We start from the raw sequence: 72,089 nt of genomic DNA, 5'->3' as shown, positions 1-72,089 counted from the left end.
CAGTTTTTGTACTCATTATTGGCTACCATGATTTACGTACTTTTACAGAAATATTCAGGAATGATGTGAGCATAGTGAGCGATGGTGAGCAATGGTAAACTTTATCCATGATTTCTGATACAATCGTTTAATGTTCTATGTACGTTTGTTATTGTTATTTTGTTCTTGTAAGTTATTAATGTTCATAGCACCCATTGAATTCAACTGTTTTATTCATGTTTAGAGCAATGCCATGTGGAAGACCAAAAAAGAAGCAGAGAAAAGATATTCTTCTGCTCCACCAGTGATGGAATCACCAATAAAAATGGTTGAAATGGACACACCAGTCAATGGTGGAAGCTATGAAAGTAGTGGTTGAGGGGAACAGCACTGTTAATAAGGCTGCCACAGAGTTAGGAGTACCTAGAACTACTCTTGGAAGAGTTTTGCATGGAACTAAACTTAAGCCTAAGCCTCATCTAGACATAACAGAAGAAAAGAATTGTCTGAATTTCTCCAGACTACAGCAGAGGTGGGCTGTGGTAAAACTAGAAAGTAAGTAATGAATATTGTAGAATCAACAGCAAGGAAGAAGTGTTTACTGAGAAAGTGTAGAATCAGCGATGGTTGGTTTAAAGAATTGAAAAAAATTGATGGACAATCCAGGGAAAATCTACAATGTAGATGAGTCTGGAATGCCCCTTGATCATCGTTCTTCTTGTATAATACATGTAGCTAGAAGAGAACAGAGGAAAGTGAGATATTGTATATCAGGAAATAAGCCTCAGATCACTATAGTTGCCTGTATCAATGCTATTGGCCAGACTATATATGCCACCATTTATAGTTTTTGATGCCAAAAACCTCAACACGGAATGGACTAGAGGAGAGGAATGGCACTACTTATGGTCTGAGTTACAGTGGTTGGATTGATACTGAGTTATTCAAACAGTGGTTTTTCAACACTTCTTATGTCATGCTGGATCAAACCAGACTTTACTTTTACTACTAGAAGGCCACAGTTCACATTCAATTTAGATGTAGTTACCAAACTTATCATGGCAAAAAATGATCTTATTATTTACACCCTTGTACCCTGCACCACACATGAGATGCATCAACTTGATGTGGCAGTTTATGGACCTCTCAAGTGCACTCGGCAAAAGGTCTGTCACAATTATGTTCAATCACACCCTGGTAGAATTACTACAAAGTATCAATTCAATGAGATATTTTCAAAGGCCTGGTTGAAGAGTTTGGTCCCTGCTATTGTAATTAGTGGACTAAAACATGTGGTATATATCCATTTGATCCAAAGGCTGTTTCAGACCGTGATCTTCGTGAACAGGTGATTAGACAGAGCAGACTTCTTCGTCTTACAATGTGGCCTAACAAATACAATTTAGTAGAAACCAATGAAAAGGAACCAGTAGAAGGTTGAGTAGTGCCAACATCATGTCGAGGTGACAGACAATTATCCTGTTCCTACTTTGCACATGCGTTCATCCTAACCATAGCTGGTTTTTTGTTTACCATGATTACTTCATCCGTTTCATTGGTTTAAAATGTACTAATGTAAACCTCATTTGTGACCATATTTTGGAAACCCATACATTTGGACACATGCAAAATTTGTGGAATACTCAATTAAAAATTTCAGAGATTTTTTTAAAATTAATTTTTTTGTACATTTTGATAAAGCAACTATCAAGCCATCTTGCTATGAAATTTCACACTCACAGCTAGGAGATATACTTAATTTATATCAGACCATGTAGTAGATGCGTGGGACAGCAATTAACTTACGAATTGGGTGGTTTGTTCATTCCCTAAAGCCAAACATACTCTTGTCTTAAAAATAAGGAAAAGCACAAAGGAAAACTCTCAAGGGTCTATTTAATATCCATTTTAGATTATAAGAATGGAAATCTTTGCCAACAAAGTGTCAATCTGTCACACCTGATCACTATACAGTTCTATAAACCGATAATGAAAAGTTAGCTTGTTATGTATTAGACAGTAAATTAGCCATATACCGTATCTTTGGAATACTTCAATGTATCATCACAAAACTTTAACGCAAGGTAGATACCCACTCAGTGCTTCATTGTAGTTATAAAAAAGAAATTTTACCGATGTGCCAAGATGTATAGTTTCCCAAATAGAGTAACATTTAATGTGATAATTACGATCAATCACTATGATTGTATATTACTGAATAATTTAAAATAAATTAGTTTATATGTACATTTAGATCCTATTTAGGCTGTTTTGGGTGGGTAAATATCATAATATTATACTCCACCTTGTTTTCTAATATATCCATTTTAGATTATAAGAATGGAAATCTTTGTCAACAAAGTGTCAATTTGTCACACCTGATCACTATACAGTTCTCTAAACTAATAATGAAGAGTTAGCTTGTTATCTATTAGACAGAAAATTAGCCATAATAAAAAATTCACAAGATGCAATTGTGCACAGTAAATGTTGGAATTGTGCTAAACCATATGCATAACTAGTATTTTTTTTAAAATTGAAGTACAGTAGCAATAAAAAGTAGTGAAACAAGAGATGAATGATAGTATTTACAGCATAGCTTGGTGGAAAAGTCCCTACTTTGGCACATTTGTGTTCAATGCCAAAGTAGGGACTTTCCACCGAGCTATGCTGTAATACCATCATTCGTCTCTTGTTTCACTACTTTTATTGCATAGATCCCTACTTCAATTGTAAATTAAAATTTTTAAAATACTGGTTTGTTCAGCTTTTTTTGTTGTACTATGCTGTAGTAAATAATAAAACGCACACGTAACAACCACGAAGTGAAACTATATAGCTAGCTATTAAGTTCCTGTATATACAGCTTATTAAAGTACATACTGTACCAAAATTGGAAGCACATAGGCCTGTAGTACCATGCATAACTTACCTTTGATTGTAGTAGCAGCCATGGTGGTTAGATCTATGACCTGTCTCAGTACAATGGTCCGCGTTCAACACAATTTCCACTCAAGTACTATCCAATCACTCGCTAATCTCACCATCCAGCACTGAGTGGCTGAGTCAGTGTGTTCAGAGGAACAAGCTGTCGAGTATCGGTCCATCTATTAAGTAACAAATCTCTTCATCAGTTACAGTCCAGGCATTGGCAAAAGTCGAAGTGACAACTCAGCAGCCTTAATGTTTTCATAGATAGTAGTGCTTGTGTGCTCTTTGGTATCTATGATGTTTCACAAGCACTTTGTGAAATAATTGGTTTCAATGCTTGAAGAAGAAGACAAACAACCTGATTGAAGATAAAAGGAAAGACAAGGCGCACAGGGCGTACACTCGACATAACTCCAAAAGGCACATTCCACCAGTGAGTTTGTTGCTGTAGTGTAAAATAATGGTGACTGTGTGCTGTTTCGTTTGGGCTCTAAGCTTGCGACTGTGGTCAGTGAGTGAGACAATTTCAAGTTTTGGAGATTTAAAAAAAAATCCATATGCAGTCACCAGTAAGCGTTTTCTTGTTTTAATTGCTATATTTCATGTTAGATGGACTAATATTATTCCGTAAAGGTGATTTTCATAGCTTAAGATGTCCCTAGGATGATTTTTAAAGGTAGAATTTTAGGCAGCTCATGTCATTTTTGGAGGATCTCTACTTAAACAGTACTACCACGCTTTTTGATACAGCAGTGGATCTAGAAATTCTCAGATGGGGTTTGTGGTCTGAAGTATATTCAGACCCTTTATGTAGTTGTTGTTCCTTAACACTCTTGACAGCTGCTTGTAACAGAGAAATGTAGTGTTAGTCAGTATAAATAAGCCATCACTATTTGACCACCCATAAAAACAAAAATTAATATTACTAATTTTCAGGTGGTGATGTGTATCCAGCACTTACCAGTGCAGGTGCACATAATAAACATGAAAAGGGTCTAAAACTTAGACACTTCCAAAATCTACTACAAAAGGGTATAAAATTCTGTAGATTCCACATTGCGTTCGTATAACTAATTTAGAATCTAATTACTCTACAAACTGTTTAGCTCATTGGATAACATTAACAAGACATTGATGATTCTTGCAAATTTCACCTTTATCTTGGTAATGTTATAGTCAACTATATTTGACACTTGTCTGTTCTCAGTTAAGTTACTGTTCACAGCTCTGTTATTTAAAGGTATTTGCTCTTTTGAAAGGTTTCAAAGATGTGCAACAAAGTTTATTTTGAATGATACTGATTCTGATTATAAGTCTCATTTAACTACCTTAACTTTAGTACCATTAATGAGGTATGAGCTAGCTGATATTTTTTTATTAAAGGCCTTAAGAATCCCACTGTAAATTTTAATATTACTGACTTTGTAACATTCTCCTGCACTTCAACCAGATCCTCTACCCATCACAAATTGCAACACACCAGACAATTCAAAAATCGTGACAGACATTTTTCTTTTTTCAGACTACCTGGCTTGTGGAATTCCCTCCCCACATTAAACATCAAATCTTCATTTGTTTCATTGAAACATCAAATCAAATTAATATTAATTGTTATGTACGCTTTTTAGAAATTTTGATTCCTCTAACCTTTGTACATACTATTTACTCATGTCCCTGCTGAAAATGTATACATACACCACACACACTCCGCTAGGATTAATTGTAACTATATGTACATACATGTATAATATTTTTTTGGTACTAGCAATGCTAGTAGACCTTCAGTGTATCCTTAACCAATCTCTGTATTTGTAATCTTACCTACTGTTTGTATCATACACTGTATAGCATTAATTATACAACCAAGTACTAAAAATATGTAATAAGAAATGCAGTCAAAATTATGTCATAAATAATGAATTAATTATTTTATTAATTGATGTACAGGGAAACTATAAGTCCTACAGACATGGTGATAGAATCACCATTGAACAAAGGCACAAACGTATAATACTTACCCATTTTCGTGCTGGTGAGTGAAAAGCCGTGTCATTTCATTTAATGCACACTACAAACTAATTAAGGCAGTTGGCTATTCATGATGCCAATACAAAGGAAGTTTGCCATGCCAGTTGCACAACACTAATAGGGGTGTTTTTTTTTACATTGTTTGCTTGTATTGCCTCATATTGTTTCATCATTCCACCTGGCTTTCCAGGCTTTGGTTCTGTTAGCTAATTTTTTAACAGTGTGGTATGTTTTAATGTTTGCTTGTACACCTGTATTGTACATTTTGCCTTCACCTGGCTTGCTAGATGCTGGTTAGCTTGGCTGTCTTCCTTTATCTGGCTCAACTGGCTTGAATATTCTAACAGTACTTTAGTATTGTGTATACGAGTTATGTATGCCATAGTGTGTACAGATCACTGTGCCATTGCCACACCAACCAATGATGTACTGGCACGTAGCCACTGGTGCCCTAATTAAAATGCGCCACCATTGTGTTATATTTGTCACTGTTATGCCATATTGAGATCAAAATTGCTTTGATCATGCTTTCATCACCTAGTCATGCATAGCCTTACCAGCGGGTTGTCGCTTTGGTGTATGTACTTGGTTGTATGTGACTCAGTCCTAGTAATTATGCAACCAAGTACTAAGAATAATAAGAAATGTAGTTAAAATTACATCATAAATAATAATTAACAATTAATATTCTCAAAAACTATGAAGTCTAGAGACATGAACTAATTAACCAGGGATAGATTCACTTGTGAATGAGGGCACAAATAGTACGGTCATTATGTGAGTCAACCTCACACTAATTGCAACAAAAGTAAACTCAACAGATTTTGTTTCCTTATTATGTCCTCAATGACAGAAAAAAAGTCATAAGGAATCCTCATGGGGGAACAGTGTGAAAATCACTGAATTAAAGAATCCACTTTTTTGCTTCTTAATAGTTTAACGTTTCACAGTGTTTATAGGTCATATCTCAGCTAGGATACTACTTATATCAAAACTTATTATACCATTGAAAAGCTCTCACAAAGACAAATCTTTTGGTACTAAAATTATCACCTTAAGAAAATGTGTTAACGAGTTATAATCAAATCTAATTAATAATATGTGACCAGGCCTACGAAAACAGGGCATGTGGGTACAAATTACATCCCGTCACACAACAGGTTGCATCTAAGTACTGGAACAGAGTATCTGCATTCTGTAATTTGCATCACAAAGCCAATCAAATGCTTGCCAAGAGTTGAAAATTGCATTGCAATAACATAATGGTGTAAAAAGTTATGAGTGATGGAAATTTGAAAAAGTAGTCAAAAATCATGTGCCCACATGCCCTATTTTCGCAGGCCCAGTCACATATACAGGTGATATCAAAAAGACTATAGCAAATGACCTTGTATGACTACTCAATTCTCTTGCAGTTACCACAAGCGGGAGTGCACCCAATGTTGTGCTTCTTGCATGAGTATCTCCCTGTGTACTGCAGTCTGTCAGTTGTATCTGATCACCCATAGCAGATGTTCAGGAGCAGGAGGTAGTGATCTTTGAAGTGGCACAAACTCCTCTTCACATTTCTGCCATCCCCACTTTCTGGGATGAAGTTCTGCAGCTGATCCTTTCCATTCTTGAGCTTGAAGGTGCACGTGAAGAATGTGGTACTTTGCTGCTGCTGAAGTTGGTGGTGAGGATTGTGGTTTTACGTGGGATGTTTTTGAAGCCACCTTTTCACAGAACTGTTTATGTCAGAGGGAATCTAGTGTGTCAGTTAGCATTCCATTGTAGAGAGCTTTCTCTCCTGCATCTATCACATCATTTGTGGAGTACTGCTAACATGACCACCACAATGAAGGACTAGTTTTTGGTCAACCAAAAGAATAAGCAGCAATTTATTTTCATGCTGAGTACAGAACTGGAGAAGAGCAACTGCCATGCACCAGGAGATGCTGATCTCTTGATTGTGCAGAAGGCTGTTCAATTTGCTACCACCAGTACCACTGTGCTAGTTGGTGAAGACACTGACCTCGTTGTTCTACTCTGCAGCCACGCAAGTCTTGACTCCCATGACCTCTTCTTTTGTCCTGAGGCAAAGAAAACACGAAAGCTTCACACCTGGAACATCAGAACCACAATAGAAAAGCTTGGTCAAGACATCTGCAACAACATCCTCTTCATCCATGCTATCCTTGGGTGTGACACAACATCACATCTATGAGATTGGAAAAGGGAAGTTCAAAGCAAGCAGCATGTTCCATGAGCAGGCAAAGGTGTTCCATTCTTCCTTTTGACCGCCTCTCATATCTTTGTGTTCATATTTTCATAGCCATCAAATACAAATATGGCACCCTTGTACTTTCTTGCTACATATTGTGTGTATTGGTGGCAGATGTCTCCATATGTAGAACTGTGAGACCATGCATGGGATGCACCCCGCCATCCAGGACATACTGAATGCCATCATGTGGGATATCTGTTATATAGGACACCACTTTCACAAGTCTTCTATATTGCATCAGCAAGTGCTGGCTTGTCTGCTTCATGGAACAAAATAGGAATCAAAGAGAACATGAAGTATGAGCTGCACAGCACATCCTTCAGCATGAGCTAAGCTGTGCAAGTATGAGCTGTGCAGATCATGCTTGAGTTAGCCTTCAAGCATGAGCTGCACAGCTTATGTTTGAAGGCTAACTCCAGATCATCTGATGATTGCATGACAGTAGTAAGTCTCTAAAAAGAGAAGCAGTGGATCAATCTGAATCTGTCCGAAGATGACCGAAAATCCCTCCTCAGATGACTGAAGTACAGGTCTGCCATTGCTTGATGTGCTTGGCATTGGCTCCTCTTGGATGGTGTCTTTTGCTATTTGATGTGGGCTACAGTATTTGCAGTGACATTGCTGATATACGAATGCTGTCGTTCCTGGAAATACTGACCTGGTTGATGGTTGAACTACCCTTTTCTGTTAGAGTAGAAGATGGAACACCTGTATCTGTAGAAACCTTACAGATAGCACAGTTGCTGAAAAAAGAATTGAGAATATTTGAGCTGGAACACTGAATGGTCATCTTACCTTTATCTGACGTCCCTGGTTCATTTCCGGGGTTTCAGCACCTATTGTCAAGATTGACAAAGTTTGCCCTGGTTCAAGCCTTGTTCAGTTAGTTAGTTAGTTAGTAAGTACTCTTCTCTTGTTATCACCAGCATTAAAAAACCATCTACTTTGCCTTATATACCATACAATGTTGGACCTGATCATTCTCATTGGTAGATGCGATATTTCACGCATCCACAACATAGCCTTTCTCCTGCTGGTTGAAAACTCTCAAGCTCACTATACTACCCTGTATACATGCAAAAAATCCATAAAGGCATTACTACAGTAGTTACAGTTGTAAAACATGTAGAAAGAATAAGCAAATTAAGGATATATTTGATTATAACTCGTTAACACATTTTCCTAGTGATAATTTTAGTACCAAAAGATTTGTCTTTGTGAGAGCTTTTAACGGTATAATAAACTTTGATATAAGTGGTATCCTAGCCGAGATATGACCATAAACACCATAAAAATATCAAACTGTTAAGGAGCACAAAATGGGTTTTTATTTCAGTGATTTTCACACTGTTCCCCCATGAGGATTCCTTAGGACTTTTTTCTGTCGTTGAGGACATAATAAGGAAACAAAATCTGTTGAGTTTACTTTTGTTGCAATTAGTGTGAGGTTGACCCAATACTCTTGGTAAAATGCCTGTACTACAAACATATAATAGTTATGGCTGTTCATGCTGATAACCTTAATGTATGTGTAATTCTAAATAATTCCCAATACCACACCCATGATGACTGCACGAAGGAGAAGATTAGTGACCATCAGTGCAGTGATAGCAGGAGAGCCAGAGTCCACTTTACACGTAAACAGCAAGTTTGCAAATATGGTTTAATTGTTTATTTTGTATCCCATATATGCGCTCCACTGAGGTGTCAGTGCAAACAACCACTGAACTGATTTGCTTGTGAATAACAAGGCAAGAGTATGTTTCAATGTTTTGTAATATTGTACATCTCCATCCTTCACCTGGCTTGATAGCTGGAATTATTTTCTACCTTTAGGTGTTGCCAATAATCTTCAATCATCAAGAAGACAATTTAGGGATGCATGCAACAATGTGTACCTACAGGTATCTCCTGTATGTTGTGCATGCATAATATCATAGACTGATCATAGTGCCAATGCTACACCATTGATTTACTGGCACATACCAGTGGCTTCTAGTTAGGCCTGAGCCTAATATGCCCAAAATTTTACCTATTATTCTTTCCAAAATTTCCCAAAAATTTCTCTTATTATTCTTTTTTATTCTTGTATCTAGCCTATTATTCCATAACAATGCTCATTTAGTTCTGTATAGCTATAGTCACTTAGTTCTCAAGATGCTGATATAAGTAGTTTTACCAGAATTAATTAATAGCTAGCCATAAATGAAGCATTCATCTTTACACATAATTTTTCATGGCCATTACAAGCTTAAAATGGCTATTGGGAGTAATAATTAATTTAAGAGTTTTCAATTATCAGTGTATTAGAGCTAGACAATGATTTCAATATGTTTGTTGAAAGACTTAAAGAAATACACTGGTGTAAGATGTACAAGTTTCAGAATTGTAGATACTCCCGCAGTTAAATCCCTGATGGTGTCTGAAGATCATTAACATGAAACGATCTGACTGCTCTATTAGACTATTTGAGCATTCTATTAGAGTATATCGATCTTTTAGGGGCCCTTCAGCCTCTTTCAGCCAGCACTCGTATAATAACGCCAGCTATCTATCATTCTTAGTAGCTTAGTTCGTTCTTCTAACTAATCAAGAAGAGGCACGCCCCTTAATTCCACTGATTATTTCCGTGGACCTCTGATAATTCTAAAATTATTCCTGTAACCATCCTATTATTCCGAATTATTCTCACGAAGTTGGTGACCTATTATTCTCAAAATTTTGCCAGCATATTAGGCGCAGGCCTACTTCTAGTTAAAACAGAGTCTATTGTGCCAATTGGAATTACTTGCCAGTTATGCCTTCACCACCTTGTTGTGCATAGTCTCACTTCATGACTTCAGAACATGTCACACTCGGTCACACCTACATTGCAAAGTAGGTATTAAATTAAGAACCACACTGATTTTGATTCAGACTATACATCATTGGTGGTTGGTGTCTCCTTAGTGTTCAGTCTTGTTTCCAGGTGGCACAATGAGTGATTTTCCAGCCAAAAGTACATTGCTGCATACACTACTGCTTTACATCTATGGCTCATGGCACAGACTAAAGGCAACTGGTAGCTAAGTGCCAGTATACATCAGTAGTGTGGCAATGTCACATTGATGTGTATACACTATGCGCATGCACAACATGTTTCCTTTATTTGGGACCATAATGTTGATTGTGCCTATAGCCTTCACCACCTTGTCTTAATTCTTAACTAAGTCACCTTCAGAGACATCTCACCTACAATATAAAGACATCAATTAATACCACTAAAACTAACTTGTTTTTTGTGTAAGTTGCATTTTAGTATTGTGATTTTCTGACACCAGTTAAACTCCCTAGCCTGTGTATGCATGCGTATCATTTCCACCGACACACACACTGCTCTGAGTGCTGGTTATGACATTGTTTATACGTGTCTAATAGGTAGGTTGCAGCATTGTTGTATGTAGTTGATTATATGTGACCCGGTCCTAGTAACAATAATAATTATACAACCAAGTACTAAAGGTAATACAAAACATGGTTAAAATTATGTCATTAATAATGAAACAAAAATAAATAAATAATAAATAAATAATGTTTGAGAAAACTACAAAGCCTAAGGCTTCGCAATCACTGGGAATAGAATCCATGTTGAACAAAGAGACAATCATATCATATAATAGGTGGCTGTTTTTGTGGAGGTGATAGAAATGGTACGACTGTTCTATTTAACACCGATCAAAATAACTAGCACGTGACGCCCACTACAATGCAGTTAATCGACCAGGCAGTGATCTAGACGAATGAACTACTGATCATTTGTGACCCTATTTTGGAAAACCATACATTTGGGCACATTGGCCAATTTTGTTTTTTTATAGCTACAATGAAGCACTGAGTGGTTATCTACCTTGTGTGAAAATTTTGTGATGATACGTTGAAGCATTCCAAAGATATGGCCAATTTACTGTCTAATACATTACAAACTAACTTTTCATTATCAGTTTGTAGAACTGAATAGTGATCAGATGTGACAAATTGATGACAAATTACTTTGTTGACAAAGATCACCATTCTTACAATCTAAAATTAATGAAAAGAGATTCTTGAGAGTTTAATCATGTGTTCTTTGTGCTTTTTCTCAATTAAATCACTTGTAATATTGTATAAAGACAAGAAAATGTTTGGTTTTGGGAATGAACAAATCACCCAATTTGTAAGTTAATTGTTGTCCCACGCATTGTGAAACTACTACATGGTCTGATATAATTCAGTATATCTCCTAGATAAAAGAAGCTATGGGTGTGAAATTTCACAGTAAGAAGGCTTAATAGTTGCTTTATCAGAACAATTATGCAAAAAAATAATTTTTAAAAATCACTGAAATTTTCAATTGAGAATTCCAACAAATTTTGCATGTGCCCAGATGTATGGTTTTCCAAAATAGGGTCACTTTTGTTTTTGGAATTGCTGTCATCTGGCACATTAAGTCTCAAGTCATCATGCAGCTGCCAGTGGATGCGCTCTATGTAAAGGTAAGTAATTAAGGCGGCCACACGTAGGAAATTCAACCATGCCAGTTGCACAAGACCAGGAAAAAGATTAATAGCAGTATGTTTGTTTGCATTATTTTGCACTTCCACCTGGCTTGCTAGGCTCTAGTTGGCTTGGCTACCTCTAGTGTTTGTAAAAGTATTGTAAAGAGCGTGGTATGTTTTAATGTTTTCTTGTATTGTACATTTTGCCTTCACCTAGCAGTCTCCTGGCTTATGGATGACTTGGCTGTCACCCTTTATTGGCCTGCATACAGTGTTGTGTATCACCTGCATCGTATTTCCTGTATTGTGTATCTCTTATTACCACACCACTGTAAATGTATGTAGTATATCATGTTATCATTTTAGGACATGTGGCCCAGCTCATATCAAAAAACTCAGATAACAGTTTCTACTGAAATACCCTGCTTTTTTAATCATTGACGTCTGCTGTTGGAAACTTCAGCAGCTGTGCATGTCTTAATTCAGTACCTGATTTATCCTCATTAAACATTATAATTCAATGGCGGATCCAGGATAGGGCATTTGGAGCAAATGCCCCCCCCTTCAATAACCTTGTGGAGGAGCCAGCCATGCTTCTGATTAAAATAGCTACTAAACTTTATCAGGACAAGGTCAGTTTATCAAGTCATGAAAATATGCACATTTTACTACAAATTCACCTGAAACCAAAGCGAATGAAAGTCAAACTGACTGTAAAATTGTCATCCAGCACCTTCGTTCGTACTAAGTGCTTCTAAAAATAATTATCGTGTTGCTGTTTAAGACATTCAGAGCCTTTTAAACAGCTTTTTAAGACTTCACGACCATCTGAAAAGGCCAAAATGGCAAAAATCAACAGTGAGACACTACTATGAGGTGATTATTTGCTGCTTCAAAAATGCAGCACTGAACTAGACAATCTGGCTCTCCCCAACCACCTACAACTTACCCTGCTTGTGCCCCTCCCCTTGCCAACTCTTGAATCCGCCCCTGTAATTTTAGGACTGTTTAATGCTTCATTGCTTGCATGCATGAGATTCAATACCATAGATATGAGAGCATGCACTTGCACCTCAACTTGTGAGAATCATGCAGGAGGGGCAGTGACAATGCATTGAAGGCAAATCCAGCAAATCACATCCTGTTCTCTCAGGAGTGCCCCAAAGCTCAATACTAGCACTGCGTCTATTCCTCATCTATATAAATGACATCACTGAATCCATCACTAGTACTAAAAGACTTTATGTTGACGATGTTTTGATATACAGAATAATTAGAACTGAAGCCGACACCATCTGCCTTCAAAATGATCTTCCTACTTTAGAAAATTGGGCAAATACTTGGCAAATGAAGTTCAACCATGCAATCTAAATGTACCCATCTAGCTATAACAAGAAAAAAAAACATATATAAAACATTGTTATCAAATCCATAGTCAAAAAATGCATGAAAATAAATCAGCTAAACACCTGGGAGTAGTGATAGACAAACACATAACTTGGAAGGAACATGTCAATGACATCCGTAGTAAAGCCATCAAAGCAAAAGCCTTCTTACAACGTAATCTCTTCCGGTGTCCAACAACAGTGAAATCTAAATTATTACACATCCTTAGTGAGACCTATATTAGAGTATGCTGCTACAGTGTGGTCCCCACACCTTCAATACCAGAAACACCAAATAGAAAAGGTTCAGCGCAGTGCTTCTCGCTTTGTTAAAAATGACTTCTCCTATTACAGTAGTGTGACTACCGTGCTCAAACATCTTAAGTGGCCACTACTCGAACACCGAAGAAGTTTCTTAAAATTAATAATGTTTTACAAAATGTTACACGGTCTTGTTGACATTTCATTTACACTTATACCCCTCTCAACACCTACCCGTGAACACAACCAGCGTTTCATCACCCCTTTTGCTAGAACTGGTACATATTTAAATTCTTTCCTACCCTCTGCTTTTAATTTGTGGAATTCTCTACCCAATTCATTAGTTGAACTGGATGATTTAAACCAATTTAAAGATGATTTATCCTTATACCATTTCCCAACAGACTGATTTTATGTATGATTATCTGTGTGTTTATACTCTTTCTGTGAGTTCTACACAGTAATTAATAACAACAGCAATGACATTATGCGGTCTTCCATGGTCGAGTATTCAATACAATGTAATAGCAGCAGGCCCTCACGATTGTAATTGCATATATCACTTATGTTTACTTTATGTGCATCTTTTCCATCCACACACTGCGCTGGTCATGCACTGTTGTACATGCCCCCATTTGTAGATTGTCCCATTGGTGGTTGTACTTGGTTGTATGTGCCCTGGGCCTAGTAATAATAATAATAATCTGATAACCTTTAGATGACTGATCCATAATTAGTGACAATGGTGCTAGAAACATAATAAACAATAAAGGGGAAAGGCAATGTCTATTACCTATTTTACCCAAGGACATTCTATTCACATTATTATTATATCGAGATTAGCACCATACAAGGGTAAATGTAATTAACACAATAAAGGAGTTCTAAAGTTCAGCTAGAACTTGGGAGAGCTAGGTGTCTTCTTAGAATAGTAGCAGTATTCAATAACACAGTCTTTTGCAGCTGGTGGACATTGATATCACTTACTTGCAGTAAGCTTAGACTAGTAAAAATACTGTCTGATAGAGATACAAATGTGCATTACTAGTTTGCGCTTACTGCAAGTAAGTGATATCAATGTCCACCAGCTGCAAAAGACTGTGTTATTGAAGACTGCTACTATTCTAAGAAGACACCTAGCTCTCCCAAGTTCTAGCTGAACTTTAGAACTCCTTTATTGTGTTAATTACATTTACCCTTGTATGGTGCTAATCTCGATATAATAATAATGTGAATAGAATGTCCTTGGGTAAAATAGGTAATAGACATTGCCTTTCCCCTTTATTGTTTATTATGTTTCTAGCACCATTGTCACTAATTATGGATCAGTCATCTAAAGGTTATCAGATTTCCAATTCATCTTCGTGTGTTAATCACCGGATGATGTCAATATGTATGGCAGATCACAACAGGAGATTGAGTCATTAGTTCACACTTTCAACATATTAGACATCTGTATGGAAATTGGACCTAGTAAATGTAATATTCTGGCCATTTCTAGGGGACATCTTATACAGTCTGATGATATTGTTTTGTCATCTAGTGATCTGATTCATTACTTGTCCCCAGTCAGAGCTTATAAGTATTTGGAAATTGAAGCAGATTCTGTCAAACATCATCAAATGAAGGGTATGTAAACTAAAGAATACAAATGCCATGTTTGAAAACTCCTATGCACAAAACTATATAGCAGAAATTTAATCTCTGCCATTAACGTACATGCTGTTTCACTGTTATGGTATTCTGGAGGAATAATCGATTGGGCTCAGGCTGAATTACATAATTGGATGTTGCCACTAGAAAGTTGATGACTATGCATGGTGGATTTTCTATGAACAGCGATGTGGGTTGTCTAAATGTTGCAAGAAAGAATGGTGGTAGGGGCCTCATTTCAGTTGCATTTGCTATTGAAAGTGAGAAGAGAAATTTAGCCTATTATGTACCTGTACATCATTCAGAAGATCCTCTAGTAAGTGTGGTTGCAGAATCTTATGATACTTTTGAGAAAGCTGGCAGAAATTACAAACATTTTGCCATGTTACAACATTTACAATCTTGGAAAGAGAAGCTTCTTCATGGACGGTGTTTACGGGATATTTCTTTCCAAACTGTACTAAGTCTCAGTGGCTTTGGTTACATTCAGCATTTTTTTAAACCAGGCGCATGCCCACAGCCGGCCGAAGGCCGGCTGTGGGCATGCGCCTGGTTTACTGAAATTGTTTTCGTAAAAGTGTGTGTGTGTACCTATCTATCTACCTATCTACCTATCTACCTATTTACCTATCTACCTATGTTTGTCCGTACGCACCCACGTGAGCAAAATCGTTTAATAACGGTAAAAGCAGCTTTTACGTAAGAAGTAAAAGTGAAATGAAGTCTGTATTAAACTTCTGCACAGGTGAACTTTGCTCTGAGGTGGTTTCTTTTCGACGGACTGAAATACGGGTGTGGTGACTTTCCTCAGACTACCTTCCCCTTGAGGTTTTCAGGCATTTAGCAACTGAAAAACAATGGTGCAGGCCTCGTACACTGCCAGGAATAGCCTATCGCTTCGAGTTGAAAGGGGGCGTATCCCTTACATACGCAAACGAAAATGAAGAGCAGCTTTGAGGCTTTGTCGAGAGAATTTGTGGGAAAAACACGTTAGTCACACTATAAAACAGTTTAGAAGATAGTTTTGTGCGTAATATGTTGGTAAAAGCGGTTTATTTAACAAACGCTTCCTTAGCAGTGCATAGCAACATAATTGAACGAATTACGAATATTTCATGAATTACAAAATACGAGAATTAGCTAATAATATTATTGCACAACCCAAAACTACCCTATTGTAAAGTAGTAGTAGTACATAGTTAATTCATAGTAGTATATACTGTCTATAGTTAATTCCAGATGAGTTAGCTAGATGCATGGCGCCTGGTTTTTAGAAGTAGCACAACATCAACTTGTTTCTAAGGAGATGGAAGGCAGGCATCATATTTGTGGCACAGGAGCAGGCGTTATCCACTAAATTAATGCAACTAAGGCACATATTTACAAGATGCCATGCTCTGCTAGATGTCAACTGTGTGGCACATTAGATGAGACCATTGATCACTTGGTGAGTAGTTGCTCATTCCTGGCTCAAAGAGAATAATAAGAGTAGACATGATCATATTACTTCATTGGTCCATTACACACTTGCTAAGCAGGCTGAATTTACAGTGCCTGATATTTGGTGGAGGTATTCTCCTCCTAGAGTTTGTGAGAAATAAAGATTGCAAGCTACTTTGGGACTTCTCAATTGTTTCAGATGCTCCACTGCAGCATAATCGTCTGGACATCACTTTTATTCTTTAAACAATGAAATTTTTTCTAACTGACATTTCCATTCCTGGTAATTCGTGTCTTACACACAAGTCTGTTGAGAAACACTCTAAATAAAATATTATGTTGACTTAAAGATGTGGCTCAAATGTGGAAGTCCAAAAAGGTATCAGTCACCCCTATAATTGTCGGGGAATGGGATCTATTCCTACTGATTTGTCATCATAGTACTTGGCTCATTTACATCCAACTTACTATCAAATTTAAAGTAATTGCCTGGAAATCATGCTGTTCAACCTCTTGTAAAAGCAGCACTTCAGGGATCAGCTCACATCCTGCGCAAAGTTTTAGATCACCCTGAGCTCGGGTAGATCTCCGAACTTAATACCTTACCAGTGTATATACGTTGCATGTATGACAATAATAATAATAATCAGTCCATCAATAAGCTCAATTTACAATCACTTCTGTAGCTGTGTCCCAAATGCTTAGAAGTTTGCTAACTGGAAGACAACAGGTAGTGATGCTTTCCATGCGATCTGGCTGAAGTTTTTGCCAAGCTTACATCAAAGAATTGCTACCCAGCTCCAGCAGCTTTTGTTGAGCACCCCCCAAGCCGGATGCAGACCAATTTTGCTTATGAAGGACAAATCAAAGGGCCCTATTCCCTCCAATGTTAGGCCATTCACCTGTTTGCCTGTAATGTGGAAACTTTTGACCACAATTTTGATGAAAGAGGTTTATTCACATCTTTGAAAAGAAAGCTTATCCCTGATGAACAAAAAGGCTGTACAAAATCTTCTAGAGCATCAAAAGATCAACTTCTGATTGATAGTACTGTTTTGAAGGAGGCACAATAATTTGGAAATGATGTGGGTGGATTATGCTAAAGCATATAACTCTGTCCTTCACAGTTGGATTTCGGAATTTTTATCACTATTAAAAAAAGTCCACCCTGATGTCTTGAAGTTTATGACTATTGTCTTGGGTTTGTGGAAAACTGAATGGTTGCTGAATAATATTTCACTTGGCAATGTTAACATTAGAAGAGGAATTATTCAGGGCAATTCCTTTTCTCCACTACTATTTATTACATCCCTTATTTCACTATCAATTTTGTTGAAATGAACTTCATTAGGATATAAGCTGTGCAAGTAGTTATAAGTCACCTATTCTATATGGACAATCTGAAGCTTTATGCTATAAATGTAACAATGATTCAGTCACTGCTTAATTCTGTAAGCATATTTAGCTCTGACATTAAGATGTCATTTTGTACTACCAAATTGGCACATCTCGGATTAAAGAGAGTGAAACTAAGTGATGGTTTAACTTTGCCTAGTGGTGAGCTGATAAAATCCCTTGAGCTTGGTAATGGTTTGGTGTTCTTGAGGGCTGTGATATCTTTCACAACAGTATGAAAAAGAAGATCAGACAAGAATATTTTTGATACCTCAGGTTATTTGAGGTCACAGCTTAACAGTAGAAATAAATTTAATGCTGTGAATGCATATTGTCTCCCATTATATGATATGCTGCAGCGATAGTAAAGTGGAATGTGGATGATTTGAAATTTATGGATAGGAAGACTAGAAAGCTGTTGACAATCCACAGAGGACTTCACCCCAGAAGTGATGTTGATTACCTATATGTTTCCAGGAAGGAGGAGGTTGAAATCAGTAGAGGATGTGGTATATGAAGAGAAATGCTCATTCTTTTATTACCTATCTAAGAGCCAGGAGCTATTACTGAAAGCAGTGAAGGTATCAGGTCTAATCATTGCATCTGAGTATAAGAAGGATTTTATACTGCGCCAACAGTTGGGGAGATTTAGTTGTTATTCTCAGAAGGTGCTCTATGGATATTATGTAACACTTTCACACCTCAGATCAAAGAAACCGCCAAGGCTACATTTTGTATGTAGCCCAGCTAGCCGGGCTACATACGAAATGTAGCCGGGCTACAACTGGGCACTGATTATATAGACGTAGATGCCGAAATCGATTGTGGGGATCGAATAATACTCAAGTGATTAGGATTCACAACTTGGATTTCGCCATGAAAACCACACAGATGGAGAGCGTTTTGTTATCCTCGCCATCCTACGAGTTGAAAAACGTTGGGCTAAAGTGAAAAGTAGTGCTACAGCTTATTTATTCGATCGTTTCCACACGTTTTCGAGTATGGGCACACCCCCATCACGAAGCTACCACTTTGCACGGAGTAACCACTGTACAAGCAATCTTACCTGTCTAGGCCTTTAGTGAACTGCATAGTTTTCCCATAAACGATTCAATAGCACTGATTAAAACATTAAACTTGTGTAATGGAAATTCTCCGTGATATCTCTAGGATATGTCCATTTATCATAACCAAACATAACCAGAACGTACTAGCTGCTGATCCATAATCGAAAATTTCAGGTATGCACATATAATACATCCAGTGGCTGCACTCGTATTAGCTTGGGTGATTGATCCCCTGTACAGGCTATCAGCCTAATAAGTGTTACATATTAGTTGTAATATGGAGCATTCGGGCTTTGCCTGATATGTATGCCCTCGGGCCTGCGGCCCTCAGGCAGTCGGGCATACATATCAGGCAAAACACTCATGCCCGTGTTACAACTATTACTTGTAAGATCACGTGGTAGAAATTTAGATGAGGTGGCTGGTGTTTATTGGCTAACAAAGGGTGACCTTTCTTTGCAAACAGAGGGCTTCCCTCTGGCCACACAAGACCAGGCACTCCATATGAGAGCATTGCAGAATGTTTTCACCAACTCTTCTACCCCACAATGCCGACTGTGTAATTCACAACCAGAAATTGTAAAGCACTTGATTTCAGGTTGCACTCAATTGGTAGGCACAGAGTATAAGACAAGACATGATAATGTAGCCAATATATCCACTGGCTGTTGTGAGGTAAATAATGTGATATGAAGCGGGAGCAACACTGGTGGAAGCACAACCCCAGCAGTGTTACAGAGAATGACTTTGCCAAGATACTTTGGGACTTCAATATTTTTGTGGACCACGTGTATCAGCAAGGTGGCCAGGTATTGTGATTGTTGTTATTACAATGATTGATGTATATCTGTTAAGGAAGAGGAAAAGCTCTCTAAAGGGTTGAGGGTTGTAAATGTACATGCATTAAAAGGACTTAAGGGTTGAGCTAGACAGATTATGGCAAAAGAAAACATTGATGGTTCCTGTAGTGACTGGAGCTCTTGGCTCTATTTCAGAAGACTTTAGAACTTTTGAATCTTAACTCGTTAAATATCTACTTGCTACAGATAGAAGACTGCCCTAATGGGAACCGCAACCATCTTAAGAAAAGTTCTTCAACTCTCAGGGTGTGGATAGCACTCTGAGCTAGAAATGCTTTTACCAGTTCATGTATGCATTTTACAGGTTACTGTAATTAATCTAAATAATAATTATACAACCAAGTACTAAGAATAATACGAAACGCAGTTAAAATTACATCATAAATAATAAATAAATTATTAATTAATGTTTGAGAAAACTACGAGGCCTACAGAAATAAATTAACCGGGGATCAATTCGCCTGTGAACGAAGGCACAAACGTATAATCGTTGCGTCCGTTTGTGCTGGTGACTTGACCATACATGTAATTCTATATAACGCCCAGTACCACACCCTTGTTTAATTACAGATTGTGCGAAGGAGAAGATTAGCGAATGTTCATGAAGTGATTTCAGGAGAGTGAGAGGCCACTTTACACGTAAAAACAAGAAGATTACAAATAAGTTTTTATGTTTGTAATGCCTCAAGTCTCCATGCCAGCTGCCAGTCACATAATTAACAATACAAGAAAACATTAAAACACATGCCACGCTCTTTACAATATAAAATACAAGTGAACAATCTTGTCTTGTGCAGCTGGCATGGCGAACTTCCTTTGTGTTGGTGTCAGGCAATTCAATACATGCTTAATCTTTTTGCCTTCACCTGGCTTAGCTACTATAGGTTCTGGCTGGCTTGGCTGTCTTCCTTTATCTGGTTCATCTGGCTTGCATACTCCTACAGTATTGTGTAGCTATCTCCTGCAAGTTGTGTATGCATAATTATAGTGTGTCACCCGTCGCTGTGCATTTGCTACACCACTGATGAACCTTATTTAGCTCTAGTTGATGTTGATACTTTACTATATTGGCTAATAATTTTTATCTGTTAATGTTGCCTATAATGTATTGCTGCATACAATACTGCAATAATGTATAGTTTTCTCCTGTGTGTTTTGTATACATAATTACATATACTGTGTACACATGACTGTGCCATTACCACACCAATGATGTACTGGCACTTAGCTACTGGTGGCCTTTAGTTACAATGCCACTATTGTGTTGTATCTGTCACTACTGTGACATATTGAGATGATTTGGGGATCGTGCCTTCACCACCTAATAGCCTCACCAGGGGGCTGTCACGTTGGTGTATGTACTTGGTTGTATGTGACACGGTCCTAGTAATAATAATAATAACAACAGATTATCAGATGTTTGAGGAGCATGGCAAGGAATACAAGGAATTATCCAACTTGGAACATCTACATACTTGGAAGAGCAAGCCTCTCCATGGGCAATTCATAAGGGAAATTTCTGATCAGATTTGTGTTAAATCACAGTGGTTATGGCTACGCTTTGGTAACCTTACTAAAGAAATGGAAGGACTTGTATTTGTGGCCCAAGAGCAGGCCTTATCCACAAATGCTGTTAAAGCTCATATCTACAAAACCCCATGCTCAGCTAGATGCCGGCTTTGTGGTTCTTTTGATGAGACCATAGACCACCTTGTAAGTTGTTGTACCTTTTTAGCACAAAAAGAATATAAGAGCCGGCATGATCGTGTTGCTTCTCATGTTCACTGGATGCTAGCAAAGCAAGCTGGATTCCCTGTGCAAGATCTTTGGTGGAAACATTGTCCTCCATGAGTTTGTGAAAACAATGTCTGTAAACTGTTGTGGGATTTTTCCATTGTAACTGACACCTCATTGCACAACCACCCGGATATTACTATGGTATTGAAGCAAACAAATGAGTACAATAAATGAAGTATACCTAATTGATATTGCTATTCCTGGAGATTCCAGACTTTCTCAAAAGGTTGTTGAAAAGCAAACAAAATATGTGGATTTAAAAATTGAAGTTGTCAGAGTGTGGAAATGTAGAAAAGTATCCATCATTCCTATAATCGTTGGGGCGTTAGGATCCATACCAAAGGATTTATCATTTTATTTAGAGAAGGTAAACTTGCCAACATCTTTAATTCGGACATTTCAAAAGACTGTGTTATATTCTACCACATCACTGTTATGGCATTATTTAACAATTTGACTGATGTTTTGTTTATTGTACTTTGTGTGTCTCATAGCTAGCTGGCAACTTTTTACATTAACCTACACTCTTGGTTAGAGTCAGGTTCTTTTGTATACCAGCAATGTATTTGCATGTATATTTTGCTGTGATAAAATTTAAATAATAATAATAATTACATAACCAAGTAATAATAATAATACAAAAATAATTATGTTAAATTACATCATAAATAGTTAATTAAGTAATTAATTAATGTACAGACAAACTACGTAGCACACACACAAATACTCACCTGTAATGTGTTAGATGATAGGAAATTAAGGAAAAATAATAATATGGCGTTTGTTCTGTGTCTCTGTTAATTAGTTAGGTTTTCCAATAGATTCCATACTTTTAATTCTTGACAACCAGTTCAAACACATCACGTGTTAGTTACAAGGCATTCCACTTGCATAACCTGTTTGAGTACCCAACATCTAGTTTACAGTATATGCACAGTGCGTAAAACTAAATATTCAACTTGTACAACTGGTTAGAGAACCACACTTGTCGTTCATAGCAACGAGTTCATATGTGGTGTGTGTTAAACTAAGTATTCGATACTTCAAACCTTGCTTCACACCACGACCCAATGCTTCGAGCTTCTTTAAAAGGAACTCACTAGGTGGGTTTGGATGAACTAGAGTGTTGTCTGATATCAAGTGTGAGACACTTGGCGAAACCAGGAGAAAGCCTTGGAGAAAGCACAACCTGCAGCGACACTGACAAGATGATAACAAGCAGGTCCTGGAGTAAAAGGTTTTCAACCTAAAAAAGTGTTGTAAGTTGCATTTAAGAGGTAGCACAGGATTATGTCAAACACACAAAATAAATTTTTATTGAAAATTCAGAGTAATTGAAACTGAGATAACTTGACAGAGCAGCCATAAATGCTCCACTCAGCCATACATATAAAGCCAAGTATTTTCCTGTTGATTTAACGTGTAATGTTGACTTGCACCAACTAGTTCTTAGATTTCTACTGCTGAAAGAGATGTTTTAAATTTAAAACTGCTAAACTACACACAACTTTTTACTGAAAACACTGCTAAAAATTTGCAATGTCAACTCAAGAAACTATAGGCGTTTCTTATAGTCGGTATATGTTCACCTGAGCCCCCGCCAAATACAGTAATATCAAAGAGGTGAACATGTGTTCACTCCCCAATGGTTTTGTACTGGAACAAGCATGTTTTCATGTTGTAAACATGTTTGCACACCTGAATTTCCCATACTAAATGTATGGGATATTTGTAAACGCCTCATAACTCACTTGTTCTTGTCTGTATCAAAGTGCCTTTTTGATAAACAGTTCCAGCATCTGAAGGGCTTCACAGTGCTATTAAATGTTTGAGCAGCTGGCCCTTGTAACAAGAGTTATTAACAAGAAACAAGGAACATGAACAGACTATAGTTAATCGTAAGTTTGATGCTAGTAATGTGGAACAGCAAAGTTTAATGCATGTACATTTACAGTGTATTGATTATATTGGGATACAAAGTGGACTGCAAGATATATTGTGATCAGCACTGCTGTTAAGAGGCTATCTCTGATGTCCATCAATCATAATTTAATGTTAAAAATCAGTACGTGCTTCCTCATAGCTCATAACTGTACTGTAGCAACCTTTTCCACCGTGTCTTTTCGACCTACTTCTTTACATACACACACAAAACACACATACATAAAACACTGTACTTGCTTTGAAGAAGGAATTGTGTGTGCGCGTGTGTGTACATGTAGTGTAGTGGGTAGTCCCAACAGTGTGGTAGCAATAGTCTTTGTGTGGTAACTGATGAGGTCCTCTTAGCATGTAAACTGACCTGAAAGATAAGGATACCATGATAATCAGGACACTTCGGTTGGTCCTGAGGTGTCCTTAATACACTGTACTTGCACTGGTTCAGTCAACCCAGCAGTTGTAATGGGAGCGTATGGATACTGGAGAAGTGATTATTAACCCTGTATGTCTCACTTATTGGGTTAAAATAAGGTGTGATTGTGGGTGATCATGCCATTACTTCCATTGAATGCTAATCTTCTTTTGTGAGAATTAGTTTGAGTGTTCCTATTTGTATACAGGTATCCCATACCAAGAGTATAGTACCAAATGACATGCAGTGCTCTCTCAATTATCTGAACACTCAGTTATCCAAACAGTCTTTCTGTCTGATATGTACAGTGAACTAGTATTAACCAGAATTGTTTCCTTCTAGGTGCATCACAACTGTAAATTATAAGACATGGCTAATCCAAGAAGAAAAAGATGGAATAAGAAAACAGAACCTGAAACTACATAACTGGACCATGATGTGCGATGATATTATTTGTTCTGTTATTGTTCATGCTTGTATGGTCTTGTACATGAGGCGTGTTTGTAGTGTATGAATGTGTTTCCCAACCAGCGATCAGCCTTGAACAGTCTTGCTGTTGGATTTGTATTCGTGTATCTGTGTTTCCCAACCAGCGATCAGCCTTGGGCGATCTTGCTGTGGGTTTTGTATTCATGTATCTGTGTTTTCCAACTAGCGATCAGCCTTGAGCGGTCTTGCTGTTAGACTTGTATTCATGTATCTGTGTTTCCCAATCAGCGATCAGCCTTGAGTGGTCTTGCAGGGGGGTGTTTATGTAGAAATCCTGTATGTAACAATATTACCACAAGTGGTTAACAATTTAAATGGACGAAGAATATTGATGAAGTACGTATGGAGAGCGATGGCACGCTACTAGCTATTTTTTATGTTGCCGTTATGTTGTGACTGAATTTCAAGAAAGGCAATCACAAGGTACATAGTATTTTTGTGCAGTTAACTTGCATACACATACTTTATTAATGGGACCACATCTGGAGAAAAATAATGCAGCTTTGATAGTGAGGTGGTCTCAGTAAAGAGGTCATGAAGTACACCTTACTGACATAGCCACTATAATCATTTTTTTTTTGTAGTGCAGTAAATTCTGCTTTGTTTGACATCATTATTTAGCTTGTATAAATTAGATCATCTGTGTGCTTACCTGCAGCTATCAATGTTATTCCCCATCTCCCTCAGTAAAGGACATTTTCAGCATTGTGAAGGGATTTAAATTTATTCCTGAGGATATGGACATTAACTGAAGCCACAGCATATTGTCAAATCCCTATTTGTATCTCCAAAATGTGAACGTATCTGTTTTGCTATTGACTGTAACTCTGTTGTAGAATCACTCCTTCATTGTTTGGAATCACAGAGATGGGAGCAGTAAACTACAGGCATGGCAACAGTTGTTAAAAAGTGGAATTGTAAGTGTTGCTTAGTCTCGTGTGGCTAGACTGCTACCTCGCCTCCTCTTTTTCTTTGTGGCATCGTTTGTCAGCGAGATAGAGCCTGGTGGAGTATAATGGTGACTTTCAACCAATATCCAGTGAACTTGATTCATTGGCTAGCTGTATATTAGTATGATGGACATAAATGCTACAGCAAAACTTCTAACAAGGCTTATACCATTGCTACATAGCATTTTCCCAGCAGGAACAGCAAGAAACTGTGGTAACTGTTTGCCTACGAATGCATTTTGTCAATAGTAATTCACCAGACCCCATCTCGCCAACCAATGACATCACAAAGAAGTAAGATGGTGGTCTGGCCATGTGAGAATAAGTGCTGTTATGCTTATCTAACTGTTTGTTATCGACTATAAGTTTGTTTGTTTGGAGTAACTAAGGGTGGGGCAGTGAAATAATGCCAGAATAGAAATAGTTGTGAACAAGTGGAATTGTAAGTGTTCTCATGCTATCTAACTGTTTTGTAATTGACCATAATTCTGTTATAGAATATTTGTAGGAACTGAGAGTGAAAACTATGATTACAGTTGTGAAATGTGCGCAAGTGGTGGCATGATTATGTAACCATGTTGTTATCGACCGTAATTCTGTTGTAGAATTAGTCCGTCATTGCTTAAGCACAGGAGCAGTGACATATTGAAGCTGCAGGCAGAATAGTGAACAAGTGGAAATGTAAGTATTTGGTATGCTTATCTTAACTGTTTTGTAATTGACTAAAATTCTGTAGTCACTGTTATTTGAAACAAATGAGGCTGGACAGGAGCAGTGAAATGATGACGGAGTTAAAACAGTTGGGATAGTTTTTTGGAGAAGTAAGCAGTGGAATATTTGGAGGAACTGAGAACAGAGCAGTGAAAAAGTGAAAACTATGATTACAGTTGTGAAATGTACACAAGTGGTGGCATGATTAGTCCGTCATTGTTTAAGAACAGGAGCAGTGACTGATTGATTGATTGATTGATTGATTGATTGATTGATTGATTATAACTTTACAGTACTGCATACAAGTATAGAATAAGGGATGTACAATTAATAAAATCTTTAGGGTACAGTACTGATGGTCCGCTAGCTCAAGGCTACCGGCCATTAAAAATCAAAAATTTATACTTACCGTATTGCATTACTTATAAAAATTACATTACTTATACTTAAAGAGTTACATTAAAGGGGGACGGGGTGTGTTGGAACATATACTACATTGCCATAAAAAATGAAATGTACAAGGGTTGTTATGTCTAAAGTTTGATATAAAATGTGACCATAAAAACTTATATATCCTTGTCTTGTTCATTTTAATAGATAAAGATAAGTCAATAGGGGGTAGGGCATTCCACAATCGAGGGATTCTATTGAAAAAAATGTCTATCCGCATTATTATTGTTTCTAACATGGATCATTTTACCACTTGAGGAGGACCTGCTATTTCCATCAGCAAAAGTTATGTAGTCTGTGATATTAAAAGAGGGAGAGGGATACTTAAGTGATTTTAGCATAAACACTAGTTCGTTAAGCTCAAAGGTGTACATTAAAGGTAGTAGGTGAAGTTGTTTCAGTACATATTGAAGCTACAGGCAGAATAGTGAGCAAGTGGAAATGTAAGTATTTGGTATGCTTATCTTAATTGTTTTGTAATCAACTAAAATTCTGTAGTCACTGTTGTTTGAAACAAATGAGGCTGGACAGGAGCAGTGAAATGATGACGGAGTAAAAACAGTTGGGATAATTTTTTGGAGAAGTAAGCAGTAGAATATTTGGAGGAACTGAGAACAGAGCAGTGAAAGAGTGAAAACTATGATTACAGTTATGAAATGTACGTTAGTGGTGGCATGATTATGTAACTGTGTTGTTATCAACCATAATTCCGTTGTAGAATTAGTCCGTCATTGCTTAAGTACAGGAGCAGTGACATATTGAAGCTACAGGCAGAATAGTGAACAAGTGGAAATGTAAGTGTTTGGTATGCTTACCTTAACTATTTTGTAATCAACTAAAATTCTGTAGTCACTGTTGTTTGAAACAAATGAGGCTGGACAGGAGCAGTGAAATGATGACAGAGTAAAAACAGTTGGGATAGTTTTTTGGAGAAGTAAGCAGTGGTGTTTATGAAACTGTTTTGTCATCTGTCATAATACTATTGCAGTATTGATTCCTTTGACCTCCTTGTTGAGTCACTGTGATGGTGGTGGTAGTAAAGAAACTGGAGAACAATTGGTTTTATTAATACATTTATGCACGTGATCTTATGAATAATATTATGGTGCGTATTTATTTGAATCAATCTTCTAACGCGATGGGAGGCTTGGAAGGCATATTGGGAACGCTGTACAAGGTTTGTAGAGGGAAAGGGGGTTATTAGTTACTAGATTGCCGGGTATATAATGAGGGAAGATAAGTCTGAATGCGTGTAAGGTCACGGGCTTCCGTTCGCAAAAAAGTCCCACTACGGAAATTTAGAAAACCCATTTCACTGCCAACGCGTTTGCCGATTAATGTACCGTAATCAAGACACACGGTAGTGTGTCGTGCGGCCCAAGAAGCCGGCGCGTAACACCCGTGAGTATATTGACAGGAAGAAAGAAAACGCAATTTTCGCACCTCCGTAGCTCTGTGCTTCCTTGATGAAACAAGACGATTTTTGCTGTGGACATGCCCCCCAACTGCAGCACTCTACATTCCAAATTTGAGCGAAATCGCTTCGCGCGTTCCCGAGATATGCGACTTCAAAAATTGGCTGAGTTTCTTCGTTTTTTTTTTCTTCTTCTTCTTCTTCTTCTTCTTCTTCTTATTTTTCTTTTTCTTGTCGCACACTTACAAAAACTGCTATAAAACTCGAACGCGTTATCCGATTGCCTTGAAATTTGGCACACAGAAGGGGGGTATAAAGGCGCATCTCGGTACCAACTTTGGCTGGAATACCATAAACAGACAAAGAGTTATGAGCGATTATGCACGAAAAATAACACCAATATGTTGTCACGCCTACAGGGTAAACCGCGTATGGGAAGAAGCTGAAAATCGGTGGGTGAATAGGTTAACTATTGAACCTCAAACCTTTTGTGGTTTGAAAGAAATCGAGCTAAAAACCAGGAAGATACAGCGAAAAAATCAACAGTGTGTAACAATTACGCAATCGAGATTAGCTAATTTTTAATATTTTTATTTTATTATTATTATTATTATTATGCTTGCCACGCCTACCAGGTAAACCGCTTGGGGTAATGCTTTCAAAATCGCTGTACAGATGGAGTTATCATCTTAGAAAGGCTCTTCAATGGTGTAGAAGAATCAGACTTAAATCCACGGAGTTATAACACGAAATCCAACTTGGTGTAGCAAGTGCGAGATCGAGATACTCTAATAGAGCAGTCATCCTAATAGAGCAGTCACCCTGAACAGAATTAAAGAGATCAGTTAGAAATAAGTAACCTGTATAGAGATCAGCTACAAACAAATCACCCTGTAGAGAGTTCAGCTACAAACAATTCACCCTGTTAAAACATCAGTTAGAAGAAGATTTCTTGTAGAGAGTTCAAATACAAACAAATCACCCTGTTGAAAGATCAGCTAGAAGATGTCACCTTGTAGATAGTTCAGTTACAAAGAAACCACCATGTAGAGAATTCAGCTACAAACTAGTGACCCTGTAGATACATCAGCTAGAAGAAGTTACCTTGTAGAGAGTTCAGCTACAAAGAAACCATTCTGTAAAGAGCTCAGCTGCAAACAAATCACCTATACAGAATTCAGCTACAAACAAATCACCCTGTAGAGAGATCAGCTAGAAGAAGTTACCTTGTAGATAGTTCAGCTACAAACAAATCATCCTGTAGAGAGATCAGCTAGAAGAAGTTACCTTGTAGATAGTTCAGCTACAAACAAATCATCCTGTAGAGAGATCAGCTAGAAGAAGTTACCTTGTAGAGAGTTCAGCTACAAAGAAACCATCATGTAGAGAATTCAGCCGCAAACAAATCATGTATAGAGAGTTCAGCTACAAACAAATCTCCCTGTAGAGAGATCAGCTAGAAGAAGTTTCCTTGTAGAGAGTTCTGCTACAAACAAATCACCCTGTAGAAAGATCAGCTAGAAGAAATCACCTTGTAGAGAGTTCAGCTTCAAAGAAACAATCATGTGAGAGTTCAGGTACAAACAAATTGTCCTGTAGAGAGATCAGCTAGAAGAAGTTACCTTGTAGAGAGTTCAGCTACAAAGAAACCATCATGTAGATAGTTCAGGTACAAACAAATCACCCTGTAGAAAGATCAGCTATAGAAGAAATCACCTTGTAGAGAGTTCAGCTACAAAGAATCTATCGTGTAGAGAGTTTAACTACAAACAAATCACCCTGTAGAAAGATCAGCTATAGAAGAAATCACCTTGTAGAGAGTTCAGCTACAAAGAAACCATCATGTAGAGAGTTCAGCTACAAACAAATCGGCCTGTAGAGAGATCAGCTAGAAGAAATTACCTTGTAGAGAGTTCAGCTACAAAGAAACAATCATGTAGAGAGTTCAGCTGCAAACAAATCACCTGTAGAGAGTTCAGCTAGAAACAAGTCACCCTGTAGAGAGATCAGCTAGAAACAAGTCACCTTGTAGAGAGTTCAGCTAGAAGAAGTAACATTGTAGAGCTACAAAGAAGCTACCATGTAGAGTTCAGCTGCAAACAAATCACCCTGTAGAGAACTCAGCTACAAACAAATCGCCCTGTAGAAAGATTAGCTAGAAGAAGTTACTTTATAGGGAGTTCAGCTATGAACAGATCACCCTGTAGAGAGTTCAGCTACAAACAAATCACCCTGTAGAGAGTTAAGTTACAAAGAAACCACCATGTAGAGAGTTCAGCTGCAAAAAAAATCAATCACTCTGTAGAGAGTTCAGCTAGAAGAAGTCACCTTGTAGAGAGTTAAGCTGCAAATAAATCACCCTGTAGAGAATTCAGCTACAAACAAATCACCCTGTAGAAAGATCAGCTAGAAGAAGTTACCTTGTAGAGAGTTCAGCTACAAAGAAACCACCATGTAGAGAGTTCAGCTGCAAACAAATCACCTGTAGAGAATTCAGCTAGAAACAAGTCACCCTGTAGAGAGATCAGCTAGAAACAAGTCACCCTGTAGAGAGTTCAGCTAGAAGAAGTCACATTGTAGAGAGTTCAGCTACAAAGAAACTACCACGTAGAGAATCCAGCTGCAAACAAATCATCCTGTAGAGAGTTCAGCTAGAAGAAGTCACCTTTTAGAGAGTTCAGCTACAAAGCAACCACCATGTAAAGAGTTCAGCTGCAAAAAACTCAATCACCTTGTAGAAAGATCGGCTAGAAGAAGTTACCTTGTAGAGAGTTCAGCTACAAAGAAACCACCATGTAGAGAGTTCAGCTGCAAACAAATCACCTGTAGAGAGTTCAGCTAGAAACAAGTCACCCTGTAGAGAGTTCAGCTAGAAGAAGTCACATTGTAGAGAGTTCAGCTACAATGAAACTCCCATGTAGAGAGTTCAGCTGCAAACAAATCACCCTGTAGAGAACTCAGCTACAAACAAATATGCAGTGAAAAAGATCAGCTAGAAGAAGTTACCTTGTAGAGAGTTCAGCTACAACGAAACCACCATGTAGAGAGTTCAGCTACAAACAAATCACCTGTAGAGAGTTCAGCTAGAAACAAGTCACCCTGTAGAGAGATCAGCTAGAAACAAGTCACCTTGTAGAGAGTTCAGCTAGAAGAAGTCACATTGTAGAGAGTTCAGCTACAAAGAAACCACCATTTAGAGAGTTCAGCTGCAAACAAATCACCCAGTAGAAAGTTCAGCTATGAACAGATCACCCTGTTGAGAGTTCAGTTAGAAACAAGGAATCCTGTAGAGAAATCACCTAGAAGTATCACCTTGTAGAGTTCAGCTACAAACAAATCACCTGTAGAGAGTTCAGCTACAAACAAATCACCCTGTAGAGAGATCAGCTAGAAGAAGTTACCTTGTAGGGATTTCAGCTACAAACAAATCACCCTGTAGAGAGTTCAGCTACAAAGAAACTATTCTGTAAAGAGCTCAGCTGCAAACAAATCACTTGTACAGAATTCAGCTACAAACAAATCGCCCTGTAGAGAGATCAGCTAGAAGAAATTACCTTGTAGATAGTTCAGCTACAAACAAATCACCCTGTAGAAAGATCAGTTAGAAGAACTTACCTTGGAGAAAGTTCAGCTACAAAGAAACCATTTTGTAAAGAGCTCAGCTGCAAACAAATCACCTGTACAGAATTCAACTACGAACAAATCACCCTGTAGAGATCAGCTATAAGAAGTTACCTTGTAGATAGTTCAGCTACAAACAAATCTCCCTGTAGAGAGATCAGCTAGAAGAAATTACCTTGTAGAGAGTTCAGCTACAAAGAAACCACCATGTAGAGAGTTCAGCTGCAAAGAAATCACCCTGTAGAAAATTCTGCCAGAAACAAATTGCCCTGTAGAAAGATCAGTTAGAAGAAGTTACCTTTTAGAGAGTTCAGCTACAAAGAAACCATTCTGTAAAGAGCTCAGCTGCAAACAAATCACCTATACAAAATTCAGCTACAAACACATCACCTGTAGAGAGATCAGCTAGAAGAAGTTACCTTGTAGATCGTTCAGCTACAAACAATTCACCCTGTAGAGAGAGCAATTAGAAGAAGTCACCTTGTAGAGTGTTCAGTTACAAAGAAACCACCATGGAGATTTCTGTAATCAATATATGTGACCGGATTTGCGAAAAGGGGTCTTCCACACACATCCAATTCCGTAAATGTTGGAGACCATAACTCAGTGTTCAAGTAACATAATTATTAACCTGAACATTTCACCATGTATTCAGCTATAGTGGTGCTCACCACTGCCCAAATATCAAGGCAATAGCTCTTTCCAATCTGAAGTTATCAATTGTCAAAGTTGGCAAATTGGACCCCTTTTCGCAAATCCGGTCACATATGTATTATACAGTATATATAATTTGTACATTTACTGATAAAATATTTAAAGTACATCTACTTCATCTTTTCTTCTTCCTGTAGTAAAGAAAAAAACATAGGTTAAAAAAGTCCCAAAGCTGGCCATAGGCCGGCTTTGGGGTATACAAATACAAAAATAAATGAAATCTAATCCAAAACAGCCAAGCTGTAAAAAAAGTGTGCGGCCCTCAGAAAGGCTATGGTGAAAAAAGATGTGAAATCCAAGGTGGCGGCCAAGAAATGGCTGTGATGGTAGGTTAGTGGTAAAAATTTTAATAACGACAATTCAGGTGAATTTTTGTGAAGCGGCACAAAAATTCACCTGAATTGTCATTATTAAAATTTTTACCACTAACCTACCATCACAGCCATTTCTTGGCCGCCACCTTGGATTTCACATCTTTTTTCACCATAGCCTTTCTGAGGGCCGCACACTTTTTTTACAGCTTGGCTGTTTTGGATTAGATTTGTTTAACGGTAGCATTTTATGGGTAATTTTTGCACCGCTTCAGGGCCTACATTCTCCTGTGGTAGCTTATGGTAGAACAAAAAGTGTGATGAATCACTGACAATCATTTCTCCGATTCCATGTCCCCACTTTCCCATACATCAAGTTGGTAATATACTGAAGGCATACCTTAGTATGCTTCCTAGGGTGTCTGGGGCATGCACCCCCCCAAGACAATTAGACTCTTGAATTCGAATCTGAGGGTGATTTTAGCAGTTCATCACAGTACAATATTATTATTCAACTGTTGTATAAAGGTGACTGCTCTATTAGGGTACAATATCTTGACCTTGAATTTTACAGTAAAGCAAGCTTTGGATAAAAACATACTATGCATGAAATGTTTTAATATTAGACCCAAATGAGGCTGAATTTTAGCAGTTTATATAATTATTACAGTAGCTACTAAGTGCTGTATTAGAGTGACCGTTCTATTGGATGTAAGAGACTGCTGTGATTCAGCAGTTATGGAACACTCAGTGGCTAAAACAAAAATAATACTTTGTAAAATATAGTACAAAGGGTAGGTCCAAAACATCAGAATGGTAAACAATTACCGTGACAAGGCAGGTTAAAATTTAACAATGATGATCTCACTGAATTAGAAGCAGGTGGGACTGCTGGCGATCATGCCATCTAATCATGCCATCAACTGTGAATCTCATGCTGAATTTCTTTATGAGAATTAGTCTACACCTTAATGGGTGTTCCGATTGAGTGCACAGATACCCCATACATATGGACAGGCAGACATTTTATTCAGAATAATGAGGTACCCATAGTATACGGCTATATAACTGCATTTGTTTGGATATCACATGTGGGAAGAAGCAGTTTTATGTATTCTTGTTTTGTGGAACGACAAATAAATGGGATACCTGTCTCAATTTACTAACAATGGATAAAGATAATCACTTACAAACACTTATTGTATCATTTTCGTATGTTGTCATAGGTATCCAACTGTTGTGTATTTTTATGTTGTTACTATAGGGTGTAGCATCTGAGTTCCAAATTAATGTCAATTAATGATTGTTCTATTAGGTATATGTCGATTAATGATTGTTCTATTAGGTATTTAAGTGGGTGGCTTTTTTTTCTTTTGAACCTGAAAAATCTTCCTACTTCCAAGCTAAAAATTGCTCTAGTAGTGTTACAAACAAACACTACATCTACCTTTTTTGTGGCATCATCAGGTCTATGGGGACAAGGTAGAGAGGTAGCCATGCATAAAGTGCTATGCAATTGCGACACAACCAGTTGATGCAGTGGGACCTCGATTATCCGAACCCTTTTTTATCCATTGTTTATAGGTGACTGCTCTCATTATGTGAATGTTCCTTTACTGTAGGTGTATGTTCTATTAGAGTACTTGAACAGAATTCAATATAAATAAATGGGCTTCATTTATTCAAACAAATCAAGACACACTACAATCAAGACACAGTGTAGTGTGTTGTGCCGCCCAAGAAGCCAGCGTACCACACCATCAGTATATTGACAGGAAGAAAAGAAAACACCATTTTCACACCTATGTAGCTCTGTGATCCCTTATCCGATTGGAACCACATTTGCTATAGAAGTGCAGGCCAGGTAAGGGAGTCTACATACCAACTTTGAAGAAAATCCCTCTAGCCATTTTTTAGATACAAGCAACCAAAATTTTGCTTTAATTTCTTTTTTATTCATTTCACACACTTCACAAAATTTGCCATAAAACACCATTGCATGCTCCTGAAATTACTTATCTTGTAATTAGTTTGGTAGTTTGTAATTAGCTAGTCTTTGTATTCTGTGTTTTTTTTTTGGTGCACATACCTCTTTTAAAAAATTATTATTAGAAACTAATTACAAGAAACTAAACTACTTAAAAGCTCTATCTACTTAGCTACATTATAAAACCTAAACAAAATCTACAGTGTCCTCCAAGCAAAGAGCATAGTGTCTAAGGATCATTTTGGCATTGTATTTCCATAAAGTCACTGATAATCATTGCAACAATTGCCTCTGAGCCAACTTCTGAGGCAAACCATTTTTAACTGTAGTGTAGTCAGCAATTATAAAAGGAGTGGACAAAGCAAAAGGAGACCAAACACCAAACAATTCACATACGAGGGGAATAAAGTCACCTCCATCATTGGTAACAAAATTATTTAATTCTAAATAAGAATTGTCCTTAGCTTCCTCACCAGCAGCAGTAGCCACCCCAGCCTGAGAATCGGCAGAGGATATAAAGGCAGGCTGAGTTGTGTACCTAGGTGCACAACTCAGCCATCTCTTGCAATAGTCCTGCAAGACCCTGGAAAGCTCTTGTAGGATTCCTGCAAATTCCTGCAAAATCCTGCAAGAAATGACCGGATTCTCTTGCAAGATCTTGTGTAAAGTTCTTGCAGGATCATTTTGCCTGGTGCTAGCTGACAGAGAGGTCAAAGTACGCTGGACGACCCAATGAGATATCAGGCTGAAATTTGGCTCACTTAAAGGGCTCATTAAGGCGGATCTCAGTACCAACTTTGGTAGGAATCCGATGAACATTCACGGATGGGAGTTATGACCGATTATTTTGGTAAAATAAGATCGAACTTCTGTCACGCCCACAGGGCGAGCCACAGGGTACACGCCTTGGCGGAATGAGTTGAAAATTGCTATGTAGATGGAGTAACCATTGTAAGATGTCGTTTTGTGGTTTGAAAGGAATCGAGACAAAGATCATAAAGATATGACACAAAACCCAACCTGTGTCACAATTACACGATCGATTTTTTATGAATAAAAAAGCTATTAGTTTTCACGCCTACCAGGCAAACCGATTAGAGCAATGAGCTGAAAATCGGTATGCAGCTGGAATAATCATCATAGAAATTCCTTGCAGTACTACAGAAGAATCGGATTACAAACCACTGAGTTATGATTCAAAAGGCAACTACAGTACGTGTAGCAAATGAGAGATCGAGATACTCTAATAGAACAGTCACCCCAATAGAGCATTCAACTACGTTTATAGCTGACTCCATTATAGAATTATATTACATTGCAAGTTATTCTGTAGGGAGTTCAGCTACAAACAGTTAATCTGATAGGCAATTCAACTACAAGCAAGTCACCCTGTAGAGAGTTCAGCTACAAATATATCGCTGTAGAGATTCAGAACATTACAAGTCACACTGAAGAGAGTTCAGCTATGAACAAATCGCCCTGTAGAGAGTTCATCTATCATAGATGAACTCTCTACAGGGTGATTTGCGAGTAGCTGAACTCACTATAGGATTCTCTCTACAGGGTGACTTGTTTCTAGCTGAACTCTCTATAGGATTATCTGTTTGTAGTTGAACTCTTTTTGTAGCTGAACTCTCTACACAGTGACTTGTTTATAGCTGAATTCTCTACAGAGTGACTTGTTGTAGCTTATTTCTATAGGGTTGTTTACATAGATCATCTATGTGAATATAGCAACTATTAGTGTGCATGTGACATATTTGACATCATGGCACCACAAGTACACAAAAATTTTCAACTAGAGTAGGGACCATAGCCAAAAAACATACTGAAACAAGTTGGAGTAATTAATGCATGATATTAAATCACAGTAAATAATAAGAAGTGTTATATCCCTACTGTGCATTTCTTGAGCACAGTAGGGATATAACACTTCTTATTGCTTTACTGTACTACTCCAGCTTGTTTCAGTACTTTTTATCGATGTACTATGGTCCCTACTCTAGTTGAAAGTTCCAAATTTCTTTGTGTACTAGTTGTAAACTTATTTTGTACATAATTATTATGACTGGTGAACCCACGCATACCGCATCTGAAATGGCACCACGTGCCCCTGCTACAGTATATCAATATATCATTTGGAAAGTGAAGTATCCATTATGCTTCATTGTCAACTACGTTCAACCTGTTACGTGGCATTACGAACCAAGAACTGTTCGAAAAGTACCTCTGCAATCCACACATACACCAAAAGAAAAAATATGGTGCTGTGCACCATAGTTATATCAATTATCATCTGAAAAGTGAAGTATCCATTACATTTCGTTGTCAGCTACTATATGTTTAACCAGTTACACAGCAGTATGAATCAGGAACCATTTGAAAAACACCTCTGCAATCAAAATAGCCACTATGAAAATACAGATGATTTCCATTACGAAGGGAAGTCATCATGTGCTACCACCAAATCAACACTTTATGCTGTCAGCAAAGATGAATGGAACACAAAGGAGGACACTGGTAAGTCCATGAAGATTGCATTGTATGTACTGTGGTATGCCAAAAGGCACTTCTTGGGCCAAAGCAACATCAAACAGTGAAAAAATCAAGCCCATAACCTTAGCTGTTATGGAGTTACGTTGAAGGCATTAGTCAGTTACTTGGTCAGTAGAAAATTCCATTAAATAATTTTTTGTTAAATCCCATAGCAACTTGTTGAAAATGTTTCGGGTTGATCTGAAAGCTTGTTGGGCTTAGTTTTACCTAACCAATACTGCCTCATCATTGAGGCTGGTTTTTGGGTGATGTTATTTTGTGGGCCATGCCTACTCCTTTGTGGTCCCTACTATAGTTTATATCATGCAATGTAATTCATATTCTCATTGGACCAGATTATCCATTGATTACTTGCTATAATAGAGTATAGTTGAAATGAAGTGGAAAGTAAATTTCGTGAGCTTTTAAGCTATGAGTTGTTTAGCTTTATCAATGAGGATACATTGTCTATTAACAGCCACGCCCACCAAGCTAGCAGTAGTAATAGCATGCCAAATGAGTTGGACTTGCTACTCTTAAAGGTACTAGAAAATTTTGAAGACTCTGATGACCAAAAAACTTCAGCTGTCTCAACAAGCAGGCCTTGCTCAATAGTTTCCTCTTAGTGGGGAAACTATTGAACAAGCAATACAAAGTTCAGTTACTGAAAGTACAAGTGTCATTAATTTTTTGCCATTGCCCTACTGTCACAGATATTTCTTGACCACACTCTTTGATTTCACATTTTTTTTCATTCTGGGTGCCTGCACCCTTTTTTCAGCTTTGCTGTTTTTGGATTAGAATGATATAGTGTAATTTATATGCATGTACAACAGTAATTACATGTGTTTGTGAGCTCACCAATCCTATTGCAGCAAAGACAGGAATGTTTGACAAAATTCCTAAAACCATTAAACCAATGATTGCCCAAACTGGAAGTTCTTCATTTTCAGTATTTTTTTCTACAAAAGAAAGGAAAACGTAAATAATTATATGAAGAATTATATGCATATACTGTACATAGATTTACACCATACAGTACAATATAGTACTGTATAGCACAGAAAATGTGAAAAATTTAAAATGCCAGAAAATATAAAAAATAACAATAAATAAAAATAAAATTTAAAAAAAGAAATAATAAAAAATACAATAAAATACAATAAATAAAAATGCCACAAAATATCAACAGAATTCTCATCTTTTCTAGATAGTATTGGTTAGGTAGAATCAAACCCAATCATGCTTTTAAACACTGCAAAAATGTGTTTCATGGAGTTTTGTTCATAATGAATTAATCAAATTTTCATTTCTAGAAATGCAAATATCAGGAATGTACAAAATACCTGGTATAAAGGAATTCTGGAATTGTGTAAGAAAATGTCACCAATTTAGGAATTTTTATAAGGAAATGTGCAAAAAATTCCATTCAAAAATGTATATAATTTTCATGTGACTGAATTTGGAAAATCACCCTTGTGGTTGCACCTGAAGCCAATTAGAAATTTTGAAACTAGCAATGTGCTGATAATAGCAGAAAACATTTTTTAAATATTTCTATAATTTTTCTTGTAATTAAAGGTATCTATGGTCTATTCTGGCCTTAATTGGGAAGGAATTTAACTTATAATGCTGCATTTCAGAACTAAATATTTAATGTGCCAAATGCACCCTAAGAGTGATTTATGTAAATTGTGATAAAATTAATGTGACACTGGCCAAAATGTACTTAAATGTGACTGAAATGTGACCAAAATGTGACCGAAATGTAGCAAGACTCAAGCTACACACCATCTTACATATTTACCTGCTTGTGGAGAATTCAAAAATATTTGGTTTCTGTAGTCACAACAGAATGCAAGTCATGTGCATTTGTTTACAATGCACTACACTTAAACAAGATTGTAGTCAATTCTAAAGTACTGAACTGCCTTCATAACAATATCTGCAAGTGACTATAGGGATAAAACAATGCTTTAATTGATTAGCTAATCCATGCATGAGTGAACATTTTAACCTAGGAGGTTTGGGAGAATTGTAGTGTCAGCTTTCTTAAAAGCTAGTGTTGCAGCTTATATGTCTGTGGCTGGCAAGATTAGCCATTTTTGTGGTGAAACTAACCATTGAGGACCACATTTCCACAGGGTGATAAACTCCAGCTTAAAGACATGACAGACAATGAGGTAAGTGACTAGTCTGGCATAGCCGGACTATCACAGAGCAAGGGTCCATGATGGTCTGGCTATGCCAGACTAGTATTTGACTACTTTGCCATGGCAGTAATTTCTGCTGTAGCTGGTTTGCATTTTAAGAAAAGGTACTGTATTTCATTTGGTATCATAATTATATTCTGTTTGTCATCTGCAAAGTGTATTTCAAGTGAAAAAAGATAAGTTAGTTTAAAGTGAGAATATAAGAATGCTATGAAATTATTATGTCAAGCTGGGGCAACTCTAGAGCTATTCTCTGAAAAATTCTTCCCTATACATGTACAAATTTCGTCAGCAACAACATTTGAAAATAAAGTTCTGTGGAGATTGAAGCAACTGTGATATCTGTAGCTAGCTATAACTTACTGGATATATCATGCTGCTTACAAAATAATAAACGTGTTACAATTTTAAAAATACACTACAAGCAGCCATGACTAATGACAGTAGTCTACAAGAGGAAATATCCGCTCATCAAATCCACAATACGGGTGCCATCTTTTCAAATGACAGTTCCTATGTATATATAGTATCCCACCAAAACAGCTTTTAGTTGTAAAAAAAGTGCACGTCCAAGTAAAGCCGAGTTTACTACGACAAAAAGTGATGATATCATAGTGCGGCCATGTGTGAGATATACAAGTTGTAAAACTAATATTACTTAGATACTGTTAAAGTGTTAATGAAAACTATGTGATACTGCTAGTTTTTAGGTGTGTGAGCATCTTCATGAATGCCACACAAATTTGATTCTCAATAAACCAACACGTATAGATTCTCTGATAGCAATAAATAGTTTGAGTTTGGCCACCTTTCCTTTGTTCATAGGATTGCCATATACAGGAAAGGCAGCCAAACTCAAACTATTTATTGCTATCAGAGAATCTATACATGTTGGTTTATCAAGAATCAAATTTGTGTGGCATTCATGAAGATGCTTACACACTTAAAAACTAGCAGCATCACATATTTTTCATTAACACTTTAACAATAATATTTTATTATCTGAGTAATATTAATTTTACAACTTGCATACCTCACACATGGCCGCACTATGATATCATTACTTTTTGTCATAGTAAACTGTGCTTAACTTAGATGCACACTTTTTTTACAGCTATAAGCTATTTTGGGTGGGATTTCAAATCTTTTTGTTAGAATAAGCATTCTCTTCATAGTTTTTAGCACATTTCTTTTATGGCTACATGCACTGATTAACTACACTTACTATACACTGTCCAGTTCATCAATAACCGGTGACCATAGTTGTGCTCTGCATCACTCTTTTAATTCTTAAGCCGTGCCCTTAGAGATCAAATTATGTGGGGGCCACTAAATTCAAATTTCAAACTAGCTATTCTCAAAAACATATGTAACAATCTCAACGAAACTTTTAGAACAGTTTAAAGACACATTGCCCTACATGCCAAGCGAGTATGGCGGAAAACAACAATATGAGTTTTGTATTTGGCCTCTAGGCCGACTGAGGATGATTGAAACTTCGTTTGGTGCTGAAACCACTGTAGGGTAATGATGTATGGCAAAATCAATGATGTAAATGTTGAGGCGATTGAGAGAGTATTGAAGCGATAGCATCGCAATCAATGTTCGGAATGCACAAAGGAACACAAGTGCAGTTGTGTCTAACCGCATGCAGAAAAAATAAGAATAAAAACGAAACCTTCCATTTGATGTCGATAATCTCAATCTCCAAACAGTCAGCATGGATTTGCTTCACCACTTGTGTGGTAGTTAATAGTGGCATGATTAATTCAACTCTAGAGTTTCAGAGAGATAGTGTAAGTGAAGGGTGAGTTAAAGGCAGGCCGATTTTGACAACATTTGTTCCTGTAAAATCCTCACGTGTAGTGGTCGCATTATTTATTGTCTGCGGTGCAGGTTTCTGCTTTACTGGCCGCACGACTCACTACCGTGCGTCTTGATTTTCAAATATCTCATGACTTGTTTGGAATATCCCAGATTCACAGCTTGATTATTGTAACATAGTCTTAAGCAATTCTAACAAATTATAGTTGGTATTCATAGCACAGCTGTATGGCTGTAGCTCATCAAAATGATACTACAATAGTCGTAGGTTAGTTTTATTCATTATTATTTATTTATTTATTACTGTGTAGGACTCTGTACAGAGAATGACATACAGAATTTGTACTTTATTCTTTGAATACATGCTGCTGAGCATTACATTACAGCATGACTCAAGTCAGCTTTACAGATGGTCACAACTCTGGCAATGGAAATTTAGCATCTCCAAATGTAACCATCTCCATTTTGGCCCAGCTCACCATCATGGCTTCTATTGTCTTACTGGAATTCTAATTGACACTGTTACATTCCACAATGACCTCGGAATTCGCTTCGATGACAAGCTTAAGTTCCGTGATCATGCCACTAAAGTTACCACCAAAGCTAATCAAGTACTTGGTGTGATCAAGAAATTCCTTGAATATCTTGACTCTGATATGTTGTCTATAGTAAGTTGTTTACCACACTAGTTCGACCCATCTTGGAATACAGTAATGCCATTTGGGGACAAATATGCACTCTTGATCGGAGAAAGGTTGAAAAGGTGCAACATAGAGGTAGCTACCCGTCTCCTCCCATCATTACATGACAAACCCTATACTGAGAGACTGTCACTACTATTCTTACCATCACTGTTGTATAGGTGCCAGAGGAGTAACCTAATTTTCTATACAAAATTCTTAATGATTACTTCTGACAAAATATATAGCATTGTTATTTTGGAGGACCCTCAAGCTTCATTTGTTACACAGTTGCTTAGGAAGCTGTAAGATTGTCCATCTTCTTCGCACAGTCCTTTCAATGCATTGCGCTTCTTCTTATGAAAGTAAAATTTCCTGCTTGTGTCAGAACTTTTTCTGATGATTTCCTGTAGAATTTCTATTTGTGTTAGCATGCAGGAAATGTCTTTGAGCATTTCTGTACAATTTCCTGTTAGTGTCACATCGTAGTACTTTGTTTAACATTTACAAGAAATGTATATAAAATGAATATTTAGATTTTCATCACATTCATGACTAGTGAAAAAGCATCTGTTAACTAATTAAGGTAACTGGATACTGTAGGTTTCATATGCATATAGCTAAGTGTAACACTGAGCCAACACTTGGTTCTCATCATATAGGTTTTCAGCATATCATATAGTAAAATTTTTGGCACCGCCAACACAAGGGTGTGTATAATGGAGCTTCCTTAGTATAACAATTGATATACCACTAAAAAGCCATTGCAGTGTACAAATCAGCAGCATAACATGGGTTGCAGTCTACATGTTACTTCTTTACAATATGCCAGAATTGAACTATTTCTCAGTTACTGTATGCTACTGTGCTACAGAAAAAAAGCTATGGCTCACAGTGATGATACTCATCCCTTTAAGCGTTTAACTAAAGATATAAGTCAATATGCACAGATATTTATATCCTGCATGGGTACATAGATCAAAATATTGCACACAATATGGTATACTACAAAGATAGTGGCAGACCCAGAGTTTGGATGAGGGGTGCACATTGCTGGAAAGTGTGAAAAAAAGGTCACAACAATAATGGCTATCTTTTACCAAATATATATTTATATATCAAGTATGTAAAACAAAGTCCTTCATAAGTAAGCTACACTGCCTCATGAACAATGTAACTGCTTTATTAGAGAGATTGGCTGCTCTATTAAAGTATCTCAACTTATATGCAGTTTTTGAAGAAGGGAAGGGGGATGTACCACATGTCCTCCCTCCCACTTGATCCACCACTGAATGACACACCTATATTTGTGGCAATGATTACCATGTAAAGATCAATGGTGCTGATCACTACAATAAAATAACCTGCACTTGATTGCCAGGAGATAAGAGTTAATTCAAAGCAATAAATGTACTTCATGAATACAATAAGGATGTATGTAAGTAGCTATGAATACATCTACAACATAAGAATTTCCTCTACTTTATATCAATGTGACTATGCAATAAATATATATATCCTAGTATTCCATGGTTAGTGCATGGGGTGACATACTGGTTGTAATGTTGGTTTACATTTAATTGAAGGAAGCAATCAACTAAGGAAACAAAATAAACATAGATGACGATATCAAATTAACCCATTCACAGCCAAACTCTTAGGGACCACTGGCTGAATTACCAAATTGTATCATACTAACCATCCAATATACAAAACTACTTGGTAACCATATATCTAAATACTCACTAAAAACTAAGGAGGTCAAGTGTGTTGTTTTTTTTGTTTACATAGCTAAAAGTAATCGCAACAAAGTTATCAAACAACAAAGTCTAAACTTTGGTAAAACCAGCCCGAACAAACAACAGAATCCCAACCAACGATTTACAAAGGTGTACTACATTCCAAAGAACTATTCTATACAATTCACTGAAAATGCAATCCATTCCACAGCTGGTTTCTTCTGTGATTTATTCCATTTTTGCTGTTGCACATGTGTATCTACACTCATGTCCACCATGCCTCCTTTGGGATAAAGCAGCCGACTGTTGACTTTACCTGTCTCCATCAATCTATAATACTGCAGCAGCATAATCCAACATATCAAGCCTATTGTGCATTTTTTGATAAAAGCACTGTGCAGTTCATCAGTTTTTAGTTTGGTTTCTTACTGAAAGCTCTAAAGTTAGCAGTTACTAGGTTTGAGTACATTATGCTTTTAAATTACCTATTATTCTTTCTTGCAATTCTTTTTTTATTCACCTATTATTCCCAAACTTATTTCCATATATTGCTGGGGTAATTCCTGGAATTGCAAAAGTCAAATGGATATTTTTTTCTGCAGCTGAAAATATTACCACTTGCAAGCATAAAAACTATACACCCAGAAATCGAGATACTCTAATAGAGCAGTCACAACTAAATTTGTCTGACTGTTCTATTAGGGTAATTGACTGCTCTATTAGAGTATCTCGATCTTTTTGCTCGATTTTGTGCTAGCAATGATTGTGGATGTTCCTTTACGAATTTTCTGCAAAGTAGCTACACGAAAAATGTGTGAATTCTAATTAATTATTCCGGAAGATCACCCTATTATTCCGGAATTATTCCTGATTCTTTTTACCACCGATTATTCCAAAAATTATTCCGGCATAATGTATGCATGCCTAGCAGTTACAGAAAGGTTTGTGTGCATGTGTACATATATTATGCATACAATATAATATCCCATCCAAAAACTGCTTGTAGTTGTAAAAAAGTGCGCATCCAAGTAAAGCAGAGTTAACTGCAACAAAAAGTATTGATATCATAATGCGGCCATGTGTGAGGTGTGCAAGTTGTAAAATTAATATTAGCTAATCAGATAATACAATATTATTGTTAAAGTGTCAATGAGAACTATATGATGCTGCTAGTTTTTAAGTGTGTGATCATCTTCATAAATGCCACACAAATTTGATTCTCAATAAAGTAAGGTGTATAGATTCTCTGATAGCAATAAAATTAATAGTTTGAGTTTGGCCACCTTTCCTTTGTTCGTAGCATTGCCGTACACAGGAAAGCAGCCAAACTCAAACTCTTTATTGCTATCAGAGAATCTATACAAATTGCTTTATTGAGAATCAAATTTGTGTGTCGTTTATGAAGATGCTCACACACTTAAAAACTAGCAGCATCACATAGTTTTCAAAAACAGTACGTAGCATGACTTATATGCATATGTTGTAATGTGTTGTAATGTGTCCACACATCTTAGAAATAAAGATAATTGTATTCTCTATAAATAGTCAGTTCCATTGTGCCATTGGGTCATAAGTGGGTTGAGTATGGATCATCCAGGACATTTGGGTCACATTTTGTCCTGGCCAAGTGGGTCTCATCCACTGACAGAATATACAGGATCAGATCACGTGTATAAACTACGGTGGAACTTGTTCATTGCCACCTTCACTCAATAAGCAGGTAACAGTGTATATAATCTCAATTTGGAATTGGGTTTTCAAGAGAGGTTGTCTCTCTATACTGGTGGCCATTAAGACAGATTGTACTGGTGGAGTGTACACACTAGAGATGCAACAATATCTCCACTTAGTGTCGTTTGATAGTGATGCAATGGAAACTACGTATTGTTGGATTTAAATTATATTGCAACTCTAGCACATATTCATAACAGGAATGTTTGCTAACTGTTTAGACATACTGGAGCCACACCCACTCATCTAGATTCTACAATGGAGTCATACCAACTTGTCGTCATTGCACTTACTCGTTACTCCCATTGTGTTTGGATAAATATACATGCCATCGTGTGAGACTTGCTACCATGGTGGAGATTTTCATAGCAGTTACATCACAGTCATTGTTGTACAATTCTTACATTATTGTTGCGAACACTATTGAGTATTCGTGTGTCCTCTGTATGTTGTAATTACACGTGTAATTTTGTGTGGAGGTGCTATAAAATGCATGGTGACAATTGTAATTTCAGGTGGTTTTGCACACTTCCTTTTAGGCTAGCTACATGTGCTAATTACTCACAGCTTGCGTCAACAACCGGTAACCACAGTTGTGCTCTGTGTTATTCTTTACACCATGCCCTTAGAGAGCAAATTACGTGGGGGTGACTAAATTCAAATTTCAAATCGAACGATGGTATGCAGTACTGTAGATTATAGACTATAATTTATGACAGCACACTTCTTTGTGGCTACATGCAATGATTAACTACACACAGCGTCAGTTCATCAATAACCAGTGACCGCAGTTGTGCTCTGCATCATTCTTTAAATTCCGAGTTAAATTCTTACAGAGCAAATTATGTGGGGGCAACTAAATTCAAGTTTCAAACTAGCTATTCTCGAAAACATGTTTCAATCTCAATGAAATGTTTAGAACAGCTTAAAGACACATTGCCCTACATGCCAAGTGAGTATTGCGGAAAAAAAACAATATGGGTTTTGTATTTGGCTTCTAGGTCAACTGAGGATGACTGAAACTTCGTTTGGTGCTGAAATTACGACTGTAGGGTAATGATGTATGGTGAAACCGATGATGTGAATCTTGAGGCGATTGAGAGAGTACTGAAATGATAGCAGGACAATCAATGTTCGGAATGTACAAAGAAATGCAAGGCATACACCTGTGGTTGCGTCTAACTGCATGTGATATAAAAAGAAACATCCCCTTTGATGTCAGCAATCTCGATCACGAAACAATCGGCATGGATTTTCTTCACTGCTTGTGTGGTAGTTACTATTGACACAATGAGTTTAACTCTAGAGTTTCAGAGCAATAGCATAAATGATGGGTGAGTTATAGACAAGCCAAATTTGACAACGTTCGTTTCTGTAAAATCCTCACATGTAGTGGTCACGTCATTTATTGTCTGCGGTGCACGTTTCTGCTTTACTGGCCACGCGACTCACTACCGTGAGTCTTGATATAATTGTACCATTGTGTAGCAGGTCATTCTTAGTTCCATTGGACTAGATTGTCAACACAACCATGTCATCCTCCAAGAAGTTTAAACTTATTGACACTTGGGAAACATCTTCATCTCAACAGCCAACTGATACAAACTGGGAGCATTGTGTTATATGTCAGGAGTGACAGCAGAACCTCTTACTTCTCCATTGAATTCAAAAAGGAATAACATTGGAATGGGATATCAATCACTTGCCGAAAATCTGGTCAAATTTAATGAATTGGGAAAGTTACCAAGGACCTTGCAATTAGACAGACTGAACAAAGGACAAGGTATTGAAGCAGCTATGATTACCAATAAGGCTAAGTGGCATAAGACATGTAGGCTCCGTTACAACAACCAAATGCTACAAAGAGCAGGAAAAAGGGAGCATCAAAGCCCAGAAATAGATGATGCTCCACACAAGTGTAGTAGATTGAAGTCTTTACTTAAGTCTGGTGGGGTTTTCTGTGGTGAAGAAGGTGATACTGATGGTCTACATGAGGTGACAACTTTTCAAGTGGGCCTATTATGCTTTTGAAATTGCCTATTATGCTTTTGAGCATTGCTCCAAAATTTCCCCTATTATGCTCCAATTATGCCCAGTTGTGTACTATTATGCTCCAAATATGCTCATATAAAATTGTGTCTTGACTACTCTATTAGAGTACCTAATGCATCTGTGAACGTTCTATTAGGATATTTCATTATGCAGTGACTGTTCTATTAGAGTATATTGATCTTCAACTAATCTTTTCTTCACAACGTAGCTGTAAATCTAATTTTTACCATGTTTGCACACTATCCCATTCTGCATCATGCAAAATAGGCGGAGTTTCAGCTTCTCTGATAACCAATGCACAAAATTTTTGCCTAATATGCTGGCATTATGCTGATGCTTTTGGCTTCCTATTATGTCCCAAATTATGCTGGCATAATCGGTGCAGGCCTAAAGTGGACCAATGTGTACGTAAGTGTGCTAAACTTACTGGAGACAGTTTTCTCTTGGCCAAACTGAGTTTAGGTGATATGGTAGCCTTGGAAGCTAAGTACTACACCAAGTGTTTATTGGCTCTGTACAACTGTGCAAAGAAGGTGCAGGCTGCTCAGCAACAAATAAGTAGTAAAGATGACGTAGTTTCAGAATCGTGTTTGCTGAGCTTGCAATGTATATTGAAGAAGTTTGTTTGGAAGCAAGCATTTTGCCAGGTTTCAAACTCACTGATATGACACAACTCTACATGTCTAGAATTCAAGAGTTTGGAGTCATGAGTGACAAAAGAATGCATACAATCCGATTGAAGCAAAGACTACTCGTACATTTTGCGAGCTCAGAGCAAAGGGAGAGATGTTATGCTTGTATTTGATAAAGATACTGGTGTTGCACTTGATAAAGCTTGTAACTAAGACAGTGACAGTGAAGCTGTTCATCTAGCACGTGCTGCACAGATTGTACACCAACACGTTTGACCCCACACCCTTCACTAAGAAAATTGTCAGGAAAGGTCTGTGCCACACTTACTGCTTTCACTAGTAAGTATGGTGTTGGAAGGCCCAAGCATCAAGGACCAACATCATGAATGTTCAACACCAGCAGCACTTTCCATTGCCCAGATTTTGAAGTATAACGGTGTTAAACGCATGCGTAAACAGGTAGATGCCACCTCATCTCTTCGTCACAGTTCTACACAAGAAACACCACTCCCAATCTATGTTGGGTTATTGTTGCATGCACAAACTCGCAAGAGAGATTTGGTGGATAGATTATTCATTCTTGGCCTAAGCATTTCTTATGATCATGTGCTACGTCTCTCAGCAGAGATAGGAAACAGTGTATGCCAACGTTTTCATGTGGAACAAGTTGTCTGTCCACCAACGTTGAAGGGCAACACATTTACAACAGCTGCTGTGGATAATCTTGACCATAATCCCAGTGCTACAACTGTCAAGGATTCATTCCATGGAACTGAAATTTCTTTGTTACAACACCCCACTAGTGCTAATGAGGGTGTGTGTATGGGAACTGTCATCATGGGAAGTAATGCCGGTTCAAAATCTATTAGTTGTCTGCCACATTTCTATATTGATGTGCCACCTATTACATCCACTGTGAAACAGTCAACTCTTCCTACCACCAGTATGATATCTCTTAAACGGAATAACTACAGGAAGCATGCTGAGGGAGAGTACAGATGGCTAGAGAACACAAGGCACATTCTGGAAGAAAATGCTGAGCTGGAGAATATATCATAGGCTGCATATCATACAGAGCACCAGGAATCATCTGAATGAATCAACACACCAACAGCATTACTTTCCTTATTTCAAGAGAGCACTCATACAGTTGCAATGATTAGCCATTCAATGGATGTAGTAAAGAGCGCTGTTGAGCACCTCAATACAGGACAGACTCCAGTTCTAACATTTGACCAGCCACTCTTTGCTTTGGCCAAACAAATCCAGTGGAAATGGCCAGAAAAGTACGGAGAGAAAGAGTTTGTTGTTATGTTTGGTGGCTTAAACATCGAGATGGTGACTGGCTGGAAAGCAGCAGATGGGCACAAGCACTGATTCAAGCAGAAATTGCAACAGCAGGAATGGCTGATTCCCTGCACAAAGCATCACATGTTATGTGCACAAGAAAGGCTCACCAAATTACAGCTGCTGCCTTATATACTCTGCAACACCATGCCTATGAAAATTATAGTATTACTTGCTTGAAAGACGGTCTGACCCAGATGGACTTTGAAGCCTGGTGTGATGAGAGAAAACAGAATTGTCCCCAGTTTCAGTACTGGGCAATAACAATGGTACTAGAAGTTTGCATTCTAACTTACATGCGGTCCCTAACAGAAGCCAACTTTGCCATGTACCTAGATGCCTTTACAGAACTTGTTCCTTGGTTCTTTGCTCTAGACCACACGAACTATGCTTGTTGGATACCAGTGTATTTGAGAGATATGGCTGAACTTCCCAAGGCACACCCAGGTGTTTACGGAGAGTTCAACACTGGCCACTTCACAGTGCAAAAGACCTAGCGAGTTTTCTCAGCAATCCCTATAGACCAAACACACCAACAAAATAATGCCTGTGTAAAGGGTGATGGGGGTGCAGTTGGCCTCACTGATAATCCAAGTACCCTGCGGCGGTGAATTATTTCTGGGCCAGATGTTGTTAGAGTAATTGGAGAATGTGAAAGCTCTGATCAGCAGGAAAATGAAAAGTAAACACTCATCACCATGACCAAACAACAAGTGTGCAGACATCTTTTGCAAAAGTTGTTCACTCTCTGGTGACTGTTATTGAAGAGTTCGGAAACCCAGTTGAAGAGAAGAGTCAGGACTTACTTGTTCTTGATACAAAGGAAATTGCAGACTCTGCTGTACTGAACACAATCCGTAATGTGCAGTGCATCGGTCAGGATCAATTTGATGTTTTTACAAAAGAATGTTTAATAGACAGGATTAAGTCTATGGATGATACAATTCATTGCAACAAGCCGCCACTGTTTGGCACCCCAGCATCTAAAGCATCCAAAGGAAAGCAACATTTGAACTCCCTGAAGTGTGGTGTTGAACTCTTTGCAAGCTTATATATCAGCTGCCAGACACGTGATGGAAATCCGGAAGAATTTTTCCAGCATGAAAATCAAGCACATTCCCCATCACTATCTGTTGCAGGGAGACTTCACCAAGGTACCAAAAGTGATATGCTAGTGTATCTGGATGATCTTTCTGAGGCACAGTCTGAAGCACCCAAAGTCTCCACTGTTGTCATTGATGGAGCTGCTATTGTTCAGATGCTGAAGCCAGGTGCTGCAGAGACGTTTGAACAATATGCTCATCAGGTCTTTCTCCCTTACATCTTAGGACAACTTCAACATGCACCACAGCTAGATCTGGTGTGGGACGACTATGTAGCTGATTCTCTCAAAGCAACAACTAGGGCAAAATGAGGAAAAGGAGTGTGTCAATGTATTGCTGAATCTGCACCCATACCAGGAAACTGGCAAGACTTTTTGCATGTAGACCACAACAAGAAAGAAATCTTCAGTTTCCTCTCAAAGGCATTTGTCAAGTCATTCAAAGAGAGTAACAAAGAACTAGTTGTCACAGATGGGGTTCAGGTTCTTTGTGTGCCACTACAACAAGACGTTCACTTAATTGGTCCATGCAGCATTGAAGAGGCTGACAGTCGCATGACGCTGATGCTGATGCTGCACAACATGGCCATCATCAAATACTAGTACGTACTATTTATACAGATGTTGTGGTGTTGGCAGTTATGGTAGCTGAAACTCTACCAGCTAAACATGAAGTTTGGGTAGCATTTGGAGCAGGAAAAAATTCCGACACTTGGCAGCTCATCAACTTGCAGCTTGTCTGGAATCAGAGAAGTCACATGCTCTTCCTCTGTTCCATGCACTAACTGGATGTGACACCGTGTCAGCATTTATTGAACATGGCAAGAAAACTACATGGGCTGTATGGAATGAATTCCCAGAACTTACTAATGCACTGCTGGAGTTAGCACATACACCAACTGAGATTTCAGAACAAGCTACGTATGCCATTGAGAGGTTTGTTATTCTTATCTACGACCGAACAAGCACATGCACTGATGTTAACCAGGCTAGGAAGAAGCTCTTTGCAAAGACAGCATCTGTAAATAGAATTCCACCCACATGCGCTGCTCTGGAGCAGCATGTCAAGCGAGCTGCTTTCCAAGGTGGTCATGTCTGGGGTCAAGCGCTTATTTGCAGACCCTGTACTTCCTTCTACAAGTAGTTGAGGTTGGATCAAGACAGATGGTGGCCTATATGAACCACACTGGACCACACTTCAAGAAGCATCGAAGACCTGTTATGAGATGATCTGTTGTGGCTGCAAGAAGGGGTGTTATACCAACTGCAAGTGCAAAAAAGGCTGGTCTTCAATGCACTGCTCTCTGCAAGTGTGAAGGAGAATGTCCAATAAACTGAACAAAGTTCAATTTTGTATCACACAGAGAGTTTATAATATATTATTCTAGTATTTATAACTATAATAATCAATCATGCAGTAATTGTCTATTATGAAAACATAAAATGACCAATATTTGCATTATTCATGTATTTAGCATGATTCTACTAGAAGAAATGCAGTCATTTTTGCACGGAATTGCTGCCATGAACTTTTCATTGGTAGCACTGAAATTCCTAATAGTGGTTCGAAATCATTTGCATGGCAGCCATTTTGTAAACTGTTGCTATGACTACTATGAGTACAATTGTGAGTGCCTCCATATCCAAAAATAATTGTTAGGTAATAATCTAAATGTGTATCAATTTTGGTGCTTTTATCAAAAAGTGCACAATACTTTTGGTATGCCGCTGCACCATAACACTTTTATTGTTATCAACTACTAGTTTTCAACTCAAGGAACAATTTAATTTGCCTATTATAAAAGGTTATACTTTACACTATTGCACACCAGTCCAGGAAGGATCCGGTTATCCCACAAATGGGACCTCTACGGGTGTGTCCATTTCAATACTAGCACATCTTGCTACAAAACGCATTATTTTTACAAGTTATAGGGAGGCTAAAGTTATTATATGAGTGAGTTATGATACCATACCGCCATATGGTGGCAGTGGCTGTTAATTGGTTAATTTTTAGACTGTAAAATGCCTCAACCAAGACTAGGGGAGGTTACAATTACAGTATAATATTATATGTGTACTTCACCAAAGAGTTTAGATTTATTTACTGGATGTTTGGGTTGCCATAATGTACCTGCCAATGTAGACTTACATGTGGAGTGAAGCTCCACTTAAATAAAACACAAGGATCATTTGTTATATGTTTTGAAATGCTTTTGGTCAGTTATAACAATAACAAGTACACAAAAAAATTGGAATTTTCAACTAGAGTAGGGACCATAGCACATCGATAAAATTATTGTACTGAAACAAGAGCACAATATTAAATCACAGTAAAAACAATAAAAAGTGTTATATCCCTACTGTGCTTGTGTGTACTTGTTTGTTAAATATGGATTTGGATTTGAGTGGTAAGGCTAACTTTGCTAACGTTTGTTATACTGTACTCTCTCAAGGTATGAGTAATTGAATTCTGGCTATAGTGCAGCAGCATAATCCAACATATCAAGCCTATTGTGCATTTTTTGATAAAAGCACCAAATTTGGTACACAGGTAGGTTAATACCTAATGATCATTTTTGGATATGGAGGCACTCACAAATGTACTCATGGTGGCCATAGCAACTGTTTACAAAATGGCTGCTATGAAAACACTATTTGTGACTGGATTTTGGAAAAACGATCCAAATCGCATATTAGAAGTTTCGAGATAAACGGTTTTAAAGAATTGAAGCCAGCATAACTCTCCAAGGATAGCAAGCACGCGTATGAAATTTACACAAAAGATGCATCAATCTGTTACCTTTCAAGCCACTTCCAGTACTTGTAGCTGCTTGTACAGTTTCCTGCCAAATAAGATAGAAAATCTGAGCAGTTGGACGAGCGAAGTAGTATCACGAGTGCTCACAAAGGGGTGGAGGTTGGGGGGTGGCGGGGAGGGCAAAAGATAGGCCTCAAAATGGAGGCAGACCACGATTGGAGTCCAGACACGAGATTATAGGGCTGTGCTGGCTCCTTAGTGGCTGATATGTAGCAAAATCTACAGAGAACACGTCTGGCCAACATTATAAGGCTGTCCACCAGTAAACCACTGATTATTGCCAAGCCAGGTCCTTCACAAGGCCTGAAACCGCCATTTGGGCACTCCACACCACCCAGAAAAGACGTCTATTAAAACCAGCCTCGTGTAGTTTGAGTAGTGCTGAGGGTCAAAACTTGTAGTACGATAGTGTAGCTATCCACTGGTGGTGTTAGTTTGATTTTGCCAGATGTGCGATTTGGTTCGGTTCTGTAAAATCTGGTCACATTTCTTGTTGAAACAGCTAAAAACTTTGCCACATCAGTACACAATAACCAAATAAACATGTAAACAACTACACAATAACCATAGACAGCTCCAGGATTTTAGGTGACTGGTTTCTGATCAAGAGCACAGCTAGATGTTTGGGTAAAGACCAAAAAAAGGTAATCAGCTGCTGAGAATAACTGCCCTCCACTAACTATATAAAATATCACTAATAAAGTACATAAAGATCCTTATTTGTAGCTATAAAGCTTGCTACACTGCTGCTCTAAGTACCGTGACTGCTTTATTAGAGTGATTGACTGCTCGATTAGAGCATCTCAATCTGAACGTGACCGGTTTCTGGAAACCTCAGAAACCCCACTGGAGCCACCCCTGATAACAAGCAAACATAAATTATCATATGCATAGAGAACAGATGGCATCTATGCTAAATGGGGCACTGTCAAAGCACATGGTACCTTTTCTAATTGAACAGCTCAGCAGTGTCTTAGTTTAGTTTGAAAGTTCAAAAGTTAGCAGATTTGTGTGCATATGTATAAGTATGCATCCAATATTATATCATTGCACCATTGTGTATCAGGCCATTCTTAGTTCCATTGGACCCAGTGTTGCTTAGCTTGTCAACACAACCATTTCATCCTCCAAGAAGTTAAAACTTATATATTGCTCAATGTCCAGCTGGTACAAACCAGGAGTTTTGTGTTATATGTCAGGAAGTGACAGCAGAACTTCTCTTTTGATTTCAAAAAGGAATGACATTTGAAAGGAATATCAATCACTTGCTGAAAACCTGATCAAGTTTGATGAATTGGAAAAGTTACCAAGGACCTTGCCATTAAACAGACTGAATGAAGGACAAGGTATTGAAGCAGCTATGATTACAATAAGGCTAAATGACATAAGACATGTAGGCTCCATTAAAATAACCAAATGCTACAAAGAGCAGGAAATAGGGAGCATCAAAGCCCAGAAATAGATGATGCTCCACACTAGTGTAGTATATTGCAGTCTTTACTTAAGTCTGGTGGGGAATTGTGTTTTTTTTTCTGTGGTGAAGAAGGTGGACCAAGTATTGATGGCCTACATGAGTTGACAACTTTTCAAGTGGACCAATATGTATACAAGTGTGCTAAACTCACTGGAGACAGTTTTCTCTGAGTTTAGGTGATATGGTAGCCTTGGAAGCTAAGTACCACACCAAGTGTTTATTGGATCTGTACAACTGTGCAAGGAAGGTGCAGGCTGCTCAGCAACAAATAAGTAGCAAAGATGATGAAGTATTAGGAATCGTGTATGCTGAGCTTGTAATGTATATTGAAGAAGTTTGTTTGGAAGCAAGCATTTCACCAGTTTTCAAACTCACTGATCTAGCACAACTCTACATGTCTAAAATACAATAGTTTGGAGTCATGAGTGACAAAGGAATGCAGACATGTACAACCCAATTGAAGTAAAGACTGTTTGCACATTTTCCAGATATGCAAGCTCATAGTAAGAGGAGAGATGTTATGCTTGTATTTGATAAAGATATTGGTGCTGCACTTGACAAAGTCTGTGACCAAGACAGTAACAGTGAAGCTGTTCATCTAGCACGTCTGCACAGACACATGTTTAACTCCCACTGCACCATCACTGGATCATTTTGTCAGGAAAGGTCTGTACCATGCACACTCGCTGCTTTCACTAGTAAGTATGGTGTTGGAAGGCCCAAGTATCAAGGACCAACTTTGTGTGAATTTTCAACACCAGCAGCACTTTCCATTGCCCAGAATTTGAAGTATAACAGTGTTAAACACATACGTAAACAGATAGATGCCACTCATCTTTCTGTCACAGTTCTACACAAGAAAACAACATGGCTATCATCAAATACTAGTGTGTACTGTTGATACAGATGTTGTGGTGTTGGCAGTGATGGTAGCTGAAACTCTACCAGCAAAACATGAACTTTGGGTAGCATTTGGATCAGGCGCAACCAATCAAATTAAAGCTCATCTGGGATCAGAGAACGTGTGCTCTTTCTCTGTTTCGTGCACTATCTGGATGTGACACCATGTCAGTATTTGTTGGCAAGAAAACCTATGTGGAATTCTTTCCTGGAACTTACTAATGCACTGCTGGAGCTAGCACATGCACCAACTGAGATTACAGAACAAACTATGCATGTAATTGAGAGGTTTGTCATTCTTATCTATGACTGAACAAGCACCTGCACTGACATTAACTAGGCTAGGAAGAAGCTCTTTGCAAATACAGCATCTGGGAAGAGGATTCCACCAACATGCGCTGCTCTGGAGCAGCATGTCAAACAAGTTGCCTTCCAAGGGGTTGCCCCAGACCCTGTGCTTCTTTCTCCAAGTAGTTGGGGGTACAGATGGTGGCCTATATGGACCACACTGGACCGCACTCTTCAAGATGCACTGAAAACCTGTTATGAGCTGACCTGTTGTAAGTTCAATGCACTGCTCTCTGCAAGTGTGAGGGAGAATATCCAATAAACTGAGCAAAGTTCAATTTTGTATTACACACTCAGAGAGTTTATAATATTATTATTTGTAACTACAATAATCAATCGTACAGTAGTAGTCCAATAAAAATAAGATAAAATGACCAATATTTGCATTATTTACATTAGTAAAGATTTAGTATGGTTCTACTAGAGGAAATACAGTCACTTTTGTACAGAATTGCTGCCATGAACTTTTATTGGTAGCACTGAAATACCTAATAGTATGTTTGAAATCATTTGCATGGCAGCCATTTTGTAAATTGTTGCTATGACTACCATGAGCACAATTGTGAGTGCCTCCATATCCAAAAACAATTGTTAGGTAATAATCTACATGTGTACCAATTTTGGTGCTTTTATCAAAAGTGCACAATAGTTTTGGTATGCCGCTGCACTACTATATGTAAAATTTGAGTAGAACTCTTCAAGTTACAATTTAATGCATCTCATGCATGTATCAGGAAATGTAGACAGTATGGAGCTAATGCATACAGAAACATTAGCGAAAATGTATAACTCACTGAGGTACCAGTGTCAAATTAAAGAAATCACAATCCTATAGTGGTTAAAACCAACAGGTGTTAGTCTTTATGTCACTGCCAATGGGCACTTCTGACATGGTGTGTTAGAATCCAGTAGGACACTAAAAAGTGAAATGAACACAGAAAGCACAGCTTGTATAAGGTGGTTAGCACTAGAAGCTTAAGCAAAAATCTTTGACAAAGCATCTTAGGTAAAAAAAAGTGGTGTAGGAAGCACGGGTGCTGGAGCACTCCCACTAAATTTATTGGCACACGTGTGATTAATTTGAGATCATGTGATCACATTATGACGTAAATTGTAATTAAAGGTTTCACCGTTGTATCCACAGTTGTACATTGCTGTACCTCACATTGCATGTACACTGCCAATTGATTATGTCCGGCACTATTGAGAGTAATGCCATTATTATTGATGACTCGGCTGAAAAACAGGAAGTGATGAATTTACAGCAAGATGCAATCCAAGATGCAACGTGTTTTGCCACATGTAGTTCCAGTTCTGGTTGCAATGAAGGAGATGAGGCTAGTAGCAGCAGTACCAACATGAAGGATGGTGAAACAGAAGGTACTGGTACCATTAGTAGTGTTTTAAGAGCTGGTCACACTAATGTGTTACTGCAATGTACGTGTTTGGGATGTTGCGATTTTAGTATTCCAAATCGGCCCCAGAATTACCACAATCTAAAGTGGCAGTATCCTATTCTAGCACGCAAAGGCACACAAGTAAACTTAAGCAATATTGCAGAATGATACAGCCATCATGGTACGAAAAGTATTCCTGTATTCCCAGATTACTGTATGTACAAATAGACATAAAGTATTCTGTTGGATGTGTTGCTAAGCCAAAACAGTCACCTTCAGTAATGCGAAGCTTACCATTCATAGATGAAGGCTTTGGGAGCTGAAATAAGGCCCCAAAAAAGTTTGATATGCATGAAAAAAGCCAAATGCACCATCATGCTAAGATTTGCATGTATGGCTTTAAATGTTGACATTGGTTTTATGATGAATGCCCGGTCTTCCACTGAACAAGAATTTCATAGAAGCATGCTGTTTACATTATTACCTGAATGTTAATAGAATACTGCTCAGCTAGAGCAAATATAAGATACAAAGTTTCAAGGTGTCAAAGTCTTCCATTGGATTTAAAAGTCCACTAGCTTTAGCAGCAAATTCATTGTTTCCCTCTTGGATTTTGTTTATGCAGACATTAAAGTTTTGTAGTTCTTTAAAATACTCAAGACTGTAGTACTGTATTCCTCACCGTCCAACGAGTTGGGCATAGAGTTCTTAATGATGCCAAGGTTTGGCCAGTGCTCAGTGCCACTTTTTAATGTTTCAAAAAAAAGTGTCAACCTTTTTGGTGAGAACTTAATAAGCCGGACCAAATCACAGATAAAATTAAGGATGTTTCTAAGAAGTTTGTACATCTTAGAAACATCCTGCACACAGATATTCAAACTGTGTGCTAGCTAAACAATGGACATACAATGCCCTAGGTTCATCCTTCTTAAAAAACGCCTGTGCACCATTCCTAATGCCACTCATGTTGCTGGCCCCATCATAGGCTAGCCCTCTACATTGAGTGATTGGCAGTGTGCACTTAACCAAAATATTATTTACCTCATGGTGTATGGTTACAGCCTTGGTGCCAGCTAGTTTTTAACACCAAGTATGTCCTCATGCACTTCATAATTTTTGCTAACCCACTGAATGGATACTGACAGTTATTGAGTACCTGATACATCAGTGGCTTCATCAGCAAAAATAGAGAACCACTGAACACTCTTGATATCATTCAAGATGCCTCTGAGAATCATTTGGCCCATTGATTTCACAATTTCATCAACAATTGTTGGTAAAATGTAACCTCTTTCCTGAAATCAGGATATCATTTCAGGACATTCTTCTGCTTGCAACAGCAAAAGTTGATATAAATTTACCTGGAAAGCTTCAACACTTTCATTGTGTCCTCTTAATGGCAGGCCTTGTTTTCCCCAAGAATCTTATAACTCGCACGACATTAGTGCAAGAAGCAATGAAATGGGCTAAAGTGCTTGTGTCTCACCTTGAATTGCTGCAAAAAGACCATGTTTGATTGTTTCTATTGTAATGCACTTCAAGAGTCAAGATCATTAAGTGGTGAACCAAAGTTTCCATGAAAACCAAAAACTGCCTTGTCGGATAGATCGTGGAACATCTGAAGCTCACAGGCACTCAAGTCCTAAAGAGATGCATTGTCAAACATACTATGAGGCAATAGATGTGGTTGCAGAAGAAGTGAAGAGAAGATTTGACCAGCCAGATATTTGCATCATAAGGGATATTGAAAATCTTTTGCTTAAATGTGCAAATGAAGACACAACAGATTTACTATCCCAAGAAATTGTCAAGTTTCTGGGCAGTGATGTATATATATGTTGAGAGATTGAAGGTTCAGTTGGCTATGCTGCCAGATGTAATCAAGACAGCCTTGTTAAAAAGATTACCAACATTAGAGCAATCACAGATTTTATGACAATTAATCATCCATTTATCAGAATATGCTTTGTGAGCTTGATAAATTACTCCTGTTATATTTAACATTCCCCATTACTACAGCAACAGCAGAGAGATCCTTCTCAAGTCTATGCAGAGTTAAAACCTATCTCCGAAACACTGTGAGTGCTTGCAAACTCAACAACTTGCTGTTAATGCATGTTCATCTGAACAGGACTGATGAGTTGGATTTAACCAAAATCACAAAAGCTTTGATTGCATTGAACTCTAGACGAATGAATTACTTTGGAAAATTGTGACCCAGTCTGAGAAAACCGATCTTATTGCCCATGTCGGCAGATTCGATTTTTCACCCAGAACACAAAGCTACATGAATAAACTATCTAATTCCATATTTAAAATCAGCTAGACTTGAGTGGTCTGGTTTTGCTGGCTGCTTTTCCCAAGCCCAGTGGCGATCCGTACATGTGGCGTGGGGCTTTAACGGAGCTCTGGTCAGCCTGGGAATGACTGTATGTGGCTGTACAGCTCTGTGGTGTTGAATAAGTACCTCTGCTATGAATTTCCTTTCATTTTATCCAGTTTTGAGACCTCAATGGCTCAAAACTTGGCCTAAATCATCCCTTGGCCTTCTTTTTCAATTTTTGAACACCATCTTTCCCGCCTTCCAGGGCCCCTGCCTCCCACCCAATTTGCAGCTCGCCTGATACAGTCAACCTCAGTTCAAAAACTATCTAAAATGGTGGGAAACGTAGGTGTTGGTTACTTGCACAGTGGATGCTCTGGAAGGTAAGGAATTGGTGTAAAATGTGTGAAAATTTGGTACACATAGCTTCAACCATTGGTGAGCTACAACACACTAAATACTTAAAACCGGCATTTCTCGATACTTTTAAATAGGCAATAAGCCCGGTTTTGTCAGACTGGGTCACAATTGTTGTAGTAATTGATGTCTTAATAATTCTCAATAATTAATATTAATAATATTATATTCAGCTATAAATTGCAAAGTGCTGTACTAGCTACAATATACATATCTATGTATGTATGGATACGTGATCATTATAATATATGTGACTGAATTTGTCAAAACAAGGCTTCGATGCACAAAACTTTGTTAGGAGATATGGCGATTTTAAGTAATCATTGTGTAATAACTTCCCAGTGCCTACAGCTGTACAAACAAAATTTGCACCAATTATTCATCTATTTACTAGCTATCATGAGTGGGTGTATTAATTTCTAATACCCAAAATTTGCCCTGTTTTGGGCAGCTTTTTTCGAGTGGGTAATAATATCACAGGTGGCAGTAATAGGGTGGGAGGGTGGGGGGTAGTGGGTGGGCTTAATATAGGGGTATAAAATGAAGTAAGAAGACGAATGGAATCCAGAGGCCAAGTTTGGGCCCTCCATGGCCCTCAAATCTCTCAAAATTTTACTGAGAACACTATTGGCGAGCTCTCTGTGAAGTCCCAGCTCACCACACACCACTATCACAAAGCCATGGCCATTTAATGGCACCAATCTCCCACTCATGGCTTTGACAGGGTCGAAAGAAAGCTACTACAGAAACCAGACTTGCCAGTCCTGAAGGAAGTACAGTGTGGAATATGATAGTGTGTTAGACCAGCAATCCGTTTCTGGTAAAAACGTAAGTTTGATTTTGTGTGTGTGGAAGCCTTGTTATACGAAATCCAGTCACATATAGTGTTTTGTATGCATGTCAGAATCACTCACATAAGTTTACAAAATTGAATTTCCAAGGATTTTGTGTATGCAATTTTAAAAGTTTCCTCAGCATCTGGTGGTCTGCCTTCCATCTCAGCACCCCTGCCTCAAAAATCTTCCTACACCTCTGTAAAACATGACTCAACTAAAAAAGCTAGCCAACCCTTGGACCCATCACCACTTGATCCACAGGCCACCCAGATTCCAGCCAAATACGTGCCAACCAGGGAAGTTGTGTAGTAAGTGTTACCCACCGTTCAACACTGGAGGGTGAGCAAAAAGGCAGAGCTTGCATTTTAGAACATGAAAAATACCACATCAGTCTAGGTATCAGCTCAACTTCATAGCATCGTTAGTGAAGCCATGTACGCAGGTATGGAGTTATTCACATACATAGTGTAGACCACACACAGCTGCTGCTGCTGCTGCTGCTGCTGCTGCTGCTGCTGCTGCTGCTGCTGCTGCTGCTGCTGCTGCTGCTGCTGCTGCTGCTGCTGCTGCTGCTGCTGCTGCTGCTGCTGCTGCTGCTGCTGCTGCTGCTGCTGCTGCTGCTGCTGCTGCTGCTGCTGCTGCTGCTGCTGCTGCTGCTGCTGCTGCTGCTGCTGCTGCTGCTGCTGCTGCTGCTGCTGCTGCTGCTGCTGCTGCTGCTGCTGCTGCTATTAGTCTGTCACAAAGCTGCATTCAGTGTTTTGGATACAGGTATGGTGGAGTTGCTCCTATTTCCAATTTTTCATGCTGATTCTTCATAGCTGCAGTACAGAAAATTATTCCCAGGTAGCTATATGGGTTGTTGGCATCCATGACCCATGCAGTTAAAATAATTATGGCTCGCCCCTTCCATGCCACAGATATACAAGAAGCTAGCATATACAAGATCCCCAAGATACAATCTATAAATGTAACCAGGAGAAGAATCAAGCATACAAATCGATTGTGTGATTATTAGTATTATTAAATGTGACCGGGCCTGCGATAACAGGGCATGTGGGCACAAACTACACCCCATCATTTTACAAGTCATATCTCAGTACTGGAACAGAATATCTGCATTCTGTAACTTGCATCATAAAGCCAATTACATTCTAACTAGGAGCTGAAAATTACACTGCAATAGCATAATAGTATAAAACGTTATGAGCAATGAAAGTTTGAAAAAGTAGGCAAAAATCATGTGCCCACATGCCCTATTTTCACAGGCCCAGTCACAAATATGGGTAAAGGCATGGCCTGTATATGCTATAAAACTTTACAGGTGTATGTAATATTCAACAGTAAGTTTTCATGTATATTACAGACTATTGATTGTATGTATAGTAATTTAAGCTATGTATGTATGGGTACTATGTACCAAGAGGCTATGGTAGATTATTAAATACTGCTGTGGAGGTACAGACAAAGTTAATGCCATCCTATATGGTACACTTAACACTTAGGTGGTTTATTGATTGTAATGTTGATTTACAGTTAAATGGCTTCCATCAATGCAAGAAGATAATCAAGACACACGATAGTGTGCCGGGCGGCCCAAAAAGCCGGCGCGCCACACCTTGGGTATATTGACAGGAAGAAAGAAAATGTAATTTTCATACCTTTGTATCTCGGTGATCCCTCATCCGATTAGAACTAAATTTGCTACACAGTTGTCCGCCAGCCAGGGGAGTCCACATACCAAATTTGAAGGAAAGCATTTCAGCCATTTCCGAGATACGACCTGCCAAAGTTTCGATATTTTTTCTTCGTGTTTTTGCACACTTGCATAAAATTGTTATATAACGCGAACGCGTACTCCGATCGCCTTGAAATTTGGCGCACAGAAAGGGAGTCCAAAGGCGAATCCTAGCATCACATTCAGTGCAAATCCGATGAATGGTTCGGGTGTTATGACCAATTATTCGCATACAACAAGATCGATTTGTTATCACGTCCACAGGGTAAACCGCTTCATGGAATGAGTTGAAAATTGCTATGTAGATGGAGTAGAGCAGCTCGTGTATGTTCGACCACCATGAGTTTTCAGACACGATAGTTCCTAGAAGAACAATGAGATCCGATCATTTATGGCACTATTATGAAGACCTATGACTATAACCTCCATGTATAAAATTTGAAAGGATTTGGAGATTATATTGTGTGGCTGCAGTGACCTTCGAAAGCCACTGTCCTAAAAAATGGATGCTCGAACAAAGTAACGTTTGTTCGGACTCCTCCATCTCTACCCTTCCCATGCAACTTATATGCTATTGTGTGGTAGTGATTGGTAGAGCTATCCTTGAGCTATCCCGTGATATAAGCAGATTAGATTTTTATCAGCTACAGTAGGGTTTCCAATGTAAAAATTCGACTTCTTCAAAATAATTTGTTAACTGCTGTTACATGTTGGACTAACTCTCACTTGAATACAGCTGCAGTGGCAATAAATTCCATTGCCTTCTTGTGGTAGAAATCGATCGAAATTTCTACAAAATCCGACATTACGAGCTGTAACTCTCAGAAGCCTTGATCCTTTATCGCAATACTGGAGTTCAACCTTCCTCTGTGAGTAAACCTTCACCTAAAAGCATTGGTAGTTTGTTTAGTGAGGTAGGTTTCTTGTTGCTGCATCATTTGAGCACGATTCTGAGCTGCAAAAACGGGTTTTCGTCCATGTACATCAAACGATTGATAGCCCAAACTTCCTCACACCACAGTAGTAATCATCCATCGACAAGGAAGTAACATACGAAGTATGGTTAAGTTGTGACGTCTCTAACCAACTGGGTGAGTGGGATATAGGGCAAACTTTGCCGGTGATCACACCATCACTACATAACTTGTCCACTCAACTGTTTAAAAATAGATATTTCGGTGTAAAATGGACAAGCGCATGCGTGTTGATTTGTGTTGTGTGCTTTGGCTCTCTACTTTCTAACATCAACTTTTACATTAAAATCAGGCCTTTTGGGTTGTTTTCGTGGTCGTTTTATGATAGAATGAAGTTTAAGATAGAGCGGACGATTTTGCTACATTCTCGGGTGACACGGAACATCCTTGGCAACCGCCTTGGCAACCACCTTGGCAACGGCTTAATCTCTAACGCTGTGGTACCGTGGCACTAAACATCTACTAACGGTACTCTAAAAGGCAAGGATAAGTTTTGTGACTGGTAATTGTGTGTTCTTAATTTGAAGATCTTGACTGAGAATGTCTGATGTTGACGACGATACCACTTCAGCCAATGTCAGTGGTACTTTAGCACCCCCTGATAAGAAAGCAAGAAAGAAGAGACCACTTGGTGTCTCACCGACCAAACAAAAATAAAAACTTATACTGTCTCCCAGGAGGGTGTTGTCTAAAGTGTAAAGAAGAGTTAGGATCAGATAGTAAGGCTGTACAATGTGATCTGTGTGCTGCATGGATTCACACCAAATGTAAGGGCTTATCAGATGAGGTGTATGATAATATTATAGTGCTTGGAGGGTTAAGCAATGTCACGTATTACTGTGATACTAATAATTGTATTAGTCGTATAAAACAGCTGTTGTTTACTTTCCTTGACCAAGATAAGCTTGATAAGCCTGATAATTCCCACCTTGTTGTGCAACAGGAAGATTTATCCAAAAATCTGGATGACCTATCATTGAAAATTGCAGATTTATCTGCAAAACAACAAACTCTACATCATAGTATTCAGAATATATCCTCTACTACTGATGCCATCAATCAGATGGAAACTAGTTCAGATTTACCATCTACCTCACCAGGGAGTGCTTTGGACATTGTAGACGAAATGGCGGATAGAGACTGCAGAAAGCATAATATAGTTGTCTACAATTTTACAGAGGGAAATAACTGAAAGGCTGACATTGAATCATTTAAAACCTTGAGTAACAGTGTTTTCAAGTTGGACATTAGTATACTTAAAGCTGTTAGGTTGGGTCCAAAGATCTCTAACAAATAGAGGCCACTACTTTTAACGCTTGAAGACATTGATGGTAAAATTTATTTACTTACCCATTCACATTTTCTGAGGAAAAACGAACAATACAATAAAATTTACATTGCTCCAGACAGAACTAAACTAGAACGAGTTAAACACAAGAAAGTAGTAGATGAACTGAAACAAAGACGAGCAAAAGGAGAATCCGGTTTAATTATATGGAATGGGATTGTAACAAGCCGTAACAACCTTAAACAAGGCTCTGTTGTCCAGAATACTACTCAGTCTTCCTGATGAAAGCCTTACATACACTACAGAAACTGTTGACAGCAGTATAGTTAAAAATAAGATGAGAGTTTTGTACACCAATGCAGACCAATTTTTGAATAAAAGAGATCTTCTTCTAACGCAAATTGCAGGCAGCACCCCTTTGGATATTATTGTCATTAGTGAAATACTACCTAAAGCACCTAATGTAGTTGTCGCTCTTTCATTGATTACCCTCCCTGGTTATCATTGTTATTTAAATTTTGATCCCAATAACTATGATCCCATCTCATCTGATATACGAGGAGTAGGTATATATGTTCATCACAAACTACAAGCTTCACAAGTATTTTTCAATTCGCCTCATTTTAAGGATCATGTTTGGGCTAGTGTCAAGCTGCAAGGATCTGACTCATTATTAGTCGGGTGCATTTATCACAGTCCCTCAGGAAATATTGGCACCAGCACAGCATCCCTTTGTGATTTACTTACCAGTCTTCATTATTATACACACTTGTTAATATGCGGTGACTTTAATTACAGGGCAATATCTTGGTCAAACTTCTCTGGTACTGGTAATAATTGTCACATTGAACCATTTTTAGATACGATTGATGACTTATTCTTATTTCAACATATTAATGAACCCACGAGGTACAGAGAAGAGGAAACTCCCGGTTTGTTGAACCTTGTTTTTACAAACGAACAGGATATGATCAATAATTTAGTGTACCTACCGCTCCTGGGAAATAGTGATCACACATGTGTAGAATTTGATTTGATTTGCTACTCAGAACCAAAGAAGTATGATAATTTTAAATATAACATTAGAGCAGCTAACATCGATCTAATGAAACAAGCTCTTAGTAATGTGGACTGGGTATCTATTATGGAAACTCTCGACACTAATGAGTCTTGGTTATTGTTTAAGTCCATCTTTCAAGATATTATTGATAAATATGTTCCTACTTATAAACAAAGAGAAAGGAAAAGTTTGTATTCCAATTTTGAAGTATTCTCTTTAAAGAAACAAAAAAACAAACCGTGGAAAAAGTATCATTCAACTCGTTCTCCAACTGATCTATTAAACTTCAAAACTGTAAATAATCAACTTAGAAGCCTAACTCGCAACCTTAAAAAGGACTACGAAAAGCAATTAGTTCAGAATGTTAAATCCAAGCCTAAAGTTTTTTGGCAGTATGTAAACTCCAAAGTTAAGACACACCCCAGCATTACCGAATTGATCCATTCTGATGACACTGTGACATGCTCTGATTTTGAAATGGCTACCTTGTTTAATAATTATTTTTCCACTGTTTTTACTAATGAAGATATCACTTCTACCCCTGCATTAGACCCTAATGGTTCCCCTCCCATATCTGAGTCGATAGATTTCACCCCGGATATTGTTTTAGATAAAATTATGAACATGCATAACAATAAGTCTCCAGGACCAGATGGTTGGCCAATTTCTATAATAAAATCTGTAGGTGAATTTATTGCTATCCCATTGTCCATTAACTTCAGCAAATAATTTATTAGTGGAACCTTACCGCATAACTGGAAATATGCCCAAGTGACACCCATTCACAAGAAAGGTGCTAGAAACAATGTTAGTAACTACCGTCCAGTCAGTCTTACATCCATTTTTTGGTAAGTTAATGGAAACTATAGTTAAAGATTACTTAATAAGTCATTTAATATCGAACAATTTGCTCTCAGCTTACCAATTTGGATTTGTACCTGGCAGATCGTGTACTACTCAATTACTTCATGTACTTGATTATTTCACTAAACACTTAGACGAAGGTTACTCTGTTGATGTGATATATCTAGATTTTCAAAATGCCTTTGACACAGTTCCCCACCAACGCTTGATTCAAAAATTGTCTTCTTTTTGGATACATGGTAAGATGCTACAGCGGATAAAAGATTTTCTTAAGGACAGAACACAAGAAGTAGTGCTTAATGGAAAGAAATCTAATTCCATTCCTGTTAAAAGTGGAGTCCCACAGGGTTCAGTGTTGGGTCCCACCTTATTCACGATGTTTGTCAATGACTTACCTTCGGTTGTATCAAGTCCTGTGTATATGTTTGCTGACGACACTAAGATTTTCCGTGTTGTAAGAACTAGTGAGGATTATTCAGCACTACAACATGATTTGGACTTACTTTATGAATGGTCAATTCGTTAGCAACTTAAGTTCAATATCTTGAAGTGCAAACATATGCACCTTGGACTGATACATCACTATGGGCCATATTATTTGGATGGAACAGTTATTGACAATATTGATTCTTACAAAGACTTGGGCATTATCTTGGACCACCAACTTAAGTTCCACCTGCATACCACAGAGGTTGCTGTAAAAGCTAATCAATTACTAAGAAATCTTTTGATTATTTAGATTCTGATATGTTGACTAAATTATTTACAGCTTTTGTACGTCCAACACTTGAATATAGTAACGCAGTATAGGGGTCTTTCTTGGTAAGGAAAGTGGAGAAAGTCCAACATAGGGCTACACGTTTATTGCCATCAATAAGAGATGAATCGTACGAAGAAAGACTAGCAGCACTACAGCTACCATCCCTGGCTCACAGGCATCATAGAGGTGATATGATACTACTTTACAAGATCATCAATAACTATTTCAATTCAGATTTTTCCACTCTATATACCTACTCCGATACCACCATTACAAGGTGGCATCAGTTTAAGCTTTTCAAATGTCACTCAAGATTAAACTGTTGTTCAAAATATTTTTAAATAGGTTAATTAATGATTGGAATGCTTTGCCGGCAGTTGTAGTTAACGTAAATTCTGTAAATAATTTTAAATCCTTATTAGATAATCACTTATTTGATTCGAGATTTACTTTTGTATAATGGTTAATTGTACTATTGTGTGCAGATCCGGTATACAGGCTGTGCCTTTACTGGTACTTTAATCATAATAAAAAAAACAACTGTATGATCCATAAAGTATAACTAATAGCGAAGTTATCGTCGCTGCAATTCAGCTACAAACGTACTTACCCTAGTTCAATCAGGCTCATGTGACTAGGTTTGGGTGTGGTCAACAATGATACACTGCCTAAAGTTATTTGTTTATTATTACTGGGCAGGCAATATTTGTATTGAGGGATAAAATTACAGTTATTGTAGTACTGCATAAGACATCAAGTGTTTAGATGGCAGAAATCACGCGAACTTAATTATTTCTTTAGCACCATTAAATTTTATTTTGTGATTCTGACGACGATAACCTCACTTCTAGCCATACTTTAGGGATCATACAGTTGTTTTATGTCAAGGTTTCTATTTTTAAGCAGTTGAGTGGGAAAGTTATGTAGTCAAGGTGTGATTTCCAGCTAATTTTGCCCTATATCACGTTCACCCAGATGGTTAGAGACGTCACAACTTAACCATACTTCGTATGTGACTTCTTTGTCGATGGATGATTACTACTGTGGTGTGAGGAAGTTTGGGATATCAATTGTTTGGTGTCCGTAGACGAAAACACATTTTTGGAGCCCGAAATCGTGCTCAAATGATGCAGCGACAGGAAACCTACCTCACCAATCAAACTACCAATGCTTTTAGGTGAAGGTTTACTCACAGAGGAAGGTTGAACTCCAGTATTGCAATAAAGGATCAAGGTTTCTGAGAGTTACAGCTCGTAATGTCGGAATTTGGAGATATTTTGATCGATTTCTACACCAAGAAGGCAATGGAATTTATTGCCACTGCAGCTGTATTCAAATGAGAGTTAGTCCAACATGTAACAGCAGTTAGCAAATTATTTTGAAGAAGTCGAATTTTTACATTGGAAACCCTAGCTACAGTTGCAGCTATCGCCTTTTTCCCAGACGTGGTAACTTGACGAATCATCGGACACAAAATTGCAATTATAATTCCAGACACAGCAACTTATTATGATTATTTTGGATTTTTTTGAGTTTAAGTATAGTACTAACTAAGAAACATTTGAAAACGGCTATTTAGGCACCTGTGTAGAGTGATTTTTTTCAAATTCGAGATGGAAATAGTAGCTACCTCATATAGCTACAATACATTAGGTCTAGAATACCTACATAAATTGCTCAAACTTAATAATTTAATATATTTGAACTTATTTGAGACAAGGGAGGTAAAAAATTAACCACAACAATGCACAGAAGGTCCCCACTGCTTTATCGCCTTAGTGACTGTTCTATTAGAGTATATTAAATTATTAATTAAACTTCATTAATTGCATCCATAGTATAATTTTATGCATATGCAGACTATCTAAGGCTGCATTAGTGCGAAAACCAATTTAAAAACTGCGCTAATTAATATACTCTAATAGAACAGTCACTAAGGCTATAAAGAAGTGGCGACCTCCTGTGCATTGTTGTGGTTTATTTCTTACCTCCCTTGTTTCAAGTAAGTTCAAATATATAAATTATTTTAAGTTTGAGCAATTTTATATAGCTATAGACTATATTCTAGGCCTAATGTATTGTAGCTATATGAGGTAGCTACTATTTCCATCTCGAATTGATAAAAAATCACTCTACACAGGTGCCTAAATAGCCGTTTTCAAATGTTTCTTAGTTAGTACTATAGCTACTTAAACTCAAAAGATTCCAAAATAATCGCAATAAGTTGTTGTGTCCGGAATTATAATTGCAATTTTGTGTCCGACGATTCGTCAAGTTACCACGTCTGGGGAAAAGGCGATAGCTGCAACTGTAGCTGATAAAACTCTAATCTGCTTATATCACGGGATAGCTCAAGGATAGCTCTACCAATCACTACCACACAATAGCATATAAGTTGCATGGGAATGATAGAGATGGAGGAGTCCGAACGAACGTTACTTTGTCCGAGCATCCATTTTTTTGGACAGTGGATTTCGAAGGTCACTGCAGCCAAACGATATAACCAAATCCTTTCAAATTTTATACATGGAGGTTATAATCATAGGTCTTCATAATAGTGCCATAAATGATCGGCTCTCGTTGCTCTTCTAGGAAATATTGCGTCCGAAAACTCATGGGGGTCAAAAATACATGAGCTGCTCTAACCATCGTAGGAGTGCCTTTTGGTGGTTTGAAAGGAATCGAGATAAAGACCATGGAGATATGACACAAAACCCAACCTGTGTCACAATTACGCGATCGCTTTTTATGAATAAAAAATAAGTATTAGTTTTTACGCCTACTAGGCAAACCGCTTAGAGCAATGAGCTGAAAATCGGTGTACAGCTGGAATAATCTTCATAGAAAGTCCTTGCAGTAGAACAGAAGAATCGGATTACAAACCACTGAGTTATGATTCGAAAGCCAACTCCGTGTGGCAAATGCGAGATCGAGATACTCTAATAGAACAGTCACCCTAATAGAGCATTCAGCTAATTTATTTACTCCATCATAGAATTCTATTACATTACAAGTTATTCTGTAGGGAGTTCAGCTGCAAACAGTTAATCTTATAGACAGTTCAACAAGAAGCAAGTCACCCTATAGAGAGTTCAGCTACAAATATATTGTTGTAGTGATTCAGAACATTACAAGTCACACTGAAGAGAGTTCAGCTATAAACAAGTCATGCACCCTATAGAGAGTTCAGCTACAAACAATTTACTCTGTAGAAGTTCTGCTAGAAACAAGTCTTCATTCAGAGAGTTTAACAGCCAAAATCTACCATGTAAAGACTTCAGCTAGACTAACAAGTTACTCTGTAGAGAGATCAGCTAGAAATAAGAAAGAGCTCAGCTAGAAAACGTCACCTTGTAGAGAGTTCAGCTACAAACAAATCACACTGTAGAGAGATCAGATAGAAGAAGCCACCTTGTAGAGGGTTCAGCTGTGAAGTGATCACCCTGTAAAGAGTTCAGCTATAAAGAAACCATCTTGTAGAGAGATCAGCTACAAACAAATCATCCTGCAGAGAGTTTGGCTACAAAAAATCACCCTGTAGAGTATTCAGCTAAAACAAATCACCTTGTAGAGTGTACAACTAGACACGAGTCACCCAGTAGAGAGATCAGCGACAAGAACTTACATTGTAGAGAGATCAGCTAGAAGAAATTACCTTGCAGAGAGTTCAGCTACAAAGAAACTATCTTGTAGAAAGTTCAGCTACAAACAAATCACCCTGTAGAGATATCAGCTAGACACAAGTTACCTTATAGGGATCAGCTACAAACAAATCACCCTGTAGAAATATGTGTTGGAAACAAATCACCATGTAGAGAGTTCAGCTAGAAACAAGTCACTCTGAAAAGAGCTCAGCTACAAACAATGGGAGTTTCAGCTACAGTTCAGTTATGTATAAGAATTCATCTTATTACCTGCAATATGATTATCTTTCATTGTTAAATATACAAATATTTTTAATCAGACAAAAAACTATACACAACATTTCTTCCTTTGCTCCACAATTCCTGCAGAAAAGAAAAAAAAAACAAGTTAGAAGGCCTGCTTTGGGGTATACAAATACAAAAAAAGTGAAATTTAATCCAAAACAGCCAAGCTGTAAAATTAAGAGTGCGGCCCTCAAACAGGCTATAGTGAGAAAAGATGTGAAATCCAAGGTGGCAGCCAAGAAATGGCTGTGATGGTAGGTTAATGGCAAAAATTTTAATTACGACAAATCAGGTGAATTAGGTGCTGAATCCTAGTGGAGGAGGCAACGCAAATTCACCTGAATTGTCATAATTAAAATTTTTGCCATTAACGTACCATCACAGCCATTTCTTGGCCGCCACCTTGAATTTCACATCTTTTTTCAATATAGCCTTTTTGAGGGTCGCACTCTTTTTTTTACAGCTTGGCTGTTTGGATTAGATATATATAGTCAGCAAGTAAAATGATTGGATTACAGCTACTCTCATATGG

The sequence above is a fragment of the Dysidea avara genome, chromosome 1, assembly GCF_963678975.1.
Source record: "Dysidea avara chromosome 1, odDysAvar1.4, whole genome shotgun sequence".
Taxonomy (NCBI): domain Eukaryota; kingdom Metazoa; phylum Porifera; class Demospongiae; order Dictyoceratida; family Dysideidae; genus Dysidea; species Dysidea avara.
The sequence above is the reverse complement of the archived record's forward strand: the minus strand, read 5'-3'. Positions refer to the sequence as shown.